Below are 72,089 nucleotides of genomic sequence, written 5' to 3'. Positions count from 1 at the left end.
CCACCGGGTAACGGGTATTTTCTTATACCCATACCCATACCCATTTTTTTATTGTTCCATATATCAATTAAATATTTTTTATAAAAAAAATTTAAAAATCACACCAACGGAATCATGATACTATCAAAATATTCAATATTAAAATAACATACTCTTTTTGATTTTCATGATGTCAAATATTAAGAAAAATATTATAATAGTATAAATCTCAAATTAAAGTATCAAATAACAACTAAATAAAATTCAAATAATTATATAAAAGCTAAAAAATTACACATTACTAAAATTTTATAATAACCAAAATATTTATTAATTTTACAAATGATCAGTGGTTTCATTTGCATTCGATCCACCTACACATAGAAAAAAAATGAAAAATTAGATATGATATAATAATTGAAATTGAAAATTTTAATTACTAGAATATAATGTACCTTCTTCATCAGATTCATTTTCACTCATGAGAACATCTTTTCCTTTTAATTTTTTAACACCTACAAACACCAAATGTAGAATATTAGATGAGAATTCATAAAAATACTAACAAAAAATATTAATAAATTTGAGTAACTTACCTAGATGGTTTGAGTTCCATATCCAACTTCTTGTACACATCAAAGCCTCTATAGTAATATGATGAGGTCGACTACGGTGAGAAGTTAATATCTGACCACCAGTACTAAAAGCAGATTCAGAAGCTGATGGACGTCCTTGGTGTAGGAGAGGAAGGAGATCCATGGAAGACACCAAAAAGAAGATGAAATGCAGCGGAAATGAAGATAAGAGCAAGAAGAGCTCTAGGCAATGGAGGTTTTTGGTGAAGATGAAGAGTAGAAGTGGAGCTATGGTATGGAAGGTGGCTAGAGGAGATGAAGGAGAAGGTTAGCCATGTGTGCTCTCAAAATAATAGAAAAGTGGAGTGATCTCAACACAAACATTCTATTAGAAATTTCAAGAGTTAAAATGTACAAATGGTCTACTTTTGGCTTTTATATGTGAGCCTAAAAGCTAGACTAATTCTTAGCCCTTAGATCAAGCTTGGAGGAGAAGCTTTAATCATCACCCTTGGATGGTGGCTTGGAGAAGGAGGCATCTTCCTAGCCTTTGGATGAAGACTTGGAAAAGAAGACACTCTCTTAGCCCTTGGATGAAGGAGGCACATGGGTGGAGTGTGGACTTGGCTCCATGGGATGCATGATCCATGAGGTGTAGGAAGGAATGTTGACTTCCACTTAGTCCACCTTTAACCTTTGGTAGCTCATGGCCAAATCTCTTATTGGGCTTAGTCAAGCCCAATTTTATCAATTTAACTACACATTATTTGACTTATTATTCAAGAAAAATAAGGCCTAAACAATGGCCCAATTTAAATCTAAACTATGGTCTTCCATGCATTAACTCATATTTTGTAGATTTCTTTGGCCCATGTGAATAAAGTGAAAAGCCCATGATTGACTTGATCATCTTGTGAGAGGCCCATGTGGATCTTCTTCATCATGCTTCTAGTGATTGGGCCTCGAGGTGGGCTTGCGCTTGTTGATGCATTTGAGCTTAGGCTTATTGGGATCACATCATCCCCTCCCCCTTGAAGAGGATTTGCCCTCAAATCTTGGTGTTCATCATCCATGGATCCTACAAAAGGAATTAAATGAGATATATTGAAAGTGGAATGAACACCATACTGATAAGTAGGAGGATATCTAAAGTAGAGGACAAAAGAAGATCTTGTTGTATTGTTGAAAGTTACTTGAAGATGAACAAGATCTACTTCACAAAAATAATTTTGTGTACTTTGAGTTGTCTCAAACCTAGTAGGCAACATTAACTCAAAGTTTGATTTTGCAAAATCTTTTGAGGAGTTTAAAACAATGGGAAGGGAAATTGGCTTGAAAAACTTAGCAAAAGTAAATATTGGTTTGAAGAAATGAGAATGATTGATGAAATGAGAAGAGTTAAAAGATTTGAGCACTCCCTTTAAAATTCCTGATTCAATGAGAATTGTGGGGTTTGGAGGTGCCTTTAGTAGCACTCCTTTGTTGAGTAGGATTTCTTCTTCCTCTTTCTCTTTCTTTTCAAGCTCTATTTTTGCTCTCTTTTCTCTCAATGCCTTGTCAGATTCTTTCCTTTCCTCTTCCTCTCTATCTCTTCTTTCCTTCTCCTCTTGCTCCTTTTGCACATGGTCTCTTTGCTTTTTAATTTCTCTTCGCTTTTCAATTTCTCTTTTCTTACTCAAGAGCAAGTCAAGTTTATCTTTAAAATCTCTTTCTTGACGAGAAAACTTCTTTAGATTTTGAATGAATGCATCTCCTATATCAATGAAGTTTTCTAGTCGAGACTGTTGCTCTCGAGTGATCCTATATGAAGAGGGAACAAAATGTTTCCACATGCATGCTTTTAGTTCATAAAAGGTATTAATGCATGATGCTCTTCCCTTTTCCACTTGAAATTGCCTTTGATGCCACCACTCACATGCACGTCCTACAAATCTAGAAATAACATGCCTAAGAATATCATACTGACTATATCTATTAAAGAATGGTTGCACCAACTTCTCTATATCCCACATCCAATCTATGAATGATAGTGGACCTATATCCTCTCCAAAGAATGGAATGTCAATATGAAATGTATGATGCAACTCATGACTATCATGCTTAGTCAACCTAGGACTATATGTAGAATATGTACTCATGATGATTGAATGAACTTATGCACTTGGATAAAAGGGTGAAAGAAGAGGACTAGCACAAGTGTACCTCCAGGTAAGCGAGGTGAGTCTCACGGACTTCTTAAGTACCAAGGCCAATCCTTGCCAAGGTTACACTTGAAAAAGTACTCAAAGTTCACACAAATGTTCAAGTAATAAGTAGGTAGAATCACATGAGGCAAAACACACAACAAGCACAAACAAGACTCAAAGAAAAGAAAAGACTAACACTAAAAACGGACCCCTAAATGGCAAAAATTTTAGAGACTTTGGTCTCACAAATTAAAACCACTAAGCGTATAATCTATGCGGCCTAAAAGCAAGGTGAGAAAACACTTAGAACTTTCAACACACTCACTTACTAAAACGTTGCACTATAATATGAAAAAGGTTCTACTTAAGAGATGGGATTGAACACCTTTGGTTCCCCAAGACACCTAAGTAGGCCATGGATACAATTGAGAACTTGAAAGCAAATTTGGTTCACTAATTTGGTACTCAAAATGAAGCAACCTCAAGCCACTTAATATCTCAAATTTTGATGCTCAAAAGATGCAATTTCACAATCAAGGAGGCTTCAAATTGGTACCAAATAAGATGTGCCAAAAAGAAGTACAAAGTACAATGAAATAAAGCCAAAAAAATAAGAAACAATGCAACTCCAAATGTGCTGCCAAAGTGCTGCCAATTTGCACAAAATCAAGAGCCAATAGCTTGGCTTGTAGGCTCCTTTTGATTTGAACAAAGACCACCACCAAGTAAGGCACTTGTAAGCACCTTAAGCCACCAAAATGAAGTGCAAAACAGCAACTATAGCCTTGGTTTTAAGGCCAAAACAGCCACCAAACCTGCACCAAAAAAAACAAAATAGCAAGAAAACTATACCAAGCAATGGAGTTAGCACACACTCTCTCAAATGAATAGGTCCAAAACTCTCAATAGGTGAGGAAAAGAATAAGCACACAAGCTAAAATTCTACTTCAATATCCACCACCTAAGATGCTACCAAATCATAGAAACCATTCTAAACTTCATAGCATCATCAATCACAACCAATAACCAAGAGTCAAGTATATGAACCCAAACAAAGGAGAAAGCAAGAAAAGCTAATTAGAAATGTTAAACCAAAAGAGAATTGAAATGAAACATGACTAGAAGGAGATTCAAGAAGTGACAAGCAAGAAATTAAAGGCTGGAAAGAAAGGCAAGCACTACAAAAAGGAACCTAGAAATGCACTAGAATAGATGAAAAAAAACTGAAAATAGTGAAGAAAAAGTGCTCAAAAACAGCCACTGTACTCATTGCAATTTTGTGCCAAATTGAGGGAATAAATTCCACTTCTATTGAAGGCAAACTCAAGCCAATATAGAGTACACAATCAAGGAATCAACTAGAATAACAAAGAGCACTTAAAAGCACCACAAATCGCACAAAACAGCAGTAAAACATAAAATTCCCGAGACCACTGCGTCAGAAAACGTGAAAATTTTCCTCAACTTCGCCGATTTTTCATTTTTTTTGTACTCAACATTTTTGAATGATTCTTTTTTTGTATGTTTCGTCTGGATGTTAGCTAAATGAGGAAAAATTCAGATTAAAATTTGGACCAGGCAGTGAGTCATGACAAATCTCAAACAGTAGGTGTGTGTGCAGTGAAATCTGGAAAAACAGACTGGAGCATAATTGCTCACGGAAATTGTAAGATGTTCTATGAAAATTCAAGATGAATGAACTTGATTATGATCTAAAATCAAGTATGAATCATAGAAGAACATCTTAAACACTCAAAAGCACAATCCAATCGGTGAAATGGACGAAAAACAGTGAGACCATTGCCTTACACATCCACAAGCATCACTTGAAGTTCATAGCTCATTTTGTGTGATGTAGGACTTGGTTCTCATCAAGCAAGTGCAGAATTCAGCCATATGAACGAAAATTAAGATGAATTAAAGTGCTAAAACATGACTTAAGACAAAACACAATATAAGGAACTGAAAATTGAAAGATGCACCGATTAAAATGAAGAAAAACAGCAAGGAAGAAAAGAACAAGTGCTGGAAAACGAAAATGGAACCTAAAAACAGATTTGCACCAATGAAGCAAGGAGTACTACAAGATGAATCAATGGAGATTCATGTAGCCTCAATGTCAAACGTTGGAGAGCATAAAAAACATGAAAAAAACAGCAGCAAAAGTGAAGAAAACAGTGGAGAAGGGAGACAAAACGGAAATTGAAACAAGAGACAAGTATGGACCAAGAACCTTACCCAAACCAAGAGGATGAATGCACCAACGGCTTGGATGGCTCTAGATACCAATTGATGGACGTCCTTGGTGTAGGAGAGGAAGGAGATCCATGGAAGACACCAAAAAGAAGATGAAATGCAGCGGAAATGAAGATAAGAGCAAGAAGAGCTCTAGGCAATGGAGGTTTTTGGTGAAGATGAAGAGTATAAGTGGAGCTATGGTATGGAAGGTGGCTAGAGGAGATGAAGGAGAAGGTTAGCCATGTGTGCTCTCAAAATAATAGAAGAGTGGAGTGATCTCAACACAAACATTCTATTAGAAATTTCAAGAGTTAAAATGTACAAATGGTCTACTTTTGGCTTTTATATGTGAGCCTAAAAGCTAGACTAATTCTTAGCCCTTAGATCAAGCTTGGAGGAGAAGCTTTAATCATCACCCTTGGATGGTGGCTTGGAGAAGGAGGCATCTTCCTAGCCTTTGGATGAAGACTTGGAAAAGAAGACACTCTCTTAGCCCTTGGATGAAGGAGGCACATGGGTGGAGTGTGGACTTGGCTCCATGGGATGCATGATCCATGAGGTGTAGGAAGGAATGTTGACTTCCACTTAGTCCACCTTTAACCTTTGGTAGCTCATGGCCAAATCTCTTATTGGGCTTAGTCAAGCCCAATTTTATCAATTTAACTACACATTATTTGACTTATTATTCAAGAAAAACAAGGCCTAAACAATGGCCCAATTTAAATCTAAACTATGGTCTTCCATGCATTAACTCATATTTTGTAGATTTCATTGGCCCATGTGAATAAAGTGAAAAGCCCATGATTGACTTGATCATCTTGTGAGAGGCCCATGTGGATCTTCTTCATCATGCTTCTAGTGATTGGGCCTCGAGGTGGGCTTGCGCTTGTTGATGCATTTGAGCTTAGGCTTATTGGGATCACATCAGAAGCTACAGTTGTTATTGGAATAGCTAAAACATCCCTTGCAATTGCTTGAAGGGTTGGAAACTTTAACCCATTTGTTTTCCACCATGATAGGATATCAAATTCTTGTGTAACCGGCAAATTATCTTCTTCCAAGTAATAATCCAACTCTGTTTTCATAACTGTAGTTCTAGATTTTTTCTTTTTTGCCATAAACTCTAAAAATTCATTCGCATCATTATCAACATCCTTTCCCAACTCCAATGATGTAGCTCTATAAGAAGAAGTTTCATTCTTTTTTGATTGATATTCCAAAACCAAATCATAGCACATTTGACGAATCCTACTAAGTTTCAGATCAAAATCATTACCATACAATTTATAAAAATAATATTCTAACATGTCCATCTTGTACCTTGGATCTAAAACTGAAGCAATTGCCAATATATCATGAATAACACTCCAGTAACTTTCAAATTTCTTTAACATTTGTATTGCCATATTTTGAATGGTTATCTCAGGAGATTTAACCCAATCATTTATTGCAATCTTGATCTCACAAATCTTTGGGAAAAAGATGTTGGCAGTTGGGTATTTGGAGCCAGAAATGATTTTTGTGATGTCATTAAATAATTTTAGCCTTCGACAAACATCCTTTGCAAATTCCCACTGCATATCAGTTGGCAAAGAAGTGTATTGAGCTTCACATTGCTTTAACCTAAAAAACACATCCTTATAACATATGGCAATATCAAGCATCTTGTAAGTAGAATTCCATCTAGTTGGGCAATCCAAACTTAACTTTTTAGTGAAAGAAATTCGCAATTGTCTAGCTGTTTCCTCAAATTTTTCCATTCTTTTAGGAGTTACTGTCCAATATGCTACACTTTCTCGAATTTTTTCCACCCCTTCTTTTAGGACGGCTAACCCTTCTTTCACAATCAAATTAAGGATATGTGCTGAACAACGCATATGAAGCAAAGACCCTTTCTTAATGAGTGTGTCCAACTTCAACTTATCCTTAATTTTTTCAATCATGCTATCATTTGTGCTGCAGTTGTCTAAAGTGATAGTAGACAATTTTGTATCAATATTCCAATCGAACAAACAATCAACTAATACATTGCAAAGTCGATCAGCTATGTGAGGTGCGGGAACATAAATGAACCTATAAATTAAGCAATATTTTGTAAGACATATAATCTTTCTAGAGGTGCATAAAAAAAATTACTGGAAAATTTATAAATTAAAAAAGGTGTACCTCAAAATTATATTTTGCAATGTCCAATTGTCATCAATATAGTGAGCTGTGATAGACATATACCCTTTCTTTTGATTGCTTGCAGTCCACATATCCGATGTAATTGCTATTCTTCCTTTATTTGTATCTATCAACTTCATAACAACTTGTTTTTCATGTTCATAGATGCCGAGTATCTCTTTCTTTATCGTATTTCGTGAAGGAAGTTGAAATAATGGTTGAATTGTTGTCACGAATCTAATAAAACCAATATGGTCCACTATTGACAATGGATATTCATGCAATATAATCATTGTTGCAAGTTCCCTCTTGGCATTTTCTTCATTATAAGCTCCACAAGCCAATTCCTTTTTGCCACTTGAAATCTTAGAAAAAAGTATTTTTTGTCCCCCTTTTCCTTTTGCTAAAGCCTTCTTTTGAATACATATGTTTGTATGATGGTGCAAGTGCTTTGTTCCATTCTTTGTTTCTCCACCAAGCAGTTTCTTGCAATAGTTACATTTAGCTTTGTATTTTCCATCAACTTTTATCTTTTCAAAGTGTTCCCACACAACACTTTTCAATTTCCCTTTCTCAGGCTCTACTTGTGTTGTTGAATGTATTTCATCATGAACTTCTGAAGGTGTTTGCGTAGATGGATTCAATGGAGATTGACTGTCATTATTGGAACTTTGAAAGGGAGTTGGTTGTTGTGAACACTGTGGTGGACTTGGTACCTGCAAATCTTGATCTCCTGTGCTCATTTTCTCTAGAAACTAACATACGTAACAAAAAAAAATCAAACAAAGTAAAAAGGTTAATTTCTTTTTTAACAAAATATAAAAGGAAAACCAATAATCAAGTTTAAAAATATTTCAAATATTTTTTATACTATTAAAAATTTATATTATACCACTTAAACGAAATAGCACAAATAACAAAATTAAATTAATAATAATTCAAATTTAAACATAGATTCTTCATCTTTTGATCTTGAATTAAATTAAGGATTTATGCAATTGAGCACTTAAAATTGAGAATTAAACATTATCATGAAACAAAAAATAAATAATAAATAAAATTATCATAAAGGAGTAAAGATAATTAAATGTGTGACCCAAATTTGAGAATATCCATTTGAACATAACATAACGGAAAAAAAAATGTATAATTAAGATTATGATAAAAGGAAAAGTACCTTGAAGATCTGCTTAAACCTTAAAGAACAAGCCAAACAATTAAAAGAGAGTAAAAAAGTGTATAACCAAAGTAACAAAAAGAAGAGCTACAAAATAAGAGTCAAACATTTTCATGAAAATAAATAAATAAATAAAGATAATCAAATGTGTAACCTAAAAATTATTTCATAGAATGAAATTGAGGAACACCTATTTGAACATAACCATGTACAGAGAGTAAAAATTATGTAATAAGAAGAAGAAAAATTACCTTCAAAATTAAATCTTGAAAAACAAACCAGACAATTGAGAGAGTAAACAAAGTGTATAACAAAAAACAAAGAGAATGAGAAATATGTTATATATATATATATATATATATATATATATATATATATATATATATATTTATATATTATATTATATTATATTATATTATATATTATATTACTATGTATATATATATTATATGTGTGGATATCTTATGTTTATATATATATATATATAATTATTTATATATATTATATTATATTATATATTATATTATTATTACTATGTATATATATTATATGTGTGGATATCTTATGTTTATATATATATATATATATATATATATATATATATATATATATAGATATATATTTATTTTAAGTATATATTATATTATATTATATAATAATATAAATATAATAATATATATTATATTATTATGTATTATATTATATGTATATGCGTAGATATTTTATGCTTTTATTTATATATATATATATATATATATATATATATATATATATTTCTTTTAAATTTTTATAAATTTCTCATGTTATAAATTTGTTTATAAAAGATCTCACTAGTTAAATGATTAATTTGTTTTATACGTATATATTATATATATTATATTATATTATTATGTATATATATTATATTATATTATATTATATTATATTATATTATATTATATTACATGTATATGTGTAAATATATATATATATATATATAAGTATATTTTATTTATATGTATATATACTATATTATATTATATTATATTATATTATATTTTATGTGTAAATATATTATTTATTTATATATATTTTTTAGATTATTTAATAAATTATAAATAGTTTAGTAATTTAAGCGGGGACGGGTATTTGGGCGGGTATATATATATCCCCATCCCCATCCCCATCCCCAGTTGAAAATTTCGGGTATTATCCATACCCATACCAATACCCAGTCAAAGCGGGGATTCCCCGTCAAAACGGGGACGGGTTCGGGTGATACCCACGGACACGGGTTTATTTGCCATCTCTAATATGTCAAAGAGTTTCAATGTGTATCATAGCTTACCCATTTTATATGCTTTTATTTTTCTGTTCAAGTTCAATGTCCCTCTTAATCCTATCTCATTCATTTTATATGCTTTTATTTTAGCTCAATTTCTAATTATCAATATAAAATTTTATTTATTTTTAGAATGTTAAACTAATAATAATAATAATGTATTTGAATAATAAAATAATTTCATAGGAAAATATTGAATATTAATTTATATTTAAATAGTTGTTTCAAAATATAACAAATTTTAATATTAATTTAAATTAAATTATTAAACTTATTGATTTATAATTAATTAAATTTTATTTACGATAGTGATTATTAATATCAAACACGCTTAAATTTTAAAATTATTAAATTTATTATAAAAACTAAAATTATCTATTAATTATTTAATTAACGTATCCTAAATTATTTTAATAATTTATGTAAAATTTCTCGAAATGTTAATTATTTAAGTCACAAACTTTCATTATATAAAAAATATTATTTTTCATATAACACTTCAAATCTAAGAAAAGAACAAAACATAACATTTTGTTAGTAATCACATTTTTTAAGTTAATTTAATATATACTTAATCCAAATTATCCATATATGATAGACTTAAACTAATAAATATATTTAAGTAGTGTAACTATTTAAGAGGTTCTAACATATTGAAAATTCAAGTTAATAAACTAAACTTTTAATTTAGTTTCATTTTAGTATTGTTATGAAATTTGTAACATCCCGTCTGGATATTACGGATTTAAATAAATAAAGTAATTAAAATGAATAATAAAACATAATTACATCACATTTATGAATAAACTTCATTCTCCAAAAGTGCGGGGAATTTAAAACTTTTATTACCGTATAATAAAACACCGTTCCATAGTTTATAAAGTGAAACAATATTCAAATATCTCTCAAAAGTTTACATATCATTTCCAAAACTAAAATCAATAAAACATAGTAATATATTCCCGTGCTATCCCTCGCTCCGTGTCTAAGCATCATCAGCATCACCTGCATCAACATCCTCTGCTCACGTGTATCGCGTACACGATCATCGCCAAACACAAGCAGATAGGGTGAGCTTATGAAATCAACATACATCATAATAATAAACATATAACCAACCATATAACTATATTTTCTGCAAAGAACCAAAATACAATCTCTTTCTCTATTCTCTATCATTTGGCCACAACCAGATCACTCGTGTTCTACCTCTTCTAGTGATTACCCCAAGGTAATTTGCTGCCAAATCTATCGGCCACAACCGATAGAGCACATGCGGGAACCAATGCCACGGATCATACACCGTAACGCCAGGTGGAGTTCCCAAATACGAACATAGTTCGTAATGTCCCAAGACTACCAAACTAGTCAGCGATTTACTGAGGAGGGCAATCTATTTGGACTCATTCGTATTGGCCACAACCAGCACACTCACATCGGTAACACTCGCCAACCCAAGCTCAACTCAAGGGTTCCTCGTGTTCATTCGCCATCCCGAGCTCAACTCGAGGGATGCCATTTTGAGCTCAACTCGAGGAATGTACGTGTTTAACCCCTATCCCGAGCTTAACTCAAGGGATACGTTCCGAGCTCAACTCAAGGAACCCAGCAATCTTACCTTTGAAGCATCACCAAAAGCCTTGTAGATCACCCTACAAAGTCCAATAACTACGACTTACAGCAGCCAAATCGCCTAGCGGGGGACATGTACCGCTAGGCGCTATCAGCATTCCAGGCTGCCTGGCGGGGGACACGTATCGCCAGGCGCCAAGCGCCTCAAAAATCACAAATCTTTCGACCACCGCCCAGCGGGACAGTCTCCACCGCTAGGCGGTTGCGCTCCAGAAGTCCACTGTTTCCGTCACTATCGCATGGCAGAAACTCCCTCTCCGCCAGGCGCCACCTGCACCAGAACCTCACTGTTGCCTCTCTATCTCCTGGTGACCTAACCCCACCGCTAGGCGACGTACCAGTGATAGCGCTCCACTATTTTCTCCAAGCACTACAACCTCTTTCCAAAACATTTACACTTATGGCATTCGCACTGCACCTCCCAAAATAGTCACTTACTTAAAGGATTATAGGTATTCTCTCCAGAACAGCATCACCACTAAACACATCTCTACATCATTATGTATAATCCATGACTAACCAAAAGTCAATTTATCCCACTAATTCAAGCCAACCTTCCACTTGACTAAATCTGTTGATGGACACCTATGCCACAGTTATGATATTCCTACTGCAGTCTCCTTACCGCTTTAGCAAGTTCTTTCAACAACCAGGTCTAAAACCAGTAATCCGACCCAAGTTTGTACTGTTTTCAATCCACTACTCTTACATTTAATAATTCACACCAATTATATTCCTACTTTAATATCTCATCAACTGGATTATAATAGTCCCACATCAAGAATAATCAATCTCAACTAATTTAAGAACTTTTGGACCAACAGAACCCAACTTCTCAACCATACCTCATAGTATTTCAAATAACCAATCCTGTTGTCACAGCACCTGGCGGTACATAGCTCACTGCTAGTCGGTTCATAGCATTCTGGAATTTCCAAAACTCTTCCCTGCATTGCGCGAACTAAACTCTCAATTCCCAAGTTGTCCAGAAACGCGCTCCTTCGTCAACTACCCTATCTCAATCGACTAACTTTTGTTCTATGTTATTGATAATCAAGTTAAATCTTAAATCCACATTAGATCATTTCAATTCGCACATTATTTACCATTGTCCCGAAATTCCTACTATCCCCAAACCCTAATCTTATATGCGTACTGTTCCATTTCATTTAACTCACAAATGTCAAGTTTTACAACCCATTTCGACGTCCAATCGTTCCACTATAGTCAAAACTAAACTTTCCTCCGAACAGAATCCACCCAGCCCCCATAAAACGCAGAAACAAATCAATTTGCTCCTTATCGTCTGGCGGTTCAACCTATACCGCCAGGCGCTTCATCCCACAGACCCTAAATTGAGTAAGACGTTATGCGTCGCCTGGCGGCTGGGAGTGTGCCGCCAGGCGGTTCCTCTTCCAGGAACCCAAAACACATATAATGGCATGTATCGCCTGGCGGTGATTCATCACCCGCCAGGCAGTTTCTGGAAAAATTCCAGAAACGCAGAAAAATCCAGAATAACAATGTACAAGCGTTTCAATTTACCACAATTCACATGTTAATCATAATACAATAAAATTACGGAGTCCAGCTCCACTAACTTGGTCTCCTTTGCTTAATTTGAATATGAGATTCTTCTTCTTGGCAAAAACTGTCTTCCCTTAGTGCTCCCGCATTCCAGCTCCAAACAGACTTTTAATTCTCTCAACACACTCTCAAATTCACCTAAAATTGGCTTTTTAAGGGTGCCTTAATGCTAGGTTAATTACCAAAACGCAAATTTGGTTTAATGATGCTTGTAAATACCATTCAAGGACCATTATGGTTGATTCTCCAACCTCCCTTGGCTGCCATTCAGCTAGGGTTTTTCCTTGCCCTTTCACCTTCATGCCAAAGGAATTTTGGCAAAAAGAAAGTTTAGTTTAAGTTCACCAAGGTTCGAACCAATCCTATGCCAATGTCAAATCAATGCATAACCATTTAACCAATTCATATTTCGTGATGATTAATATAACTTTATCATTATATTATCACTTAACATGATTAAGCATATTACTAAAAATACTAAAAATTAAATGACACACAATTGACATACTTAGGACTCAAACCCAAGTCCCCTCACAAAATCAAAGTACTCTCAACCACTTGAGCTAGTATTTTTCCACATCACATTAATCACTATTAAATGCCATAAAGGCTTCCACGACCACATTTTTTAATTATTTATTTATTTAATTAATTAAATTTCACGGGTCTTACAAACTTAATCTCATATATCATTAATTTTCATATATATATATATATATATATATATATATATATATATATAATTTTACACTAGTAAAACACATAGACTTCTATGTGTGTTGTGTAACGTTCCAATTTAGTAGAAGAATTCTAATTTATAGAACGCCTCATGTTTATAGTATTAAATAGAGCACCGACATAAAGTATTTAGAATTAACCTTTTACAATTATCCCAAATTATACTGGAATGGAAGCCCAAAGACACAACACAATGCCATGAAAAGAATATAAACACAGATTTGATTAAACTGGAAATTTGTTCAAAGAGTAAGAAACTACAAAATAACAGTACACAAGAAGAAATGCTCAACAAGAGCAATAAAGGATCTAGGAAGCCTAACTACATCGCAGCTTCCCCGCCAATATCACGATCACCAAAAGTCTCCACATCTGCTCACACCAAGGATTTGGTGATCATTGCAAAAGGAAAAAGCCAAAGAAGAGAATAGACATAAAGAGAAAGGGTAAGCTAGAGTAAAATATTTAACATGCTATTGAGCAAGCAGATTATAAAACATGTTATAGACAAGTAAAGCAGTAAGCACCCAAAACATGTGAAAGCAAACAATTAAAGGACTCTCTAACTCAATATCCGGATCATACTCTTGATATAGAATTCTAAAGGAAATATGCACATGTGCTGGTTTCTAAACTCTGCAGAGTCTAGACGCAAGGGGTTATCACCCAACCACACACAGGGTTAATCCTCTAATGTCTTGGGCCCAATATGTCCCAAGACTAGGACCTCCTGTCACTCTCACCACATAAATTATTGTACTCTATGTGAGCGTGAATAATTATTAGAGTTCAGGATACCTTCCTTTATATAGAAATCTCCTATATCAAGGTATACACTAACCACCATCACCAAGAGTTTTCCTTGAAACTCTTTTACCAACAAAATCCACATGCCATATCAAGCATTCAATTCTCATGCCAAACCACCACCACCAACCATACAGTCATGTTTTCCATTTCATACACAACATAACAAGATCCCATTAGATTTCATGCTTTATAAATGCATACCAATGTCCAACCCAACCAAGTCATGGCTCATTACATAACAACACATTATGCAAACGATTTGAGATTTTAGAAATAAAATTGTAGCTTGTGTAAAACTCCAAAATTTTTGTATTTATATTCAAATTAAAGATTATTGAATCAAGAACCAAATGCAATAAGAACCAACTTAATTGAATAACCATAGAGAAAGTTATGCACCAAACAAGCAACGAAGGTCAATGCTGTCAATAGTCAAACTACAGGAAGACTTTGCGATACAAATTGCTCTCACTATGGAGCTCTGATTCAAGATCTGACTGGTCAAAGTCAAGAACTAGGGGTTAAGGATCAACTGTTAAAATTTTAGTTCAATCCAACGGTTAAAGAGTCAGGAAAGTCAATTTACTAAAATTGCGCATATGTGAAAGAGACACAGTCGCCCAGCGACCAAGGCACTCACCCAACGACCACACGACGCTTCCAGAATACGAAAAATAACGTCAAATATCATAGTGTCATGAATATTTGAACCCTTAACTTGGAAATACACAAAAAATTAACGTTTTCCCCAATCTTGTCTCATATTCCACCAAACACTAATCAAACTTTGCCAAACAAAACAAGAACAAGCAAAACAACTTAAAAAAAATGAAACCCTATCTTCCCTTACCTCGATAACGCTAGAAAACGAAGGCAAACTCTTAACCGAGGAACACTGCAGCTCCAGGAATCAAACATTGAGATGAAACATGTATACAAACACAAAACAGGGGCATGAGGATGAATCCTAACCCAAACCTACGTACCCGAACAGGAAAAGGAGAAGAAAGAGTAAGAAAGTTCTAAGGTCCACTTACTTGGAGGCAGAATTGACTTAGCTAGCTCGAAAGTGGAAGGTTTCCTCTGCCCTAACAGAGCTCTCAAATGCTACAAAAGAGGGGGAGAAACTGTTTTTCGAAAATGAGACAAGTGAGACAATAGGGCTGGAAAGGAGGATCTTGGAAGTCCCAAAATGGACTGACTCTGGAGCCTCAAATAGGCCAGGCCCAAACCCCTCTTAAAATAGAAATTAATTAAAAGGAGTCTCACATGTTGTATTTACTTTTTATCTCATTACAGTAAAATATTTAGTATTTATTTATATAATTATTATACAATCATTATATAACGGTCATTTTTGACATAACTTTTCTTAAATTAAAATAATTATCTTATAATTTTTTTAAGTGAATGTTGTTTTAGATTTGAACTAGTATGAGACTCGTGTAGGCACATGTTGTTTTTTTTTTTTTTTATTTGGCTAAAACAAATTAATATAATTATTATTATATTTGAATGAATTATTTATTTATATAATTATATTTTACTATCATGTAATTAATATAATTATTGTTATATTAATAATAATAACAATAATAGATTATATTAATAATAATAAAATTAAAAAATAATAATTAAATATGATTTTATTTATTTTAAATCATAAAATTGATAATTAATTAGTAATGCGTAATAAAGTTACATGATTAAAGTTTAAATTATACTTTTGAGTTATATACTATATTAAAATAAAATGTAGGTATATTGTGTAATAATGTCCCGTACAAAATAAATACAACATAAAATTGATGTTAAAATTTTAAAATAAAAACACATATAGAAATAAATACATGTATATTATATTAAAGTGAAATGCATATACATGTTGTTAAGGTAAAACGCAGACAAAGTGTATAATACGGTCTCGTACAAAATAAATACAACATGAAATTGATGTTAACATTTTTAAAGAGAAACACATGTAAATATATAGATGCTTGTATATTATATTAAAATAAAATGTGTATGCATGGATATGGTCATGTAGAAAATAAAAATAAAATGAAATTAATGTTAAAATTTATAAATAGAAACACATGTAGATATCGACAAACACATACAAAGATATTAAAATATATTTATATATAAAATCAAAGATAATAGTACTAACATTACTACTACTAATAATAATAATAATCTCAATAATAATAGTGTTACTACTACTACTGCTCATATTAATTCAAATAATAATATGATCATGTAGAAAATATGCACATAATTGAAATACAATCCCGTAAAAAATAAAAATAATATGAAGTTAATGTTAAAATTTATAAATAGAAACACATGTAGATATCCACACACACATACAAAGATATTAAAATATATTGATATATATATATATATATATATATATATATATACTAACATTACTACTACTAATAATAATAATTTCAATAATAATAATAATGTTACTACTACTACTGCTCATATTAATTCAAATAAAAATATGATCATGTAGAAAATATGCAGATAATTGAAATATAGTCCCGTAGAAAATAAAAATAACATGAAATTAATGTTAAAATTTAAAAATAGAAACACATGTAGATATCAACAAACACATACAAAGATATTAAAATATATTGGTATATATATATATATATATACTAGCATTACTAATAATAATAATCTTAATAATAATAATGTTACTATTACTACTGCTCATATTAATTCAAATAAAAATATGATCATGTAGAAAATATGCACATAATCGAAATATAGTCCTGTAGAAAATAAAAATAACATGAAATTAATATTAAAATTTATAAATAGAAACACATGTAGATATTGACAAACACATACAAAGATATTAAAATATATTTATATATAAAATAAAAGATAATAGTACTAACATTACTAATAATAATAATAATAATCTCAATATTAATAATGTTACTGCTATCACTACTGCTCATATTAATTCAAATAAAAATATGATCATGTAAAAAATATGCACATAATCGAAATATGGTCTCGTAGAAAATAAAAATAACATGAAATTAATATTACAATTTATAAATAGAAACACATGTAGATATCGACAAACACATACATAGATATTAAAATATATTGATATATAAAATCAAAGATAATAGTACTAACATTACTACTACTAATAATAATAATCTCAATAATAATAATGTTACTACTACTACTCATATTAATTCAAATAATAATACGATCATGTAGAAAATATGCACATAATCGAAATATGGTCCCGTAAAAAATAAAAATAACATTAAATTAATGTTAAAATTTATAAATAGAAATACATTTAGATATCGACAAACACATACAAAGATATTAAAATATATTGATATATAAAATAAAAAATAATAGTACTAACAAAGAAACTAAAATTAGTTATATATTATATTAAATGTTTAATTATGCCTTTGGTCCCCATTTTGGAGTCTAAATCTCAAAATGGTATCCAAATTTTTAAAAGTCTCAAATTGGTCCCCTCTTTTGTCTTTTGTTAAAACGTCTCACGTTTGTTCTTTCTGTTAAGTCAAGGTTGACACCGTTAGAGGGAGTGCCATGTGTCAGTTCCTCAATTTTTTTATTTTTATTTTTTGATTATTTTTTGATTATTTTTTGATTTTTTATTTATTTTTTGAATTTTTTTAAAAAAATCAAAAAATTGCCACGTGTCAAGTTGTCATCGTGCCACGTGGTAATGACAGAGTGATGTGGTAGTGACAGTGACACGTGTCAGTATTATGACAGGTGTCATTTCCTTAGTCTCAATTTGATCCCTTTATTTTAATTTTTGTCTCAATTTAGTCTCAATTTTTGTAAAAAGTAGCAATTTTGTCCCTCTCCAAATTGAAATCAAATTTAATTTCTATATAAATGTACACAAATATTTCCATCAAAATTGATATTTCAAGTAAATATTTTTAACCAAATTAATTTCATTTAATTAATATTTTACATTAAACTTTATTTAAAATTGTTTTAAAGTGGTTAATAGAAAATAATGTTAATAGAAAAAAATTCATAAATTAACTAGTTCATGTAACAATAAAAAAACATAAATTTAAAATTTGAAAACAATTTTAAGTAAAGTTGAATGTGAAACACAATTTTAAATAAATTTAGCTATGTTAAAAATATATAATAAAAATATCAATTTGAATAAAAATATCAAATTTAATAAAAATATTTGTATAACATTTATATAAAATTAATTTTTGTTTTAATTTGGAGAGGGACGAAATTGAATTATTTTTACAAAAATAGGGACTAAATTGAGACAAAAATTACAATACATGGACCAAATTAAGACTAAGAAAATGACACATGGCATAATACTAACACGTGTTATTGTCATTGCCACATCACTCTATCACTGCCACGTGACACGACGACAACTTGACACGTGGCAAATTATTATTTTTTTAAAAAATTCAAAAAATCAAAAATCAAAAAAAATCAAAAAAATAAAAATAAAGTTCAGAAAATCGAGGAACTTACACGTGACACCCCATTTAACGTCATCTAGCTAGACTTAACAGAAACGACAAACTTGTGACGTTTTAACAAAAAAGGGGACCAATTTGAGACTTGTAAAAATTTGGGTACCATTTTAAGATTTTGACTCCAAAATGGGGACCAAAGGCATAATTAAATCTATATTAAATTAAAATGTTTATATAAAGATCGTACTTAAAATAAGATGTAGGTATATTGTGAACTTTGCTCTTGTACAAAATAAAATCAATTAAATTACTACAAAAGTGAGGTTGAAAGTGTACAACCTATCTAGTAGACCAGTAATGCAAGAAAAATGTTGAATAGGTTTGCAAGAGAATAAAAACTGAGGCCACTGGTGCAATACTATCAGGTGTTTTAAAATCCTAGTACCATTTCAATAATTTATTTCAAAATGTTGAGGACAACAACACATAAACATGAGGAAGTTACAATAGTTTTACCCATATATATGGAAAACTTAAAAGCCATGTACTGATTTACTAAAAAACAATATATTAGTATTGACGTCGTTACAAAATATTTAAAATTAGTATAAACCACCGAAATATGGATAAATTTAAAAATAAATAACAATATTAGTATAACTAATTAAAATAAAACAAATTATAAAAAAATGAAAGTATAGATTTTTTGAAAAAAATATTATTATATAACTTTAACAAAATAACGTTAATACTATATTAAGCATATCACAGTAATATGGATAATGTTACATTATTGCAGTCTTTTCTTGATTCTACGTGCTCGCTTCCAATGATAACAACTCGTGATATAATAATATATGTTAAAACATTAACTATACTTGGTCACACGATGAAAAATCAGAAGAGTTTAGTTAAAACATTCAAAATTTGAACGGTATGTTTTTAAACCCAATGTACAAATTTAAATCCCACAGTTTGAGAATTTTATGGCTAAAAGAAACAAAATGACTTGTAGAAATGAAGAATAACCACCAGGAATTAGTGAGGTTAAGAAAACAGGACATGCTTTTGTGTAGGTAGGCTAATTAATCCGTAAAAGAATCACAACGATATCAAACTAATAGCAGAGAAGGGTAAATATAGAACCCAAAAATGGAATGTACACTAATCATTTTATAGAACCCAAAAACCATAAAAATCGTGGTGATAGCATAACTCTTGATACTTGTGCCCATTACTTACTTTCTGGTATGAAGAGATACCAATGGAGATACTCGTTTTAAGTGTTCCCCTCCCATTCGTGATGCATACAACAGAGAAAAATTATGGAAGGTTGTATAGGTACACTTCTTATCCTCAAATACAAAGCATTTCCATGCTTAATCATTTATGAAATTTTACTAAAGCAAGAGTTCTTAAAAACGATCTTTGAATTGATACACCTGCCTACATTCTCCATTTCAATGTGTTCAAAACAAAAGGCTCCATCCTCTGAATTGTTTTGGTTTCAAATATATACTTAGATTCACCCACCTAGTTAGAAAAAGAAGACCAATACCACAACAAAGATATTGAGATGTATAAGGCACCATTACTAAAATGTCATTCATATGACTGGTATGCTGTTACATAGCCGATGAGAGAATGCGCATTTGGGGTCATGAATCACAACATGATTCTGGAATGCTCCCAAAAACCAAGTGCTTTCTTCCTTCACGAAATCTTTCTCCCCTTCGTCATATAATAAGAATAGAAGATACAATACAACTTTTAAAGTTAAATATAAAGAAAACATATTTAAGCAAAATCACAAATTAGACTCTTGAAAATACCAATAAAGAGAAGAGATAAACAATTGATCGCTTTTGAAATTACAACATAAACATTGTCAACATTCATGGGAACAAATATGCACTTGTACACAAACTATGTTTCTAAACCTCTAAAAGGGAAAAAGACAAAGATGTAAAGACAATATAGAATGATGAAAAAGTCGGTATTCATTATCCCAATGTGGGCAGAATATATACAACGTGGAAGCAAAGATAAAACAAATAACATAATATTGTTACAATCCGTAGACCATCTAGATGCTACTGATATTTACAGTAAATATAACAGAAAAAGATGCTAAGGATATACTAAGGTGATTCAAGAAATGGATTGGGCTAAGAAAGCATTGGGCTTCTTCTCTTTTACCCCCTACAAGCTGGAGGTGAATGAATTTCAAACAACTCCAGCTTGGATAAATTAATAGTGAATAAGCGAGGAGGAAGGGCTTTCGTAAATATGTCAGCAAGTTGGTTGGAGGATGAAACGGGTAGCAATCGCATGAGACCTGACTTAGTTTTCTCACAAACGAGATGACAATCAATATCCAGATGCTTTGTGCGTTCATGAAAAACAGGATTGGCAGCAATGTGGAGGGCACTTTGATTATCACAAGACAAGACAAGTTGCTTTGAACATGAAATTCCCAGATCAGATAATAAATAAATGAGCCATTGCAATTCACATGTGGTGGAAGCAAGTGCCCTGTATTCAGCTTCAGAAGAAGATATAGATACTGTGTTTTGTTTCTTGGTTTTCCAAGAAACCAAAGAACTGCCAATGAAGATGCAATATCCTGTAACAGACTGACGAGAATCAATGCAGGTTGCCCAATCTGCGTCGCTGAAACCTGCAATATGAACTGGTGAATCACGCCTAAATAGAAGGCCTTTGCTGGGGTTGCCTTTAAGATATTTAAGAACTCGCATGGCAGCCTGGAAGTGAGTTTGAGTAGGATTAGACATAAATTGGCTCAGTTGCTGGACAGGAAAAGTAATGTCAGGACGCGTGCTTGTAAGATAAAGCAATCTACCAATTAAACGTCGATAAGAGAGGGGATCGGACAATGGCTCACTTGAATCTTTATGAAGGCATAATAAACAATCCATTGGTGTGGTGGATGGTTTGCATGCCAACATACCAGAATCTGATAACAAATCCAAGCAATATTTCTGTTGACAAATTGAAATGCCAGTATCTGAAACATTTACTTCTAAACCCAAGAAATATTTAAGATTTCCCAAATCCTTTATGTGAAAATTGGAATTTAGAATCTGCTTGACTGTATCTATTTCATGTAGACAATTGCCTGCCAAAACTATATCATCAACATAAATTATCAAGGCCGTGAAATCAATTCCATGATTTTTAATAAAGAGGCTATGATCTGCCTGGGCTTGCTGATATCCACAAGATAGAAGAAGAAGATGAAGTTTCTCATACCAACGACGACTAGCTTGCTTTAGCCCATACAGAGATTTGCGAAGTTTGCAACAATGAGAACAAGGGTAGCCCTGAATACCGGGAGGAATAGTCATATAAACATCTTCAGTCAAATCTCCGTGCAAGAATGCGTTGCTGACATCTAATTGCTGCAAGTGCCAACGATTGACTGATGCTAAGGCCAAAACAACATGAATTGTAGTCATTTTTACCACGGGGGAGAAGGTCTCCATGTAATCAATCCCTTCAATTTGGGAGAACCCTTTGGCAACAAGACGTGCTTTGTAGCGCTCGATACTACCGTCAGCTTTGCGCTTGATCTTGTAGACCCATTTACATCCTATGGGTTTAACATTAGAAGGAGACACAACAATATCCCAGGTCTGATTTAGATTTAGAGCATCAATCTCAGCATTCATTGCCTCAATCCAACAAGGGTTGTGAATCGCCTCTTTGTATGTAGAAGGTTCAATTTCAGAGAAAAGAGACATGACAAATTTGTGATCAGAAGGGGAAAGCTGAGAGTAAGAAAGTACCTTTTGAAGAGGATATTCACACTTTGAGGATGGTTGGTCTGACAAAGTAGTAAAGGTACTACATATAAAGTCACGAAGCCGAGTTGATGGCTGAGAGATGCGAGTTAAACGACGTGGATTGAAAGTGGGTTGTGTGGTGGTCGTAGGCGAATTAGATGTGGGTGGTGAGGACGATGGTGAGTTGATATGGGTGGTTGATAGTGATGGGTTAGGTGAAGGCAAGGAAGGGGACATGTTGGGTGTTGAAGCAATGGGAGAAGGTGAGGTGTTTGGTGTTGAAGTATTGAGAGAGGGAAAGGGTAAAATGGGGTCCACATGAGTGTAAGTATTGTTGGGAAAAGATATGGGTGGCAGTGGCGGAAGCTGTGTGTTAGGGTTAAAAGCAATATCATTGGGCTTGGGCCTTTTGAAAGGAAGATGGGTTTCATGAAATATGACATTTCGGGACAAAAAAATTTCTCTGGAATCTAAATCTAAAATGATGTACCCTTTTGTTCCATTTTGAAAACCAAGAAAAACACCACGTCTAGAACGTGGGTCCAATTTTTGTCGGGGAATATTGGTGGAAGCATAACAAAGGGATCCAAAAACCTTGAAACTAGAAAAATCAGGTTTGTTATTGAGAAGTAATTCAAAAGGAGTTTTATTTTGTATGACAGGTGAGGGAACACGATTTATGAGAAAAACAACATGTTTAATAGCATATGACCAAAATTTATTTGGAATTTCAGATTGAAACAAAAGAGCTCGGGCAACATTGAGAATATGTTGGTGTTTGCGTTCTACTCTAGCATTTTGTTGAGGGGTGTAAGGACAACTGGTTTGGTGAATAATCCCTTTAGAAGCATAAAAGTCCTTTAGGGAAAACTCGGGGCCATTATCAAAACGAATGAGTTTTATCTTAGAATCAAATTGTCTTTCAATTAAGGCAATAAAATTTTGAATATTACTTTGGACCTCTGATTTTGCTTTTAGTAAGATAACCCAAGTAAAACGATTGAAATCATCAACAATGGTAAGAAAATATTTGTGACCATGGATAGAAACTTGAGAGAATGGGCTCCATATATCCATATGAATAAGATCAAAAATTTTTGAGGCTCTATGAGTACTAACAGAGTATGATAATTGTTTTTGTTTAGCTAAGTGCAAATATCACAAGGTCCATGAACATGCTTTGGAATAAAAGGATATTGATCATGTAAAACATTGAGTTTTTTGTTTGACAAATGTCCTAAACGAAAAGGCCATATGTTGTTTGTGTTGATGGGAGAGACGGAAAAGTGGTTGACAGAAGGGACATAAGGTGGGAGACTTTAATTTTCTTGAGTGACTAGATGATAAAGACCTTGTTGAAGCTTAGCCAAACCAACCATCTTCATTGTGCTCAGTTCCTGTATCTGGCATAAAAGACCCGAAAAGGTTAATTTGTAATTGAGACCGGAAAGAAATTTTGAAATGGAAAAAAGATTAAAGTTAAAATCTGGAACATAAAGCACATTGTAAATTATGAAATTTGGAGCAAAATGAACCGTTCCAGCATAATGTGAAGTGACTATGGACCCATTGGGGAGATGAATATGAATGGGTTTTATTTTGGAAAAAACTTGAAAATTGTTGAGAGAACAACTAATGTGATCAGTTGCTCCAGAGTCCACAATCTAAGATGAAGAATGATATAATGAGTTAGAAGAGAGGAAATGAGATGTTTGTGGTGTAACACTGCAAAAAGTAAAAGACATGTTACCATTGAGACCAGAAAAGGTAGTTGGGCTTTTCTGAATGAGATTAGCACGAGTGGAAGAATGAGGCTCATCACTATTGACACCAACAGTGGCTTGTTGGATTAGAGACATCAAATGCTGGTATTGGGCCTGAGTAAATTGAAGACCTGATCCATGTTGTTGCTCAAGAAGGTGGTGTGACACAGAAGGGCGGTCATCAATGACAGTGTTGTTAACAGAAGAAGAACCACTAGAAGAAGAACCACTATTGGGACTATAGAAACGTGGTCGACCCGGATATCGTGGATGACCGGGAGGGTATCCATGTTTGCTATAACAAACGTCAACAGTGTGTCCTGTTCTCTTACAGTAAACACACACTTTTGAAGATTTGGCTTGCAGGGTTTGGCCACCACCGCCTCCTCTGCTTGGTCCACCATCTCCATTATTGCGAGGTGTACCATGAAAAGAACGTGCATCAGTGGCATTTGCAGAAGAGCAAACAACATTATTAACAAAATCATTGGGCGCATCGAGAGGAGAAACAACAGTAGCATGTTGGCGTTCATTTTGAATGACCATGGAAAAGACTCTGTTAACGGAAGGTAGAGGATCCATTAATAAAATTTGGGAACAAACGACACTTAATCTGTCATCAAGGCCCTTGAGAAACCGAATGATAAAGTCCTGTTGATGGTAAACACGGGCTTGACAAGCACATGGTGGAAGAGGTCGAAAATTATCAAGCTCTTCCCAAGATGCCTTAAGAGAAGTAAAAAAATCTGTGACAGTGAGGGAGCCTTGCTGCAAGGCATAAATTTCCTCCTGGAGCTCTGCAATACGCAAAAGGTCACTTTGAGAAAACCGTTCTCGTAAGTCATTCCAGACAGCAACAACATAATCTAAATAAATGATGCTTTGTGCAATCGAAGGAGAGACAGAATGGATGAGCCATGATATGAGCAGCGTGTTGCAACGCTCCCATGGAGGATAGGTAGGATCATTAAGACTTGGAAGAGGAATAGACCCAGTAAGGAACCCCATTTTGTTTTTGGAAGTGAGAGCCAAGTGAAAGGAACGAGACCAAGAGTGGTAGTTTCCACCGGAGAGGACAGGAGAAACTAAGACAGAGGAGGGATTCTCACTCGGGTGTATGTAGAAAGGACTTGATGGATTTTGGCTAGGGTCACTAAAATGTGGTGGATTTGAAACGTTATCACCGTGAGGGGACCCAGGTGCAGAAACAGAAGCGGCCATGGTAGCAGAAAAATGATATCAGTAGAGCTCCAGGAGGGAGCTCTGATACCATAAAAGGGAAAAAGACAAAGATGTAAAGACAATATAGAATGATGAAAAAGTTTGTATTCATTATCCCAATGTGGGCAGAATATATACAACGTGGAAGCAAAGATAAAGCAAATAACAGAATATTGTTACAATCTGTAGACCATCTAGAAGCTACTGATATTTACAGTAAATATAACAGAAAAAGATGCTAAGGATATACTGAGGTGATTCAAGAAATGGATTGGGCTAAGAAAGCATTGGGCTTCTTCTCTTTTAACCTCCATTTCATTTTGTGAATAAACATTAACAACATATGACCTGATGATTTGAAATTGAAAAACTAAAATCACCTTTTATTCATATTAGAAAGAAACTACCATACTGATGTTCTACCGTGCAACCTGGTTTGTTATTGGCTCCAATTAGTCCAGTCAGTTTCTCTTCTAAGAAAACAAATATAACCAAATTCAAAGGGTACATGCTAATAAACAAAAGATATCTTTACCATGAGTGAGAGCAATCAAATGTAGTCAATCTTCATTAGGGTAGTCTTTTCTGATTGCCTCTGCAAATTGCAGCAAATGCTGAATTTGAGTTTCGTCCAAACCATGGCTGTTATCATCCACCATCGCATTCTCTTTGAGCACTCGAAATAAAGGAAACAAAAAGGTGTATCCAGAAATACAACTTGAAGGAGTTAAAATATATCTAAGCAAGCACATTTGGCTATATTATATGATTATAAACAGACCCACAACAATCAAAGCATATGACGTAAGATTTAGTACCTAAACCTGATAGACAAGCTCAAATCACCACTTCCAAGAACATTTAGAGGGGGAAATTCTTAGTGGCTCTCCTCAATGTCCAAAGTCAAAGTAGTTAATTGGCCGAAGGTTCCTAATAATGAACTCCATTTGTCCTGCATACACAAAGGAACTTCAATCTTAAAAATATACTTTATCCTTGTGTAAATAATCCTAAAGTGAAAAACAACCTAAGATTCCAAGAACAGGAAAAACCAACATCGAAACAAGTTGGCTTACAGAACAAAAATGATTAAAATCAAACTAAAAAATATGGGAAAATGATAAAAATTAAACCTTTTCATCTTTTTCATGAGAACTTCGTCTTGATCTTCAAAAACCTTCGATCTTCTCTTCAACATGGCTCCTAAAAGCTTTGAAAAGAAGAAATCAAAGAGGAAGAAGAAAATGAAACCCCCCTATCAAATTCCAAGAACACACACAATTCTAGCAACATCGGAACGAATTGGTTCGTAGAACAAAAATGATTAAAACCAAACTAAAAAAATGAGGATATAATAAAAATTAAACCTTTTTCGTCTTTTTGCTTGAGAACTTCGTCTTGATCTTCAAAAACCTTTGATCTTCTCTTCAACATAGCTCCTAAAAGCTTTGAAAAGAAGAAATCAAAGAGGAAAAAGAAAATGAAAAACCCTAAAGAGAAAAACCACCATCAAATTCCAAGAACACACACAATCCTAGCAACATCGGAACAGGTCGGCTCACATAACAAAAATGATTAAAATCAAACTAAAAAAAATGAAGAAATAATAAAAATTAAATCTTTTTCGTCTTTTTGCTTAAGGACTACGTCTTGATCTTTAAAAACAACTTTCGATCTTCTGTTCAACAACTCCTAAAAGCTTTGAAAAGAAGAAAACAAAGAAGAATAAGAAGAAAATGACAAACTTCATGTTGGTGGGTATGAGGAAAAAAAGACGCACGAACCATATGAAAAAACGAAACCACTAAACACTACCCTTAAAAAATTATTTCAAACACAACTGAGATAATTAATGCATGCAATATCAATCAACTCATGCACAGTATCCCTCCTTCCAACACTCAACAGGCGAAAAATGTAAAATGACTTTTAACCCCGGGCACTAAACGAAAATTGAGTCTGGAGAAAAGGGTTAGATGAGTAAAATACTCAGCTTTGTGTTTCAGATCACGAGTAAAAGGTTAATTTACAAAAATACATGTTAAAACGATAGGTGTCTTCGAATTAAGTTAGGGTATTTGAGTAATATCCACAACTGAAATTACGAAAAAACCTAAAAAAAGGACACGTGTCAACGAATTAAGTTGGGATATTTGGATAATATCTAGAGGTGTTTGTTTTCATATAGTTTAGATATTTTTTAAATTAAAATAACTATTGATAATAAGAAAATATTTATAAAATACATAAAACTATATATAACAGTAAACGTTATTTATATATATATTTTTATCTATAACTATACATAAAAGGGATTCCCTCTTTTGTGTCCAAATTTCATAATTCTAACTTTACCCTTTACAATTTAATTATTTTTTAATTTTTTAAAAATTAACGGTTACTTTTACAAGTTTTTATAAAACTATTTACTTATCTCCTTCTTCTTTTTTTTCCTACTATTCATCAACATATATTTTTCTCATATTTTCTCCATACATTTCACTTTATTTTTTATAAACATACTTTTATTTTGTTTATTAACTTAATAACATTACAATATCATCAATTATTAATATAATTTAAAAAATACGTACAAACAAACGCCATAACTGTTGTGTTTACGCTAGTAATAATAATTTTATTAACTAAAAAATCAACTCACTTTCACTAGCATTAATTATTAAAATAAAAACTGTTATTAAATGGATTTTTATAAAAAAGGTAATTATAAAAATAAACAAATGGTAGGAATTTAATTGAAAAAAATATAAGTTTTAAATAGATATTTTTTTTATATAAAAATTTAAGTAAAACACCTAAAATTATGGTAAACTTACTACTTAATAAAGCCTTGGTTTATTTATCTAATCAATTATTTATTTTTATTTGTAAAATTTTTTCATTACTTTGAGAAGAAAGAAACATGATCAATTATCAGAAAACCAATTTTTAAGAGGTTTTCTACGGTGACCATCATTGGACACTACTGAGTGCAGTGTGTGAAGTGTGGTATCTCATGTAAAACAATTGGAATACTGAACAAATAAAATTCCCATCCTTGCCTTCTGCTTCTCTTGCAATGCGACGCACTCCTCCCTCCCTCCATTTCCTCGCCGCCACTGACACCGCCACAGCCACGGCCACGGCCACCGCCTCCAACACAGGAGCAGCCAGCGCCGCCTCGATGTCTTCACGCCCACTCGTACTCTATCTCTTCACACACATTCTTAGCACTGTAACAACACATTCATGCACTCAACATCTTAATTCTCACTCGTATATTTTCGCAGCATCGAGGGCGCGGTAGGGGATTCTACGGCCGCCCGTACTCCGGCGGCAGGGGAAACTTCATCTCCGGCGATGCGCACTTACGCTCTGTCCGCGACGCCAATTTAGGACTCCGGCGAGGTGAGAGCGGAAGCTTCGCGAACCAAACGCCGCATAATCAGAATCCTCCGTATAATCCGAGGCCTCATCCGCCGCTTCACCAAGACCGGCCTCAGTTCCGTAATCGACCGTATTCCCCGCACTTTCCGCAACATTTCCCGCAGTATCGGCAACATCCTCCGCCTGAGAACCGGCCGACGTTTCGTCCGCAGACGCATCTCCGGCAGCGGCCGCCGGATTATCGGGACTGGGAGCTTGCCCTGACGCCGCCTCTTCCTCATTGTGGTAACCTCACTCTTGTGCTACGCGATTGTGACTTAGATTTCTACCTTAGGGTTTAAGAGGAACCGAAGAAGTCAATTTTTGGTATGATACTGAATGATAATATTTTGATCACTGCGTTTCTGCATTGCATTGTTCAACCTATCAGATTATGAAAACGTTATGTTGAGTGTTAGCTAGGAGTTATCGTTGATTAAAGCAATCATTTGGTTTTGGTTTTGACTTTTGAGTACTGATTTTTGTTTATTCGAGAAATCAAAAAGCCATCAAGGAGCAATGTTTAGATAATTAGTTTGATAAATGGCTCTTGCTTCGCATGCAAGTTTGATTTAAAGAGGAGGGCTTTTGTTTGGCAAGAAGAATTGTTATGTTGAGAATATCAATTTTTTACTTAAGGTGAGCGTGACGTAAGAACTGAGTGTCCATGCATGAAAATGCTAACACTTGATAATTTGGATTGACAACTGAGAGGAGGATGGGCCTGAGATTGATTATTTGTTCCCTCTCGTGGTTTGAGTATTTATCAATACTCATAATTGATTGCTTTATCTGTAATCAGACTAATGTAGCTTATCCTTTTTCTTTTACCTTTGGTCAGAGCGGTTTAAAGTTCTTTCCTATAATATATTGGCTGACTACCTTGCTTTGGACCACCGGAACAAACTTTATTTTCACATACCTCCATACATTTTGGACTGGCAGTGGAGAAAGAGAAGCATACTTTTTGAGTTGGGGCTGTGGTCAGCTGATATCTTGTGTTTACAGGTTTGTGATTATGTTACATACCCCAATGTTTACTCCTCGCTTAATATTCTTTTTTAACATATTTGTGATCATATAATGTTGTATATTTTGGTTTGGCTTGTGGGATAATCATGATATAAAATACGGATGTTGTACTTGGCAATCACATTTGAAAATAAGACATATGACAAGAGAAATTCTTTACTTCCAATTGTTAAAAACCAGACTTGGACTTTTTATTTTACTCCATTTTCAGAAAAGTAATTGCCATTTGTTGCCAAACAAGAATTTTCAGTTTCATTAACATCTGAGCTTAGTAAGAGTTGTACCTTTGGAATTTTAAATTTTTTCTTTGACTGCTTTAGCAAGCATGCAATATTAATTTTTTAACTGTGTTGTTCGTGTTTGGGCTATCACTTGGAAAAACTGACTGTATATTGAACTATTCCCTTTTTATTTTTTGTTATAACTTCCAGGAGGTTGATAAATTTCATGAGTTGGCAGAGGAGTTGAAGCCTAAGGGATACTGTGGCATCTGGAAGGTGGGTTGGACTTAGAAGTGCAATTTGCCTTAAGGTTACATGACATATGCTCCCCCCTATTCTAAACTTTTCTGTTCAATGCTGCTCGTGCATTTTTTGATATGCGTTGGTTTGTTTCAGGCTGTTTCTAGGTTGAACTTATATAGAATTTTTTTTTTAATGACTGTGTTTTTGTTTTTATTCAATGATCTGAATATCACATATTAGATGATTGTTTACCATTAAAAATATATATATATATATATATATATATATATATATATATATATATATATATATATATATATATATATATATGTACTTCCCATCTTGCATTATGGATCTTTGCCATCTTTGTATAGTACAAATGTTGTGATTAACATTGACTAATGGACTTAGATATGTTTTTATTCCTTCAAATTTAAGTAATTTTTTCTAGTCCTTCAATTTCTTTTTTTAGTTCTTGAATTTAAGTAAATGCTCATTTTGGTCCCTGACCACTAAGTTATATTCGTCGATGATGTGGCTAACAACATCCGCTTCAACAGTGATACATGTTACTAAAGTAATGATACAGAAATACAATTTTTTATTTTTTTTGGCTAGAATATTTCTTTAGTTTCTAAAATTTGGATTAAATTTTAACTTCCCAAAACTTAAAGTGATATTTTTAGTCCCTCAAATGCTAAATTGAAACATTACGTCCCTCAAATATAAAATGATCTTGTAGTTATCCAAATTTATAAATATTTGTTAGTCCACAAATTTAAAAGTCGGCTTTTGAGTCATCTAATTTGGAAATAGTTCATTTTGATTTTCAAGTTGGTGTTATTAAAAATGTGTTGGCATAACTTACACAATTTAATTTGAGAAAGACGATTTTTACCGTGCTACATTGTCACATCAGAATGATGTAGTCCCTTCTTATTCTATCACCTTGTTACATTGTCACATCACAATGATGTACTCCGATTTTCTACCGTCTTGTTACATTGTCACTAATGACGTTTGACTTAAGTTTTTATTTTGAGATTAACGTATAGTGGTTGCAATTAGAATGTGTGAATACACTTTTCCTTTTTCATTCACTTGATTTTGGGGGTCTAGATTTGTTAGAAAACATATTGTTAGTCTCTTAAACCTATTCCTACAATAAAAAAGTATAGTGGGTAATAATTTTTTTTTCCAATTTTCTACCTCTTAATTTTTTATATGTAGAGGAGCTGAATGAAACAAAAGTTTCACATTCAGTTTAGAATTAGATATGTTAATTCATTTTTTCAATTACTACAAAATCAATTTTAAATTTTGAGGGGCTAAAAATTTCGGGGACTAAAGAAAGTTCAACCTAAATTCAAGGGATCAAAAATGTATTTCTGTAAACACGTTTTAAAAGTGAATTTTCACTTCATTATTTTAGTTACATTTGTCATTGTTGATGTGGATGTCGTTAGCCACATCAACGAGTGTAACACCATCCGTGCCCAGGGACCAAGAATAACATTTTCTGAAAGTCAGGGACTAAAAAGTAATTTTTAATTTGGAGGACTAGATAAGCAAAAAGATATTTGTGGGACTAAACATATTTAAACCAAGTTACTATGCTTTTACTTGAGGATATTTCTACATTTGTGCTTCATCATCTAGTTGATTGATTGGCTACTTTTCCAGTTCCCTCCAATCTAAACAAGTTGTAACATGGTTATGTGCAGTGACCCCATCTTCGGATAACTTTTTAGAAATGTTTTTCTTTTTACGTTGCTGTCCTCGTTCTGATTGATTATTTCAATTAAATTTTGAAAGAAAAATAAATAGTTCTGTTGCATTATAAAGTCTAATAGCATTCTTTCTTCTTACAGATGCGTACAGGTAATCCAGTTGATGGCTGTGCAATATTTTGGCAAAAATCAAGGTTCTGTGCAACTTTACTTTCCTCTGGATGCCACTTGCTGATTATCTTAGTGGAATTTGTTTTCTTCAATAGTAATTAAACATTCACTGTATTGATACATTTGTAGTTTTGTTAAGGTTGTTTTTAGCCATGCAAAATTGTGTTTCTTTTGCAATTGATTTACGTGCATGCTTTTTTTACCCTTGTTTATTTGGCTTATACAATTTTATGCTCAGAATGATAATATAAAAGTGTAGTGTTCTACAATAAAATGACGTGTAAAAGTACGATGTATAAGCCAGAGTCCTGTCTTATAAAGGTGTAATATCGTTAAGTAGTATATTGACTAGAAACTATTGTACCTCTGTTGTGCTGAGAGCAAATGTGTTTTTTTGCAGGCCTTTTCTTTTTATGTATTTTCTCATGTGATCTTGTTGATAATTGATTCATCTGTGTCATTCTGTGATTATTCTTTTATGTTATCTATTACATTATTACTTTTCACACATTTTTTTTAGGGTGGAGGGCCTGATTTGTCGGATGCTCATGCTTCCATAATACATTTGTTTGGATTTTTTATTTGCATGAAATAATCTCATTATCATTATTTTTCATAGGTTCAATTTGTTATACGAAGAATGCATTGAGTTTAATAAGCTGGGACTCAGGGACAATGTCGCTCAGCTATGTGTACTAGAGGTACATAATGCTCTCATACTGTCATCTGCTTTGTTCAATTTCTGTTGAGATAAACTGAGTATGTTCAATTATCTTTCCCTTCATACCTTAATTGGCGTCCCTGAATTTCTTTCCAATATTTTCATCCTTCAGATCATTAATAGAAATGGATCTTTCCCATCCAGGTAATTACTCTCATTTTTTTGGCTAATTGGATTTGTGTATATGTTCGTTTAGAAAAAAATGCAAGAGTACCTAAGCTTCATATGCATGCTTATCAAATCTGGGCAGTGGAGTGGTCAACCCCAAAATAATATAGTGGGATAGTTACTGTACTGAAAGGCAAATACTATAGATACAGGACAGACAATGATGTGCATGTAAATACTAAAAAACAAATAATTATCCTGAATTTATATATTTCCAAAGTTAGTAATCAATAGTCACATTCTAAATAAGTAACAAATAATTACCATAGAAAGGAAAATAGAGGAATTTAAAAAGAAAACATGGAGTTGTGAATTGGGGAACCCAAAACATTGAAGAGAAAAAACAAAAATTTAGTTATACATGCTTGGAAAGAGACCCGTTGGTGTGTAGGAACAGCAACATATACCTGTGGTTGTCAGAAATGGCCAGGCCAGGCTCAGCCACAATATTGGCAAGCTGTGGGTTTTAAACCCTATAATGTTTCTGTTGCTAAAGGTGAAGGGAAAAATCAAAGAAATATTTGAAAAATCTTGGAGAACACAGAAAATGGGGGCAAAGATGAAACTTGATTCAGTAGGATGGCTGCAGCATTTGAGTTGTTGCAATATTGGCTTTGGTCATATCTGTTCCCCCAAAATAGAGAGCACTGGGCATCCTATAGAAGCCTCAAGCCACTCTGCTCTGATATGGTGGTATAGTGCTCTGATCTTATATAGTTTCCTGTAAGTTCTTCTAACGGATGGTTATTGCAACCATTTAGAGTAGCTGTGCATCTTAGGAAGAACTACTGCCTGCTGATTGTTTAAACTGGGGAAACCACAATCTCCACTCTAACCCCTTAAGAAAAATATGTTTCCTCCAGCATCTCACCCACAAATAGAGAAGATACAATTTTACAAAAGATTGAGAAGGTTACTGTTATATTCAGCAAATTATTTAACTTTTTAACAATGAAGGCCAAAAGTTAAAATGAATCAATGGAATATAGTTTTAATTAAGTTCAATATGACAGTCGTCTTGCTTAAACAAGACATTGTGTTATGAACCAGGTTCACGTGAGTATTTTATTCTGTTTCCATATTAGAATGGTTTACAAGGTTATGGGATTATTTGAGTTGGCCTTTGGTTGCGTTAGGGGCTTTTCTTGAAATAAGCGAGGTGTTTCATTGCCTTAAGTGATTTAATTTCATGGGATATTTTTGCATTGTCAGCATAACATAACATATACGTCACTCTCTGTAGCTTGACAGGCTCTAGTAAAGTTGTGGTTTGTAACATTCATGTGCTTTACAATCCTAACAGGGGAGAAATTAAGCTTGGCCAGGTTTGCACTGCCTTTTTGACATGACATTTTTCCATTTTTGATGAAGTCATCTATGCATCTGATACTGTAAATTCTTCGTATAATTTCCTTTCCCTTTATATTTAATTTAAGCAGGTTCGAGTGCTACTTGATAAGGCTAAAGCTGTTTCTAAACTCTGGAATGATGCCCCTATAGTTATCTGTGGGGATTTTAATTGTACACCCAAGGTTATTTTTTCTATTATGGTTATCATTTTCTTTTTAGTAAAATTTTATCACGGCCTTTTGACATTAACCATTTTAATCTTGTCTCAGAGTCCGTTATACAACTTTATATCGGAACAGAAGGTATGTACTCTTTAGTTGTTCTCTCCCTAGAACTGACATTGGATGTAGAAATGACATCTTTATATTATTACCAGCTAGATCTGTCCGGAATAGATAGGAATAAGGTATCAGGACAAGCTTCTGCAATTCGTGCATCAAAGCCCTATTATGGTCCTAATTCTGGGTAGACTTTTTCATACGAGACATATATATGGTTTATTTATTGTGTTTCTTGCTTTATACAAAAAATACCTATTAGTATGTTTTAAAATTTTGCAGTGAAATATCTACTACTGGTTCAGTTCAGGTCATATCCACTGAAGGTGTCAAGGAAGTTATTGAACAAAATAATTGTCGATTGGACACAACAAAACTGGACACTAAATGTCATAGTTTGGATAATCAGCATACTCACTCAGTTTTGGATAGATCTGTTGAGTCTTGTGCAAATGTTGAGTGTGGAAAGGAAAATGATTCATATGCAGGAAAAGATACTCAGGAAACTGCTGTTGACCATTCAAAGATCTTTTGTGAAGTTGGTAGCATAAAAGAACAAGATCCTTCTTATAGTAAAGGTGGTGTCCATATTGTTCCTGTAAATGGTGATATTCATGACATTACACCTGTGATCTCTTCAGCTCCTGAAGCTGTTAACAGTGAAAAAACTGGGATGGGAAGCAATGAACATATACAAGATGCTGTCCCAACTTCAAATGAAGAATTAAGTAAAGAATCCAACTTACATGTCCCTGAAGAGAATAAACTGGTGGAGTTTGAATTTTCCTCAACTTCTCTTCAGGAATATCATCAATCTTTCACAAGGGTGAGCATTGATGATGAGTCAACAGATCTAGACAATAGCGTAATTTCTCCAACTAAACCATCGAGCCAAACTTCAGCTTCCAATACATTTGAAGTCCCTAGTACAGAGTATGGAGATAGCCCATCTCCTGAGGAAATTGCTGATGACCAAAATAACAGCTCATCAACCGCATTCCTGGTTGATAAATCTCATCAATTGTCCAACATTAACTTTCCACTTGATGAAAAAGAGAAAACATTCTTTGATGAGATAGATAAAACTATCGCAGTCGGCAAAAATATTGGTGATGACAGGAGTTTTGTATCTTCCTTACATAATGCTGAAGGAGTTGCTCTTGACATCAGTTCATCAATGAAATCAGATCTTGATAAGTCCTATCAGTACAATAAATTAAATTCTTCTTCCAACTTGGTGCCTGTAGAAGGCAATGAAGGTGAAGATAACTTGTCTCCTCGTCAGATTTCTAAATCTATTTGGGCAGAGGAGGCTACTTATAATCCAGCATTGTGGACCCCTAAGGAGATAGAAACTGCAACAGGAAATGAAGATTGCACCTTCTTGGAGCACCCTTTACAGCTTAGGAGCACATACACCGAGGCTACGGTATATCTAAACAGTCGCCTGCACATTTCTTTGAACCTTTTATTTGACAAATTAGCACATCTTACACCTCATACTTTAAAGCTATAGTTAAAGTCTGTATTTCCACAATACCTGTAAACTTGTATAATTGCAGGATTGTTCAGGGACCAGAGACCCTTACGGAGAGCCCCTTGTGACCAGTTATAATAGGCGCTTCTCAGGAACTGTTGACTACATTTGGTAGGTGCTATAAGCTGTTCAAGTTTATCTGTCACCGATTTGCTGTGCCATGCTTCTAATTTTATTTTGAACTATAAAGTGACAATAATTAGTCTGAAGTCATTACTGAAGTTCTTGTAAAAGTGTGACTCTTTTTTCGTTGACATTTCTGATTGATTCGTTTGAATTTTAGTATGCATTCAAATTTTTGCTGTACACTTTTGTTTAACTAAATGAAAGGAGTTGATAGGAATGTATTTTTTCGTTTGATCTGTCACTCAGGCGATCTGAAGGTCTTCAAACAACCAGAGTTCTTGCTCCAATGGCTAAACATGCCATGGAATGGACTCCAGGATTCCCAACGAAGGTAAGAAAACCTAGTTTTGTATGAAATGTTGCAGATGGATGGGGTTTATAGGTGGGTGTTTTGGGACTTTTCTTTTACTCATTATCATTATGCTACCCATATCCAATGTTATCAAACTCGAGGATTCAAAGAGGATTTGAAAAGGTGGATAAAAAATGTCATTTGACACGTAACAGTGATGAGAATATTAAGAGTTATATTCATAGACCCGTGCATGCATTAAAAGTAATATAGATGATAAAAATAACTCATAAGTCTTAAGTGACAAGATGCAATGCGTAACACAACTAAAAATTGTTCATAGATAGAACAGTTAATAAATTCGCAAATGTTCAATACAAGCAAACTATCCAACGAAATCATTCATATTAAAAGTAGATAGTCATTGCACGTCACATGATCTTCATTTTCATCATGTCCTCAATGACCTTCATCATTGTTCGCAATTGAAGGAACCTTCAAATCATTCATAGGTGCAACAACACCATCACTAGCATCTTCATCTCTCCAACTTCAACTAAGATGTCTTCATCTGAACCATCAAAGTTGAATTTACTTCATTCTATTCCACAGTCCATTCATCACCAAAAGCAAGATTATCAATGTTATAGTCATTTGTTTTCGTAATATCCCTCTTGTTCAATCTTGAATTAGCCATCACAAACACCACATCAATCATGCTCTTTTGCTGTAAACATTTTTCTTGTTGTGGACCTAAATAATTGTAAAATTAATTAACACATCATACTAGCCTACTAAGTGGTACAGGTAAATAACTATAAAATCAATTCCATAAATTTAAATTCTCACCTTCTCTAAAGCACTCCAATTGCACTCACTACTGAATGCACTAAGAGTCAAACTCAATACTTTAAAAGCAAACCTTTGTAATTCTGGATGTTCATCAACTTATGATTCCCACCATTGTGTTGGAGTTTTGGTTTTGAGTGCATGTTGAGTTATTAGACTACATGTTTAGATATTTTAGGAAGTTTTAGATTTGATTCCTATTGTTTTTAATTCTGTATGTGGGTTGTATCTTAATTTTATTACCGACATATCAATCCCAAAATCATAGGGCTTTTGTTTCCTAGAATAGGTAATACTCATTTCCAAATTTATCTAATTAATTTATATATGTATAGTAGATATCATAAGTATGTAACGAGATTGAATAAGAGATAAACTATTTTCCTTTAAACTTGAGACAGTATCAGAGCTCTTGATCCTTGGGAGCATCTGATTGTGTGTTTTTTTTATACAACTTTCATTGATTTGTAAACTGTAAAATGCTGTCTTAATTGCTGTGTAAACCCTAAAACACAACCTTAATTCTTGTGTAAACCCTAAAACACAACCTTCATTGATTTGTAAATCCTAAAATGCAGCCTTCTTTGCTGGGAAAACACTAAAACACAGTCTTCCTTGCTGTAACTCTCTGGTCTCTATTGTTGTTTTTCTTTCCCCATCTACAAGACAAAGTACATAGAGAGGAGCCATGACTTTCAAAGTAAATACGACATGGTTCCAGAACCAAGGCACAAAAACAACTTTTGAAGCTTCCCTCCCATTACCTGCCTTAGATAACTTGTTCTTGCTCCATTCATTAGAAGTGAACATCTATAAGCTGTGGCAAATCTTGTAACATGTCTTAATTCCTTCTTGTCTGTGAATTGTCTCAACAAACTCAAGGTATTAGAATAACTATATATAAAACCAACACGATTAACTCTCCTTTGGATTGTCTTCCTTATTAAAGGAAGTTTTCCAATGTCTTCAAGCATCCGGTATATGTGATGTCTTGAATAACATTCTCTTCTTCAATCTCCTCGACAAGGGCACCAACCATCTCAAACAGTTTCTCACCTGTCTTCACAAATTTTGAGTCATCAATGGATTTCATGAACATTGTCTATGCATGAGAGTTCACCAAAAAATTAATCAAACATCTTTGTTTCCTATCGATCCATGTATATGAGATGATAGAACAACAATGTTTGGCCCATTGCACTTTATGATCTTTCAACAATCCTTCAATGTAGTCCATCTCCTTGTTAAGAAGTGGAACTCTAATTTCATTATACACAAGAACTGGTAAATGTGGACCATAAATCATGTCTTGAAAGCTCTTCAATTCAACAAGAATGAATGACAAGCTTGCTTGGTACAAAAGACGAGTAATATATTGATGAACTAAAGCCTTCAAATTCTTGTCACAAGCCTCTTCGATATTAGCTTGTCTTTCCTTTTTTCTCTTCTTTAAATTAAGAACGTGATTCCTACGAAACATATCCATTGGTCCTTTTTTTCTATAATTCTTTCTCTTTAGGATTACTAGCGGCTGTAAATTCAACTTCATCTTCACTCTCATTAGTATCACCAAAGCTCCCTATATAATGAACAAAATTTATTGAAGTGGCTGCCTTCTCCCTAAATAGTCTCTAAAGCTCTTCTCTAGCATTTTTGGGAGCCTTGGGATAAGGTGCAACGTTGCCCTTTTTTTCCATTAGATGTTCTTTGGCTCTTGTAGTTCCTCCTTCCGTAATTTTTCCACAATAATTACAAATTACAAGTTGTGGAAAAATTATGAACTGCCTTGTTCACTTGTTGCCATTGGGTGTGCTATTGAACTAAAAAGTAAAAAAAAAATAGAAAAGAGTAAGGAAAAATAGAAAAAAAACATAGAAAAGATAAAAAAAATGAAAAGATTAAGGAAAAATAGAAAATAAAAAACAAAAAGGAAAAAGAAAATTAAAAACAAAACATAAGATAAAAAATAGAAGAGAAAAAAGAGAAAACAGAAAATTACTAGAAAAAAGAGTGAAGAAAAAAAAAAAAAAAGAAAGAAGAAAAATAAAACAAAAGACAAAAAACGAGGAAAAAGAGAAGAAAAGAAGAATAAAAGAAAAACAGGAGAGAAGAAACATAAAATAAAAGAGAAGAATGAACGGTGGTTGTTAGTGTATATATTGTAGTCAACTTGTATAAATAGTCAGACTTGTACAACTGTAGGTTTCTTTCATTGTATATGTTCTTTTTTCATGGTACAACTGTCAATTTATAACACCATGTAGCAATCCATGTCTATAAATATCTGTTTCACATAACATTCAAGTGTGAAATCAGTTAATAAAAAAGATTCTGTTAAGTTTTTCCCTCTTTTATCTAGTCAAATTCTAAGATGGTATCTAGAGCTTGTTCTTCAAATTCGTATTATTCTGAATCTTGCTTAATCCTATGGATGGAAACTGTTTCAGCTAGATGTTAACAATGGCTTTCTAAACGACTTTCTTGAAGAAACAACTTATATGACTCAACCACCTGGTTTTGAAGTGAGTGTGACTCACGGGTTGCATTTTCAATCTGCATCACTTAACTGCTCTTTAAGCTTAAAAGCCTATTGTGATACTGACGGGAGATCATATATGGATGATCGAAGATTAGATTGGTCTTTTCAATCTGTTGCTTCAAATAAATCTCGTCTCCTTAGCAATATTTATTTCTTCATAAATAAACCCATGGTTGATTTCTCATATGAGTCCACCATATGCCACTCCTTAATTAGGGGACGAACACCCTCTTGCAATTCAAAATATATTTCCAAAATCCCTTGTTGAATATCAAATTTTGTACAAGTTCTCCATTTCTAGTCTTTGCAAATTGACCGGATTTACACTCCTTGGATGTGAATATCCTAATAAGTGATCCTTTATTTTCATTCAAACATCACAAAGTCAAATAAGAAGTGGCAATGGTGGTCTTATCAAATTTGTCCCTTTAGTACATATGTGCAACAAGGAAACAAGACTAGTTCTTGAATAGATGTAGCCTGTGATTTTCTTACTATTCACTAACTTTTCATGATGGAGTGGTATTTTCTTCTCAAAATCTTCCTATATCAAATCATTACAATGCGATGGACAAGATGTCCAATATAAATTTTGTCTCTTTTGCATTAACAAATCTCCTGCTGCCTTCTAATTTGCTGCATTATTAGTTGCAATTTGGATCACATTCTTTTCACTGTCCTCTTCAACAATATCATCCATCATCCTGAAAGTCTTTTCAGCTGTCTTATATATATCTCAGAAGCATCAATAGACTTCTAGAAGACAGTGCCCTTTGGAAAATTTACCAGAATATTAAGTATGGTCCTACTCCTATCATTCCATCCATTTGTCATTATTGTGAACCCATCTTTCTACAAAACAGCTTATGTTCTTCCAAGATTAGAGTGGTCTTTTCAACCTGTTGCTTCAAATATTTTGCCTAATTTCATGGTATGAATGTAGCTTAAATCTGGCACGATGTTTGGAAACCAACTCAAGTATCCTCTTGAACTCTTCACTCTTTGCAACATTAAATGGAATGACATTGTTGTAGGAAAATAGAGCAATTACTTGACATGCATTCTTCCTCTTTTCTAGAAAATGGCACTGATAGGAGTTTGACTGCCGCTTTTTTTGAAAATACGTGATGAGTCCTTATCCTCTTCTTGCCTTAGTCTTTTTCTGGCAATTACCGTACTACTCCCCCAATTCGAATTCTTTAAATTTTGATCTTTTAATCAAATTTTGGTGCAGCACATAAACCACACCCAACATTAATTTAACGTTTTTATTAGCTATACATGCTCCGATATCCTTTGAAGTTTCTACTAGATGATGTTTCAATGAATAAATTCCAGCTGTTAATACTTTTTCACAATATTTGCATTTCATATTTCTTGCTTTCCCATCAATTGAAACTTCAATCGATAAATCCCACCAGTTAATACTTTTTCACAATATTTACATTTCATATTTCTTGCTTTCCCACTAATTGAAACACAATGAGTCTAGGCAGGAACAATCTTTGTTCCAATTCCACTTCCTCTTCTAGGAGCGTCACTTGAACCACCTGATGCCACTTTTTCCTTCGAATTTTAAATAAAACTAAACACTCCAGCAAAAAAGAAGCAAGTAGAACACCAAAGAAGGATAACACCGACTATGCTGGTTGTGACTCATGAGTTTGGCAATGTTGACATTGGTGAAGCTCTGCGTGAGTGCTCTGATTGCTCTGGGGATGGCAGCGATGATGTTAAACAATAGCGATGACTTCAACAGCAGCTATGACCTCAATGTCAAGAGGTGTGTATGCTCTTGTGGTCATAAGTGTTGGGCCTTTCTTTTTAGGTTGGCTCATTTCTTAGCCAACTATGGGATGTGAAACCTAAGCCTTACAAGGTCGGAAGGATAGAAATAGCCCACCATCCCCCTGATTCAACAAGCTTCATTGTTTCCCGTTCCTCATGCAACCCAGTATCTACCTCAGCTCGTGGTGTTCTTTGTACTTGTAGGACCGTGTGAGTTTACTCACGATTTTGACAACGTTACCCACATCTCAGAAGAGAGGGTTTTGTTCCTTAGGTTGTTACTTAGGAGGTAGATTCTTTCAGTAATGGAAGTTTGATGTTCAGGGTGTGGTATCATATTAGTCCTCAAAAGAAAGTTTTGATAAACCCAGAAGTTGCAGTCTGCCATTCACTTTGTTCCAAAATTTCGAAAGTAGTCAAGTGATCATATTAACGTTTGTTTAAGGCGCAAATTCCCAAATGTCAGTAAGTTATAAGTTCAGAAACTTATATGACATCCCAGGAATTTATTTTGAATTTTCTTACTTCCAGCGCCAATGCCACATGTTTTGAACTTTTAAGGACCAAATGGTGTTTTAATTGTTTCAATGATATAGTCGTATGTGTTGACATGACAACTGAACTAGATTTCTTTCATGTATAATTTCCTTTGTCACTTCCCTTGATTTTGCAAACCGTTACTTGAAATGTGTAGTTTGTTATTTCTTTTAAGCTTCTCTTTGCCTCTCAATCGTACAGAAATGGGGCAGTGATCATATTGCATTGGTGACGGAGCTGGCTTTCCTGAAAGATGGTACCGACATCTCCACCAAGGTTTAAAATAGCAGTTCATTCAATAACCAGTGGACTTATAGGATTGTGTTAGATATTTGGATATGATGCCACATGAAAAGTTGGGGTGTATCGACCTTACGAGGCTCTTTTAATTCAAATCAATGGTGGATATCCCCAATTTTCTTTGAAACTCACTTGTGAGGATTCAAATCCCCTACCCTAATTTTTCCCCTCTTGTAACCTGTAGGATACATAAAGATTTTTCTGCAAATGTATTTGTAAGTTAAATATTCATATCGATCCACCTGTACATTTAATAAATACATTTAGTGCATGATATTCAGATGTATTTTTATTTTTGAGCTGTTAATTAACTGCTTAAGATGGATTGAATCTGGTATTTTCTCAAATTTGGAGCTGTCAATTTGTCCAGAATAATGCTACCCATGGAATTGTTGAATGTTATTGTTTGCCCTACAGAATTTGAAACTGTTTTGTGATTCACTATTCTACAGTTTCCTTCACTATTGGGATATCCTGAGAAAAGATTGAGGCTTTGATTTATTATTCCTATAATTAGGGATGATTTAGCAAATAAACTTGAACAATTTCATGAAAGTGTAGGCTTCAAGTCACTAAAAAATGAATAACTTTTTATTGCTAATATATTTTGATTTTATTAAATTTGTTGTAATGTACAAAAATTATACATTAATTAATTTTTAAATTGTTGAGTGTATTGATTTATACAAAGAAGCTGCTATATTTTTAGATTTTATAGAAAGATGAGTTTGTTTTATTTAGTAGCGTTATTACAAAATAAGTGTCTATGAATGCCATATTATTCTATAAAAATGTTTATAACAAGTTAATTTTTTTTTTCGTATAAATTGGTTAAATCGGTCATTATGGAATTTAACATGTTCATTTTTATATTCATCATGAGATAAAATATTGGAACTGAAATATTCATTGTATAATAAGATTTGTGGTGGAATTACTCATTACTTTTAACAGTAAATTAGATCATTTAAAAAAATTGTATAATCAATCAACTCCAACACCTCTATGTCGAAGGCGTTGGATACGTTTAAGTGGGAACTGTATTAAAAGAAATTCATGATGAGAGATTGAATTGAGTCAATAGTACACATTCCAAGAAGAAAAAAACCCAATTATGGTAATTGATATAATAAACTTACCTTCATTCAAGGAGAATGCTAATCGGTGTTAACCGGTGTTCGGTTAAGAAAAATTAATTTATATTGTTTTTTTATTTTTACGTTGAAAGATGAAATAATTAAAAACATTAATTAAGATATTATAAATGTATATAATAAATTTTATAAAAACAAAAAATATCCTTTTAAATTTGTAAATAATAATATAACTTTGGAATTTTTAAGTCTACTAAAAAGAAAAAAAAATCTTTGGTGGCACTTCAAAAGTCTTTCAGAGTGAAAGTTTCAAATGTGAAGAATGTAAACATTTGAAAGGTATGTCTTTAAGTTTTACAAAAAAAAAAAATTCCTTCAAATTAATTTTCTTGTCTTGTTGTCGAAAAGTTAGAGAAAGAAAATTCGATGGGGTCTCAAATTAATACTTTAGTTATTTTTTTTATAAACTTTTTAGATGTTTAACACTATTTTTTTTTTAATTTTTTTGCTGGTTGTTATGTTAATTTAAACTTCTTTATGTTTAATATATTTAATTTTTAACAACATTAAAATATAATTATTTTTTTTTTAATTTTTATCAGTGAATATTAAGTAAAATATGAAATCCACATGTACCATATTTATGGACAATTTTGTCTTTTAAATAAAATAAAATTGCATTAATGGTGATTAGGTCAGATTTAATTCAATATTAAACTTACCTATGTATTTTTTACAAAATTCAAGGCACTAGTTAGCAATACCCTTCATTTAATCCCTAAAACATTTATTTTTCAATTGAAGATCGTGTGGTAAGAAAAAATGTCATTACTATGATCCATTCTCCAAAAAGTTGTGTTAATTTAAAAAGAATGTAATTATTATTACTTCAGTTATACATAAACAGTATGAGAAATCATTAAAAAGTAAAGTTCACAATACAACGTGTTCACACATTCTTGTGTTCATACAAACAAATTAACTACTCTTGCACTTATAAGTAATGTTAGAGCATACAAATTCATTAGTTGTTTGCACTTAACTAAAATACATTGTCTTCAAAAACTAAAGACATGTTCATATAAGGGAGTATTCTAACCATTCTAGATTTTGTTGTGGGTATATCTTTGTGTTAAGCTCAATCATTGTATTAGGTATAGTTGTAACATTTTGTTGATAGTCTTTGAAAAGGTAATTGGTTGATTAACTTTGCTTTCCAAGTAGCATTTAAATCAACAATATACATAATATATCCATATTTAGGCTAAGTTAGTTGCTTAAATGGTTCCCTAAAGAGTTAGGTTCATTAATTTGTTGTGCTTAACCAAGGATTGGTCATCACTTTAAGTGAATTATAGTAAATAATTAATGCTTAAGCAAACCACTCAACAAATATATAAATGACTCTTAAATGAAATTTTCTAAAACGACGATTCATGTTTAAAGACAATTTTGAAGTGGTGATGCTTAACGAAAAGTATTTATCCAAATGTGTTATTTTATTGTCACTTAAGCAAAGTATTACTTACGCTTAAATGACGTAATGAACTAACATCTATTGAATTCTATGAAGAGAAATGATACATTGACACCCAAATTTGATCACTTTTGTTACCACCTGACGTGGCATAATCTATTTCATTAATTTTTTTTTTAAGCTGAAAAACTAAATGACAGTGGTGAAGCGGTTGGAAACGCACTCGCGCGTGTAGTCACTTGCCACTCATCACACTCCGCTAAAATTATTTTCGTTTTCGAAAAACTATCTCCTCCACTGCTTCCCCAAAGGTGCCCCCAAACCCTCCCCCGCCACTTGCCACTCATCACAAAACACTCAACCTCTTCCGCACAGAACCCTTCCTGCACACACACACCTTTTGCAAAAATTATAATTCGCAAATTTTGGAACTACATAACAGCACACAATTTTCCCACTTACTAAAATGTTGGACCCCAACAATGCACACTAAGACCAGACCCCATCTCACTTCTTGTAAACCAGTTGTAAGTTCATTTGGGGAAAGACTACCATGCAACAATTTAAAATTTATCTTGCAACCCAAGAGCAATTAAGATGTAACCCACCAAAGAGCTTTTGCACAAATTATAATTCGCGAATTTTGGAACTACATAACAACACACAATTTTTCCACTTACTAAAAGGTTGGACCCCAACAGTGCACACCAAGACCAGACCCCGTCCCACTTCTTGTAAACCAGTTGTAAGTTCATTTGGGGAAAGACTACCATGCAACAATTTTAAATTTATCTTGTAACCAAACAAACAATTAAGGTGTAACCCACCAAAGAGCATTTGCACAAATTACAATTCGCAGATTTTGGAATTACATAACAACAATTTTCCCACTTACTAAAAGGTTGGACCCCAACGGTGCACAACAAGACCAGACCTCATCCCACTTCTTGTAAACCAGTTGTAAGTTCATTTGGGAAAAAACTAACCTGCTACAATTTTATATTTATCCTGCAACCCATAAGCAATTAAGGTGTAACCCACCAAACACCTTTTGCACAGATGATAATTGACAGATTTTGGAATTACATAACAACACACAATTCTACCCCTAACTAAAAGTGGTTATGTAGTTTGCCACTGTTATGTAGTTCCAAAATTTGCGAATTATAATTTGTGCAAAAGCTCTTTGGTGGGTTACATCTTAATTGCTCTTGGGTTGCAAGATAAATTTTAAATTGTTACATGCTAGTCTTTCCCCAAATGAACTTACACCTAGTTTAGAAGAAGTGGGATAGGGTCTGGTCTTGGTGTGCACTGTTGGGGTCCAACCTTTTTGTAAGTGGGAAAATTGTGTGTTGTTATGTAGTTCCAAAATTTGCGAATTATAATTTTTGCAAAAGCTCTTTGGTGGGTTACATCTTAATTGCTCTTGGGTTGCAAGATAAATTTAAAATTGTTGTAGGCTAGTCTTTCCCCAAATGAACTTAGACCTGGTTTAGAAGAAGTGGGATGGGGTCTAGTCTTGGTGTGCATTGTTGGGGTCCAACCTTTTTGCAAGTGGTAGAATTGTGTGTTGTTTTGGAATTCCAAAATCTGTAAATTTTAATTTGTGCAAAATATGTGTTGTGGGTTAGGGTTTCTCGAAGAGGGGTTTTGGGGTTTTGTGGCGCGGTTTCAAGAACACGTAGAGCATGGGTGTGTGTGTGTGTGCGGGAAGGGTTTTATGGGGCGGCGGTTTTGGGAAGAGGTCGAGCAGAGGTGTGTGTGTGTGCGGGAAGGGTTCTGTGCGGAAGAGGTTGAGTGTTCTGTGATGAGTGGCGAGTGGCGGGGGAGGGTTTGTGGGCACCTTTGGGGAAGCGGTGGAGCAGTGGAGGAGACAGTTTTTCGAAAACGAAAATAATTTGAGCGGAGTGTGATGAGTGGCAAGTGGCTACACGCGTGAGTGCGTCCCCAACCGCTTCACCACTGTTATTTCATTTTTCAGCTTAAAAAAAAAATAAATGAAATAGTTGATGCCATGTCAGGTGGTAACAAAAGTGGTCAAATTTGGGTGTCAATGTATCATTTCTCTTCTATGAATTATGTTTTGTACTTTAAACAATTGTATTGTAAGTGATTGTTAGGAGAAAATGTAGTAGGCATGGAAGTTCCTCAAAACTACAAGGTGGATGAATAATGAGGTAGATACGAGTCATCATATCATTGATGATGTGTAATATACAAGTTGATTAAAAAAATGCGATTATGTTTAAATATGAGTAGTTGACTCTAATTCTAATTTTAATGGGAGAAGTACAAATGAGTATGACAATATTAAAATTGAGAAGGAATCCAAGATATCATAATTATTGTTTTTTATTTGGTCAAGAAGTAAAGCAAGTTTACTTTACATCATATTCTCAAGGAGAATAAATATAGTTACATGTCATGTAAATCAAAGCATGTAGTAAAATACAATCAATTACAAATTCTAAACTCAAAGTTGCATCCCTAAATGATCATGATGCACAACAAAGACCTATAGTTATTGCAAATGATGATTTCTATCAAAATCTTGTTGACACTATTTGACCTATAAAGAAGATGTACAAGATGAGTGTGACTATTATAAGGATGATAACCATTGTGATTGAAACTATGTTGTACATTTAATATAAACTTTGTTGTAAATAGTAGATTATTATGATACAAAATATTTTCAATATCTATATAGAAATTTGGAAAATATCTTAAGAATTTTCCTAATTGTTTCAATATATTTTTATTTTTTTTCAAGAGTTTTGGTTATTACAAATAAAGATGATATCTTAGGAGCCTTGTTTTTGGTTTTTTTTTTAATTTTCATCCCCGACATTGTTGGTGATCGTTGTTGAGGTTAGTGGTGAGACAAAAAGGTGTCTCCGACCCGCTCTTGCCACAGATAGGGTTGAGGCCTCTAGAGCACAAAGGATTTTTGTTGAAGAATCAAAGCAACACTGGCTAAATCTTTATTATCTCTTTGTTTATGTGTTTTATAATGTTTAGTATGAAAACTCTTAAAGAAGAACTAGATAATTTCAAAACAATGATTTAATCAATGATTAAGTCCTTTGAATCCTATACCCTACCCTTGAATGGTAAGAGTACATTCAATACTATTTCCCATTTATCTCAAGGTATTTGATTCTTGATTCAGGAGAAACTAATCATGTGACTCATTTTTCTAAGCTCTTTAATGAAAGAATAACTCATTACAATTACAAGTAGTGATAGTGTACCATATGTGGATATGAGAATGTAAACTTATAACACCTATAGTATTAAAGGATGTTTTGAACGTCCCACAACTGACCAATAGTCTTATCTCCATAAAAAAAGCTTACAAAAAATTTGATTTGTTCATTAACTTTTTCTTTTCTTATGTGTATTTAGGACCTTGTCACACGAAAGACAATTTTAATTACTAAGGAGTGGGTTGTATCTATTGAAATCCATGAGTCATAGTACAACAAAGGTCATAAGCCAATAACCAACATTGGAAACATGGACAAATTCCCAAGTATGGCTTCATTATGGACTCGAACACCCCCCTTTCAACCTTATTAAATCTTTGTTCCCTCATTTGGTCAATAAAATGTCTGTTGAGTCTTTCAAATGTAATATTTGTCAATTGTCAAAGCATCATTGTGAATCTTCCCATATCTAGTAAAGAGAGTACTTTTTTATTTGATTTGATATACTCTAATGTTTAGGGATCTACTTCGGAATCTATTTTTTGAGCAACATGGTTTGTTACTTTTATTGATCATCATACTCGTGTCACATGGATATACATTATGAAAAGTAAATTTTAGGTCTTTCTAATTTTTGTTGATTTTTTCGTCATGTCCAAAATCAATCTAGAAAAAATATCAAAAGAATTAGGTTTGATAATGGTATTGAATATTTGAATAAAAAATTCTCCAAGTTTTTGTCACATAATAGTATTGCTGATGAACTAACACATGTTAACACTTCCCAACAAAAATAGAATTGCATAAGGGAAAATGTGATCTTTAAGAGGTAGTTAGAGCTTCTTTTTTGTATGCCATTCTTAAAACCTAGTGGGGGAGAAGCTTTGCTAACTACTACATACCTCATTAACTAGTGACCCACTCGTATCTTAAATAATATTAGTCCCTTTTTTCTTTTGTTCCCTCCACTCTTGTAGTGTTAAGTCTACCTTGTTAGGTGTTTGGATATTCTTTTTTTTCTTCACTCTCATAATCCTAATCAAAGTAAATTAGATCCTAGACCCCTTAAATTTGTATTTGTTTATTATCCTCCTAATAAAAAATGATTCAAATGTTATCATCCTAAAAGTCATCATGTCGATATCACCATGGATTTTACACTTTAAGGGGAGAAAACACTTGAAGCAAGTGAGCTCTCCATTTTTGTCATTACCATATTTATTTTTGTAGTATACTCAAGATCCAAGTCATGATGCCACCAAAAATGGGATCTAACCAACCTACAGTGAGAAAGAAGAAATATATCAAAGAAGGCAACCCATTTTTACTCCAAAGCAAGAGAAGTTGTTTAACTTGGAGATGGGGATCCTTGAAGGTAGTAATAGAGAAGTAAGTATCATTAAAGGTTTACCTATTGTGTTGAGAAAAGGTAAAAGATTGTGTGTTGAATATCCTATTTCTCAATATGTTTGCACTGATAATCTTTCTAACATACATCAAATCTTTGTTGGCACCATTGTTGCTATAAAAATTCCTACCTCAATCCAAGAAGCCATGAGAAGTGAACATTGGACTCAAGCTATGAAAGAGGGGATGGATGCATTAAAAAGAAACTTAACATGGATGATTGTTTATAAACCAAGAGACAAAAATGCAATGTGGTGTAGATGGATATTTACCGTGAAAGACAAGGAGATGGGTTAATAGACAAGTATAAAGCCAAATTGGTTGTAAAAAGATATACTCAACATTCCTTCTTACTTAATATATTTTTATTTGAATTTTAGATCTTCAAATTTGATTCTCCATTTTTCTGTACTTGATTTTCTCAAAATTTTTTGCTTGTAATTTTTAATTTTCACTCTCTTCCATGTGATCACATCTTCATTCAATTTAACATTATTGAATTTGCTCTTTTATCAAGATCATCTTTGTAAGACTTGCGAAATTAATTAATTAAATAATTAATTAATTAATAAATGCAGGTAGTGGGAGCTTTTATGACATTTAATACTAACATGTATGACATGGAAAAGTACTAGCTCAAGTGGTTGAGAGTACTTAGACATGTTAAAAGGACTTGAACCTAAGTCCTATGTATTGCATGTATGTGTTATTTAATTTATTATTATTTTAATAATATGCTGGATCATGATGAGTGATAATATAATCCTAGATTGATAGGAATCATCATGAAACATGAATTGGTTGAATTGGTTGTGCATTTGCATTGAGATTGTATGGTTGTGAGTTTGAACCTTGGTAGATCTAAATTAAACTTTCCTTTTGCCAAATTTCTTTTTGACATGAATTTGAAGGGGCTGCACTGGAAATTGGAGTGCACAAGGGCTTGAAAAATTTCAAGACTTAAGCAAGGAAACCTGGTTAGGGGAGCTAGAATTCAATAATTGTATGCTTTAGATTAATTGCATGATGTATAACCTGTTTATGCTTGATTCCTTTTTGTTCACGTTAAATTTCTGGGTTTTTGGAACTTTTCCAGAAACCGCCTAGCGGGTGATGAACTACCGCCAAGCGACTCATTCCTTCTATGTTGAAAACTATATTTCTGAGAGGAACCGCCCGGCGGTGCGAGCTAGCTGCTAGGCGAAGCATGTCCCCCGCCAGGCGAAGCCAGGCGGTCTATAAGCAAATTTCACCTGGTGGCTCAGGAGCAGTGTCAAGCGATAATGCAGAGGCCAGACTTATGTTTTGCTTAGGTTGGATGTGTGTGGTCTACAAGGCTTTGGTGATATCTCGAAGGTCGGCTTGCTTGTGTTCCTTGAGTTGTGGCTCGGAACGTATACCTTGAGTTGTGGCTCGGGATAAGGGTTAAACATGTGGCATTCCTTGAGTTGTGGCTCAGAATGACATCTCTTGAGTTGTGGCTCGGGATGACAGATGAACACGAGGAACTCTTGAGTTGTAGCTCGGGTTGACGAGTGTTGCCGGTGTGACTGTGCGAGTTGTGGCTTGTACGGATGGGTCCAGATAGATTGCCCTCCTCAGTAATTAGCTGACGAGTTTCATAGTCTTGGGACGTTACGAATAATGTTCGTACTGGGAACTCCACCTAGCGTTACGAAGTATGGTCCGTAGCAGGTTTTCCGCACGTGCTCTACAAGTTGTGGCTTGTAGGTGTGACAACAAGATATCTTGAGATATTCGTCTAAGACATAGATCATGGATGACATGGTGGTGGCCATGTGATATGGAATCAAAGGATGGAATTCCTTTGGTGTGTTTGTATATATATATATATATATATATATATATATATGTTGTGTATATATGTTTGTTTAATTATTAGCTCACCCTATCTGCTTGTGTTTGGCGATGATCGTGTATGCGGTACACGAGAGCAGATGATGTTTCTAGTGAATCTAATGAGGCCTAGAGCCGGAGCGAAGCTAGTATGGGAGAAAGTTTTATTAGAGTTTTTATGTTTTATGGTTTTGAAATAGTTTTGTAAACTTTATGTTCAGAACTCAGATACTATATCTAAATTTTATAAAGTATGGATTTTGGAGTAATTTCGGATGTAATAAACATTTTAATTTTCCTGCATTTTTGGGAAATGGAATTATAATAAATGATATTTAATGGTTTACTCCTATTTTATTTTATTAAATTCGTAATATCCAGACGTGATGTTACAATCTTCTTGTTAATTTTGAATTTCATGGTAGTGACATTGAACCTTTGATTAATGTTAGAATGTGGGTCTTCATCTACTTTTTTCACTTGGACATTAAACATCTTTAAGAGGTATTCATCTTCTTTTTATTTTGATTCTTCTTTCATATTTTCTTCATTTGTAGCCAATTCCTCCTCCATCAAATTCAAACCAAATCTTCTGTCTTTTATATAAACTTTGAATACTTCTAGGTTAACATATTTGATCACACAAAGTTAATTTTCAAAGGAGACCTTATAACCTTTCTCTAATATTTGTGCAACACTTAACAAATTTTGGGTAATCTCAGGAACATATAAGATACCTGAATGAGTTTTAACTGAAATTGTTCATGTACCTTTCACATCAAGTTGTTCTCTATTCCCACTTCTTACTTTGGAAATATTTGATTTGTTTATCTCGTTGAAAAGTTTTCAATCATAATTCATGTAGTTTGTACAACCATTATCTATAATCCAACCTTTTATTAACTTGTTTGATGTAACACATGATGTGGTAAGAAGTAATTCCTCCTCTAATTTGTGCTTTACAATCTTGACATCTTCTTGAGGATCTTGGAATTTACATACTTTTTACATATGTTCCAATTGATTGTATTTGTGGCATTTTACATCTGGTCTCAACCAACATTTGTTGAGTTGATGATTATTTTCCTTGCAATAGGGACAAGATGGAAAAACTTATGTGTTGTTACATTTGTTCCTTTTGTTGTTTTTGAATATGAGAACATTCTCTCCAATATAAAGTAAAACACCTTCAACCGCGCGATCTTCACTCATTAATCTTCGTTGCTCTTGTGCTTGCAAGGCATGCATCACTTCTATTAAAGTAATTGTTGACAAATATTTTGTGTTTTCTAACAAAGCAATAGATGCTTCATATATCTCTAACACCATCACCATAATTTTCTCAACGAGTTTGGAATTTGAAAACTCCTTTCCCAACAATTTTATATGGCTAGTAATACCCAACAATTTGTTTGAGTATTCCTTAATAATTGTATCAGACTCTTTCAACCTTTGTAACTCAAACTCCCTTATCAAGTTTAAAACTTTCATGTATTGAATCTTCTTGTTTCCTTCATATTCTCCTTTAAAAAATAATCTCAAATTTCTTTGGGTGACTTTAAAGTTAGGATCCTGGTAAGGATAATTTGTGAAACACATGCAAACAAGCATGACTTTGCCTTTTCCTTCCTTGTCTATCCTTTTACATTTTGATTTAAGCCATGGTGGGATTTTCAAGCAACAGATCATCATCTTCCCCCACGACTTCACATAAATGTAGTCTCTCTAGATTAGTTTGTATTCTTACCACCCATAGATCATAGCTTTCACCAGTGACATATCTAAGACCTTAAGTAAGTAGAGGTAATTAGACATTATTTGGGTCTCAATCATTCAATTTTTTAAAGTAAAATTAAAGATAGCAAAATTAGGTAGGGATATATAGGATTAGGAGGGGATATTTTTTTTCCAGATATTTGGTAATAATTTTAGCAAAATCAAAGAGGGCACTTGCCCATGCTTAGCTACATGTAAGTCCACCACTAGCTTTTACCATCAAAGAGTAGAATAACGACCTGTGAGAAATTTCCTTCCATGCTACAAGCCCCGTAAGAACAATGACTCTTGATATTACTGTTGGGATTTTTTTACGAATTTTGGAAATATGAGAGACATGAAAGATAAAAGAGACATGAGAGACATGGAAGATATAAGAGATATGAGAGACATAAAAGATATATTGTAAGAAGGAACTTGTTTTATTTTAACATATATACTCTCTATATAGAGTACGAAATGTAACAAAATATCAAATATCAAAAATATATATAAATTTCTAAATAATAATTAATTTCTAAAACCAAAATGTTTCTAAAACTAGTATAAATAAAAAATATTAAATAAATATTCTCAACCTATTCCTTTCATACATGCTCTCATACATGGGACTTGCTCTCATACATGGGACTTTCCTTTCCTTATAAAAAGAGAAAAATTGGAAACTTATGGAGAAGTGAAAGGTATAAACCTAGATGTAACAAATATGCGACTGAAAAAACAATCACATAGATAATATTCTTACTATTTTGTGTATGAAGATTATACAGCAATGTTAGTTAATATTTATAATATAGAGAAAATACACAATACAAAAATTAGAAGAAGATATAAACATAAAAGGCTTCTCAATTTATTTATTTATATATATATATATATATATATATATATATATATATTGATTTAGGGACTTGAATTCCTTTATTTTAATGAAACAACAATTACAACAAATGGAGAAATTGGTATTTGGGTAGAGAGAACATAATCTAATGAACATAATTGAAATTCTTTTAACGGTTCTTTGCATTCAAAAATATCAATCCACATATAAGAGTATTCTTACAAATTATGCATATCTGTCATTCCAATTACAAACACATATTACTTCAACATGGAATTTTAAAAGTATTACCTCCTACTAGAGATGACAAATAAACTTGTCTCCATGGGTATTGTCCGAATCTGTCCCCGTTTTGACAAGGAATCCCCGCATTGACTGAGTATGGGTATGGATATATAGAATTTCCGACTTTTTCAATTGAGTATGAGGATCAGGGGTGGAGCTTTTTGGGGGCAGAGAGGGGTCCTCCCCCCAAAATGTTGATTATATATATAATATAATATAAAAATATATTTAAAATTTTTTAAATTTTTTAAATTGTAGGTAATATATATTAGAAATTAATAAAAATTAAATTTTTTATTTTTTATTTCTTTTATTTAAACATAACATTTAATGTAAATATAAAATAAAATATAAATTTAAATATAATAAAAAATAAAAATATTTAGGTTTAATTTTTCTTTTGGTCCCTGTTTTTATTTAAAAATTGACACTAGGATTAAGTTAATTACACCATCAAAGCAAAGAGTAATTAAACCAAATATTTATTAACATAATTTTTATTTTCCTTTTTATTGTCTTTTTAATTTTTCATAGATTGTAATAATCTCTCAATCTCATATGTCTTCTTTTTGTTATTAAAGAAAAAAGGTTAGACATAAACTCGTTATATTTCTCATTTTCTTCTTCCTTTTCCGTCTCTTGTCTTACTTGATAATGAAAACATTATTTTTTTATTTCATGAGCTTTTTGTATAGTTTTTTTATGAATATAGAAAAAAAATAGTGTATTATGTATTAATAATAATGAATATATTTTTCTTTTAATAATTACATGTCTCAATTTTTTATTAGATTATGATCAATTATTTTTTAGTATTATTTACAAAAAAGGTATATTGATAAATAATGAAAGAATAAATTAATCGTTTAAGAGTGATGAAAATGAAATTATGATTAAAACAATATAGATTCTACCTCTTCACATATTTTGAAGCATTATACTAATGATAAAAAATGTTCAGTTAAAGAAGTCATTTTTTGAAGCATTATACTAATGATTGAATCTAATGATCTCAAAATTATATTATTTTGGCCCCTCCGACGCTTTTGGTCAAGATCTGCCACGGATGAAGATGTATATATCCCCGTCATAATACCCGTCTCCGCCACATCTCCCTTCCTATTTAAATTATTAAAATATTAATTAATTAACTAGATATATATATATATATATATATATATATATATATATATATATATATATATATATATATGTGTGTGTGTGTGTGTGTGTGTGTGTGTGTATACTTTCTATTTTCATTTTTTCTAATTATTTGGTTTGTCATGAAATCCATTTGCATCTCCAATATATTTTTCATCTTATCATAACCTTTATGTAATTATGTTAAAATGATGCATGTCAATTAAAAAAAATTATGTCTCACATTTGATTATTTCTATTATTTTTTAATATTTTTATTCATTATATATTTTCCTTTAACAGGAGAATGTTTAATACTCTCAATTTAATTGTTTAATAGCATAAACCTTTCATTTACTAGTAATAAAAAAATTATTTACTTACTATTATTCATTTTTGTTTCATTTGAAGAACTCTTTTGTTTCGCTAAAACAATTTTCGTTATTTATCAACCATTGAGTATATATGTTAATATTTGAAAAAATTTCTTAAATCTCTAAGGTATTTTTCATCTTATCATATCCTTAATTATACATTTGTTTTTCTTTGTGCGATTTCTTTCAATAGTCTCTCAAATTGTTTTTAAGACACACATTTGTTATTTTTTTTATATTTTTATTTGTTGTTTATTTTCATCATGTAGAATACTATTTCGATATATTTTATCTAATTATTTTTTATTTTCTAACTTATTATCAATCATACTGTAATTTTTTCACTATAAATAAAGAACTTTTATTTACTACAATAAAAATTTAATGTAATTGCCATGAATATTTTTTTATTACCATCCAACATATATTGGAGTTCAAAATATACAAGATCTATGTCAAAATTTTATTATTATGTTTATTATTTGTTCTTTGCATCATTTTGATCAAGTGACGTATTATAACTTATATTAGTGTATAAAAAGAAGATTTATTAGAATTTAAAAAATTGAAGTAAACAAACATTTAAAATGTATTTTAATTTGAATATTTGTTTCCTTTTATATTTTTTTAAAAATCTTTTTAAATTTTATCAACTAGGTTTCATTAATGTTTGTAAATTTAATAAATATTTTAGTTCTCATCAAATTTTATTTGGTATTATAATCTAAAATGTAAACAATTATAATTTATTTTAAAGTATTTAATATCGAACAAACAATCATTCTCCTAATATTGAATATTTGATAATATTATGTTTCATTTACATAATTTTTTATTGTTTTATAAAAATTAATTAAAATTAATATTGAAATATAAGAAAACGGGTACAAATATAGGTACAAGATTATATACGTTACCTGGTGGGGATGAGGATGAGACAAAAGTTCGATACCTATTGGATTTGGATATGAAGATGTTGATGAATTTTTTCTACGGAGATGAATATGGGATAGCGAAACCCATCCTCGCTCCGTCCCGTTGTCATCCCTACCTCCTACCTTTATATATTGGAAACAACTAGAAATATTTTTTTTCCTAAATATAATTAACATAAAATTATTTTCAAATGCATTGTTTTTTCATACCATTAATTTATAAGGAGACATCCACTCGTCTCCGATGAAGGTGGATGCCTTTATTAGGAGAATAAAAATATATATTGGTTAAAATAACTTATTGAATTATTAGTTATGCCATTAAATATAATCCCTACTTAAACTATTTAATTCGATTAGTATCTCTTAAATAAAGTTTAAATTTATAATATTATTAATTAAAATGAACCCATTAAACTATTTTTTATTAATCTTAATGATTTAAAATTATTGTTATTTGTAGTACACGAGCAAGACTTAATGGGTGGATTCCATTATTTTTTATCAAACGTAAATGAGATCAAAATATAGTAATGAATTAGGTGTTTATTCATCTAAAACCATTAGAAAAGACGAAATAAAAGAGAACACGAGCGATGATGATTAAGTCAACTTTTCTGATGTGTTAAACATGAGACATTTAAAAAAAGAGTGTATACTTTGTATATGTATTGACAATCACAGATTGTCGTAGTAGGTATTGGTCTCTAAGGATGTTACAAATGGATGTACACCATGTCTGCACTCCACAAAACACGCTTGTCTGTTTTTCCATCACGTCCTTATTTCTGCATGCATACATGAAGCCACCCTCTTTTCATTCCTTCTCAACCCTGAGACAGAGAGAAACATCCAACAATAACACTCCCTCTGGATCCTCCGGAGGGAATACTTTTTCTTCCACCTGTTCCTCCCACAACGAGACCTAGGGATTAACCTAGGCTCGTAATTCAAGTCAGTCTTTTTCTTTCTGTTTTTCCCTTCTGCAGATCAAATATATATATTGTGCACTTTTATTTATGAAATGAATCTCATCATGGTTGCATGATTCATAGATAACTTTGTTTTTTGTAAACATATGTGATCAAAGATTCAAGTTTTGTGGAAAAACATTGGTTGGAAGTCCATCACAATCCATTATTTAGATATCATTACCACACCAAATGTCTTGATTCACAATTTTCTGCAATATTAAGGATTGTGATGAATCCACAATCCTTACCAACCCATCATTTAAATTAAAAAGTGTTTGCAAAGAATTTAAGAGAAGATTGTGATATATGGTGTTCAATGTCAGGAATAACAATGATGTCTATCGATTTAACCTCAGTTTGATTTTATATATATATGTTCTAACACTGAATTCAATTATTTAAATCATGGTTTATGTGGCTGGTGTAGGCATTAATTGAAATCTTTAACTGGGTTTTTTTATGCATCTAAGTTGTTTGATACGGATGCTCAACCAACAAAATTATGGAAGTCCTTTATTTCGTAGTGCTTAAGAAAAAATGAATCTCCAAACTTTCATATATTTTCATCTCAAGATATTATAAGTTTTGGAAGTTTGTGATTTGATGATCTAATTTTTTTTGCATCAGAAATGGTACCTTTTGGAGGAGTCATTAGTGATATCAAAGGAAGGGCTGCTTGCTACAAACATGATTGGACCAGTGCATTATGTTCTGGGATTAAGTAATTCTTGTTTATTAAGTACCCTTTAGTTTCATATTGATGAGACTTTTTTCCCCCTTTTTACTTTTCACTGTTATCTGTGCTTAATTTTGATTTGTGATTCTCTAAGTAATATGTTAGGATACTGGCTCCAACTTTCTACATATTCTTCGCTTCAGCTCTTCCTGTTATTGCTTTTGGAGAGCAACTTAACAGGGATACAGGTAAAACATTTCTTCAACAATTTGTAGTTACTTTCAGTGGTCAATGCTATGCTTTTTGTTCCATAACCAAGCATCCATATCATGTTTTTATAGGTGGAAGCTTAAGTACAGTTGAAACACTGGCATCAACTGCTATTTGTGGAATTATCCAGTCAATATTTGGTGGTCAGCCTATGTTGATTTTGGGAGTTGCTGAACCAACTGTTATAATGTACACTATTCTGTATCAGTTCTGCATAAAAAGTCCAGATCTTGGTGTTGAGATGTTTCTGCCTTGGGCTGGATGGTATGTATCTATCTATGATGCTTGAATATCATGCACAAATATGATACCACCATATGATTGTATATTCTAAATACATGTATAAGATATACATATGTACATAAATTCATATCAATATATCTTACTAGACATCACTATGAATAAAAGAAAAACTGTGAATCATTTGTGTATCACAAGTAATAGTATCATATTGTTATACATACTTTATGATTCATATGTTGGTATATTGTGCATATACATACATATCAGTAAAGTATTAAAAGTTATCCTTATTTATGTGAAACAAATCAAATAATCGGTGCTTCGTAGTTATATGTTAGACATTTTGGTTTTACCATGTTCTTAGTTTTTGAACTACATTATGTTCACTTGTGTTTCAGGGTTTGTGTGTGGACAGCTATCATGCTGATTTTGCTTGCAACTTTCAATGCCTGCACAGTTATCACGAAGTTCACAAGACTCGCAGAGGAGTTATTTGGCATGTTAATCACTGTCCTTTTCTTCCAAGAGGCTATAAGGGTACATTGCTGACCCTTGGAAGCAAAATAGAATGTTAATTCTGCACTTCAAGATCTAACCAAAAAATCATGTGATCCTCAGGGAGTCAAGGGTGAGTTCGAGACACCCATATCTGAACATGCTTCTGCAGAGGATCATCAATTCCAATGGCTGTATATAAACGGACTACTTGCAGTCATTTTCTCTTTTGGAATACTTCTCACTGCCATGGTCAGCAGAAGAGCAAGAACATGGAGATATGGAACAGGCAAGTGGCTCCAAATATCTGCATATATACTGTCAGATATCGTTGTGATATCATTAGATATTGTTAGTTACATTATTATGTGTTAGTTTTAGATGTAACAGGGATAAACTCATCCCTTTGTACTTTCCTATATATAAATGCATAACCCTACGTGTTCAACCCAGGATTCATTCATATGAGGCCATGTTCAAAGTTTTAAACTTTTCATGTAAGACTTGGGGACATTTGGAAGAACTTTGCCATAAGAATTTCTATAGAAGAAAAGAAAGTGAAAAAGGTTATTTCTGTGAAGTAACCTATCTTAAAGTAAATTTAGTGTTTGAAGTGCTTCTCTTGTTTTCTTTTCTAGAAGTGTTTGTGGAGAAACTCTTCCAAACATGCCAATGATTTATATTTTTTTTTTCACTTTTTTGATCTTCTTTGTGGCATTCAATGCAGGGTGGATGAGAGCTATTGTTGCAGATTATGGGATTCCATTGATGGTTTTGCTTTGGACTGGACTATCCTATACTGTACCCAACAAAGTTCCATCTTCTGTTCCTAGAAGGCTGGTTTGTCCACTTCCCTGGGAACCTGCTTCTCTCTATCACTGGACAGTGATAATGGTATTATTACCCATATTATGTGCTTTTTCTTATCTTCTAGTGAAACAGAACATGTCCTTCTTTCATGCTAGAATTAGTTTTAGTCCTTACCTTTTAGAAATGGTCAACATTGTATACTATAATTAGTAATTTTATGTCAAACATGTTCTAGAAAACATATAATATGGTTGATGATGGCAAAGTGCAGGATATGGGAAAGGTACCGGTGCTTTACATCTTTGCAGCAATTATTCCAGCTATTATGGTAGCAGGTTTATACTTCTTTGATCACAGTGTAGCTTCTAAGATGTCTCAACAGAAGGAATATAATCTTCAAAAACCAAGTGCTTATCACTATGATATGTTCCTTCTTGGTATAATGGTATACCATTTTCTGCAAAACCTTGCAACCTCAAACATCACTTTGTTAACTCCACTAATCAGTTCTCTGACATATCTATATCATTTTCATGTGTAGACTCTGATTTGTGGTTTACTTGGCCTTCCTCCATCAAATGGAGTCCTTCCTCAGTCCCCCATGCATACAAAGAGTTTGGCAGTTCTCAGGAGGCAGGTAAGTATCATCTTAGTTTTACATCAAGACCCTTAAGCCTAAAACACTAACTATAATATATTCTTATATAATTACTGTATCAATTTGTAGATGATCCGAAAGAAGGTGGTAAAAAGTGCCCAGGATTGCATTAAGCAACAAGGAACCGGCACTGAATTATATGGAGCGATGGAAGCTGTGTTTGTAGAAATGGATTCTGAACCAAGTGTTAAGTATTGCTGACTTGATACTACTTATATGTGCCTATTTGTTCAAATCCAACAGCAGTTTGATAGACATTTTGAATTTGGTCCAGACTAAAGACTTGAACGATTTGAAGGAGGCTGTAATGCAATCTTCTGATAGTAATGGAGAAACGCCTGCATTTGATCCTGAGAAACACATTGATGCCTACATACCAGAACGTGTTAATGAACAAAGAATGAGTAACTTCTTGCAGTCTCTCCTGGTTGGCCTATCAATTTTTGCCGTTTCTATCATCAAAATGATACCCACTTCAGTTCTGTGGGGATATTTTGCGTACATGGCTATTGATAGTCTGCCAGGAAATCAATTCTGGGAAAGAATATTGCTTCTCTTCATTGCACCAAGCCGGCGCAGCAAGTAAGTATCCCTACAAGTTTCAAGAGAAATTCTATGTTATCCGGGGAAATTTAAGGATTTTGGTACTGTTGTTAAGGCACTCTCTCCCTCTCTATCTCTCTTGGTGTTCTCAAACTCATTCAACTACTGGTCCAGTACCAAAAACCTTAGATTTCTAAGGGTAACTAGACCACTCAACTCAAGTTTTAGTCTATAAATAATGGTTTTGAAATAGATATATTGCTTCATGGTATTCAAAGCTTTCTTTATTGTTGGGTTTCAAGTGTGAATCTAAGTTTCACATTGGATAAAAATGGTCCCTATATAAAAAATCTTCCTAGCAAGGATTCCATGTAAGCGTGTCCCATTAAGTTGAATGGTGGTATGAAACGATACAAAAAAAGGTACTCGTGGTTAGGAATGATTTCGATGGAGTGTGTACCAATGTGAAAGGGGCTTACCCTTGAAGGAGAGATTGTTGGATTTAAAGTGTGAGTCTAAATTCCACACGGGATAAAAAGGAGAAAGTTGAGCAAGTTAGGAAAGTTAGAAGACCTATAAATCCATTGTCTTAATGTTTTGGATTAGAAGTGGTGTTAATTCCTTGCTTGGGTTAGGCTGATGTACCCATCATTTCCTTGTGGTGGAAATACTCGTTTGTAGCAGAATTGATAATCTGGCCTTAGTGTACAAAATGTAGTTAGCATTTTCACAAGGGTACATAGTGTAGTAGGTCTTTCATTTTTCCCTTGGTGTCCAATCATTGTTATTTTCATATAGTACAAGAAGCTAATAACATTTTAAATTTTGTGATTGCTCTAATGTGAGTACTTTTTGGCAGAATTTTGGAAAGTCCTCATGCCTCGTTTGTGGAATCAGTGCCATTCAAGACCATAGCCTTGTTCACAGTCTTGCAGTGTGTGTACTTTTTAGTATGTTATGGAGTGCAATTGATACCTATAGGAGGAATACTTTTCCCATTACCTTTCTTCCTTCTCATACCCATAAGAGAGTACTTGCTTCCCCGCATATTCAAGCCTGCTGATCTTCAAGAACTAGATGCTGCTGAGTATGAGGAAATTCTTGGAGTTCCAAATGAGGTATGTCTTGTGCTCAACAATGTAGTTATATGTTTGTACACAATAATTTCAAATCCAAACCTTTTAACAATCTTCAAAACTGTTTGATCAGATCAAAGATCCAAGTGAGGATGACAACAACGCAGAGATATTGGATGAGATAACAACTTACAGAGGAGAATTAAAGCATAGAACTGTAAGCCAAAGGAAAAACAGAAGCTTCAATGAAGACAAGCAATAGACAGATATGTATGCATAAGGTATTCATGATAACATGCTGATAAGAGGCAGAAAACCTGACCTTTTTTCTTCGCAAATGATGAAAATTGAGTTTAAAATATACAAGTTTGGTTTGTTCAAATTCATCTGTGTTGAGTTTTATGGGACCTATCAAGTGAAACTTCATCTTAAATGTTACTATAAATTTGTCTGATGTATACAACCATACTTATATCACCAAAACTAAAACTTAGCTTGTAATCAAATGACTCTGTAAAAATATCATCCACATTTCTTTTCATCTGACTATTCAAATCTGATAAACAGTCTATATTTATAGTTTTCATTTCACAAGAGAGTTCTGACTGACTACATAACCCTTTACCCTTTAAGGGTTTGAATAAATATATGCAGATATAGTGTTTGTTTTATGTTTATCTTTGAATGATGAGTTATAGTGTCTAAACATGGAATGGTGTTGGACAGGTTCAGCAGCTTGAAGAAAAATGATGAGTCTCTCTCCATTGGCATGTTGAAACGGGCTTAGTATGACTATAATCATGAATGGAATCCTCTAGATAATTGTGAAGTCAACAAAAGTTGAAGACATACGATGTATGGAAACATAATCAGAAGAAATATGAAATGCAAATTGGAAAGAAAAATTTTTGAACTTTGATTATTTGTCCTCAATATTGTTACAAGGAAACTACATATAATTAGCTTGTTTTGTTCAAGGATCATTTTTCCTTCATTAATTGGCTACAAAGTTCTGAAAATAAATAGATTCAGCACTTGTTTTCAAGTGAAAATATAGACAATGTCTTATATATATATATATATATATATATATATATATATATATATATATATATATATATATATATGTATGTATGTATGTGATGTATGTGTTCACGGGGCACTTTGAGGATTTTGTAAGCATCTTTGACCCAAGGTTGTAGATGTAGTGAGCGTTGCATGTCAATTTTGTAGCAAAGATTTTGACAAAAAATGATTTCATATTAGTATTTGGGAAACATAGAAGGTTAGATTTTTTTTAGGTATCATAATGTATTTTGACATCTAAGCTGAACTAATATAAAAAAATTTGAATTTATTAGTTTAAGTAATGGATCATCATAAAAAAGATGAATATTCACACATAGTAACTTACAATAATTTGTTTAATTATTATCATAATGTGTAGATTTTTTTTTTAATTAGGATTTGTTATCTCATGTGCAATTTCAATGGGTAAATTTTTTCTGAACTCAATTCGTGACTCTATTTGTAATTTGTCCTACTTTGTGCCACATTCACAATCTCTCGGTTCTTATGTGACCTGTTGTATTCCATCAAGTATAGCTACCTTCACTTCTCCATTTATGTTTTTATTTTGATTAGGATTTTTAAAATTTTTTAATTTTAAAAAAATAGATTTAAAAAATGGTTGAATTAGAGGTTAATTTTAAAAAAAAAAATAGATTTAGTAGTGTGTTTTTAGTTATTTGAAGTGTTATTTGGAAAAATAAAAAAATAAATGTTATTTTATTTTATTTTTGCATTTGTTGAGTTAAAAATAGATATAGTATTTTGTATTAAGTTATTTTAGTATAATTTGGAAATATAAAAGTAAATTTAATTTTTTTTTTGAATTTGTTAAATAATTTTTTTTATAATAGTGATTTTGGAAAAAACTTTATGAATTATAATAGAGGTAATAAAAGTAAAAATAATTAATATATAATGTTTGAGGTGGTGGTGTACTATTTATTTTTTTGTGTTTATTGAATATAAAATTAAAAAAGTATGTGGAAGTAAAAATTTATATTTTTTTATATTTTTTTTACTTTGATTTCTTTATAAGAATTTTATTGGTCAAGTGTTTATTTTTTTACACAAATAAATAATGTAAAATTTATTGTTATATGGTGAAATAAAATAGTAACTATTAACTTCAAAATATAAAGTTAGAATTTTTTTTTTAAATATTGTAATAAATAATCGACCAAAAATTTGGTTGAAATTAATTAGTTTTGTTTTAACTTGAAATTTTGTTTTTGTAATATATGTGTTTTTTAATTGAAATTTATAAAGTATAATTGAACATAAAATATATTTATTTAATGAAAGACATCACAATACCATAATTGACATAATTATAAATAAAATTGACATAATTGGACTTTCACTATGGAACTTGACACCATCTTCACATTGCATCATTTGACCATTGGAAAACAAGGCTCCAAGAAAGGAATTTGAATAGTTCTCTTGGGTGTTAATGCCAAAGTGTTCCATGTCAGACAATTGGATGTGTTGATCTTTTGATAGTGGTGTTTTTATGCAATACCAGAGTACACTAACTTGGTTTTGGAGTTTTTGTATTTATAGGGGAAGTAGTTGTGGGTCTTGGTATGGATTCAAATTAGGTGTATAGGACCTGGTATCCCAATAAAGGTGATACATCTTTTCATAGTGGCAGAGTGCATCTTAGCCCATTAATATGTAATGTGAATCAGGGCATGCATTGTAAGACTACTTACCTTTTACAATTCAAGCTAGTAAAAAATTTGGCACGGTATCCCAATGAAGCTAATACATCTTGTCATAGTTTCAGCATGCATGTGATACCATTAATGATTACACTGTGTATGACCATGTGTTCACGTATTTGTCAGTTTTTGAAGTGGTCAAATTATGTATTTTTATTGACACACTATCCCAATATCATTGACAAGTCTTGTCGTAATGTAAGGGTGCATATGAGACAATGTATTTAAAATATGCATAAGCTTTTACATGGTGAAATTATATATATTCCTTGACACGTTAACCCAATTGAAGTCTCTATCAGCTTTTATAGGGGTGAAATAATAAATCAACCTTGGCACAACCCAATATCATTGACAAGTCTTGTCATAATGACAGGGTGCATGTGAGGCCATGTATTTAAAATATGCGTAAGCTTTTGTAGTGATGAAATTAAATATATTCCTTGGCACGTTATCCCAATTGAAGTATCCATTAACTTTTACAGGAGTTAAATAATAAATCAGCCTTGGCACAACTCAATAAAGTTCACAAGTCTTGTCATAATGATAGAGTGCATGTGAGGCCATGTATTTGAAATATCTTGTAGCTTTTACAATGATGAGATTAAATATCTTCCTTGGCACGCTATCCAGTTGAAGGAAGTCAGTTTTATTTAAGCTTGTGGTTCCTTAGTTTGAAACTTGTGGAGTGTTCTAATACAAAAAATAAAAATGGTTTGGCCTCATCTTGCCAAAAAAAAAAGGAGTGAGAGGGGTCATCCTAAATTAAGTAGAATTAGGACTAAGATGGACATTAAGGAAGGAAGACAATCAAGAAAGAGTTTCTATTGTAGAATTCAAGGACACACAATAAATCATTGTCCTAACAATCCTGCACTTAGACGATCCACATCGAACTACTTACTTTATGTTATACTTTTAATTGTGTTCAATAAATTTATCCTGATTCAATTCAATGGTACATCTTTTGTTATTATCTTTTATTGTTACTTATTTTACATAAACCAAAAACAAATAACAAAATTATTTAAAATACAATAATGAAATGGTTTTAAATTATTTTAGTAATTTCCTTCATTTTTAAATTATTTTTTACAAATTTGCATTTTTTTTTCACTTCTTGCACATAATTCTATTTTATTAAATATATTTATAACCTTTTTTTCTACTTTGATATTTCTTTTTAAACAAATTTAATTACAATTATTTCCTATATAATTTTAGGTTTAATAAATATAGTTAATGTTCGCTGCCTTTATTTTCAAAACAATATTATTTAACAAATTTTTAATCAATGTATATGTTGGAATTTATTTGCTTTAAGAAAACATTGCTCCATTACAAATTACTACAACAAAAATTCTTACCATATAAAAAAACTAAGTATACAAATCAAATTATTTTTTGTACCTTTTAATATACGATTTTTAAAAATTACCAAAAATTAAAAGAAAACTATAATTTCAATATTTATAAACATCTAATAAAAAAATTAATAATACACAAATTAAAAAATAAACTTTAAAATTAAATTAACTTTTATATTTCCAAATTACACCTAAAATAATTTACTACAATACTAAGTCTACTTTCACATTATTTTTTTAACTCAAGAAATTCAATGAAAAATTTAATTACATTTATTTTCATATTTTTCAAATAATATCTAAAATAACTTAATGAACAATACTAAATCTATTTAAAAAAAATAAACTCAACAAATTCAAAAAAAAATAAATTACATTTACTTTGATATATTTCCAAATTACCTAAAATAACTTAAAATGTAATAAGAAATCTATTTTTACTATATTTTTTTAACTAAAGAAATTTTAAAAAAATATACCTTTTTAACCTCTAATTCAACCATTTTTTAAATCTATTTTTTAAAAAATAAAAGATTTAAAATATCCTAATTCTAATTTATTAAAAAAAAAAACAGTTGAGAATTCGAATCTCGAAACCTAATTTTGACTGGGAATTAAAAAAAATATTAGCCACACAATGTTGCCACTTTCACCATATTTTATATTTTGTCTGAATTAAAATATATTAAATTAATAATTTTTAAATTAGGTTTGTTATTTTAAATCGAAGATGTTAGTTCTTAGTATTTATTGGTGGAAGACTTTTCCACGATTCTTTCTAAACCCTCCAAATTTACATTATATCTCATAAATATCAGTGGGAGAAGTTGAATCCACACTCTCTGGGATTTTTCCCTTCCAACTTTACTACTGAATCAACCTTAAATTATGTAAATTAACACAATAAGTTATTCATGATTTCTCCATATTGGACGACACCTCAAGATGAATATTATAATTTTTGAATAAAAATGAGTTAAACTCATCTCCAACCTATTACAATGTTCATCTATATTCCCTAAATTTTTACTTAAAAAAAAACATAATAAAGATCCATAGAGACATGTTTATATTAAAATTATCAACAAAATATTGTTATACATACATACATACCTATTTGTGTATATCACTCGTATGTTTTTTTTTTTTTCTCAAGAAGAATAAACTAAGATTTTTTTTTTCTTATATTGGGAAAATTGTGTCAATTTACAACTGACCAAGAATATAGACATGAAGGGTAAGATAGAAGTGTAAAATCTACATACTTATATAGGAATTAAGATTTTTGTATGTTTGAATGTTGAATCCTATGCAAGAACAAGATGATCACCATCTCTTACAATATCTATGTCATCAATTTGAGCTCCTTCTGTTGTCAATATTTTGGTCGGAGAACAACCAAACTTTTTGGCACCAATTCGTAGCAATTCCTCAATAGAATCTGGCAAAAATATAAGCTTCTTCGCACCTTCACCTTTCTCTGGACAACTCACTGTTATTCTGGCTGTTACTTCCTCTTTAATTATTTGACCCACTTGAGATGAATTTGGAGAATCCGTTGAATCTCTTGATGCTGAAAATCAAATTATAACTTAAACTCACTGTTTTCACGAAACTCTAAATATAAACGACTTAAATAATGATAATATTCAGATTCACCTATGGAACCATGCAATTAATTTATGTTTAAGAAGATTTTAGGTGAGTTTGTTTGTATTTATTTATTTTAGATGAAATGCAAAATTAGGGTTCAGTATTCTTACCAATAGTAGTTTTTTACATATTTTTTAAAATAACTTTTCTGTCTTTATTTGTATGTTGGTTATCTTTTTTCAACTTAATTTAAAGTTCATTTATATTATTGAAGATCTTATTAATCCAAATTATAATATATAAATTGGAAATACTTTTTTATTCTTACTGTGCTGATTTGTTAAGAGTGAATTAAATTTAAATTCAATTTCTTATGTGATTGAATAAATACTAGCAATATTGAAATTTGTAGCAAATACAAATGTTATGTTTATCAAAATTTGTAGAAGATGAAAATCTAGTAATTGAAAATTTTTAAACTAATTTTTTGTACTATAAGTGTACGCTACACTTATTTGTTAAGTAGTTTATAAATACAAAATGATAGAAATACACATACTAATTTTAATTTTTTTTATAAATCAATCCTTAATATTATTATTATATGTTAATTTTAATTAATATATTTTTAGTCTTTCATATTCAATTATTTGTTTTAGTTTATATTTTAAAACATTTTCCAATTAAATTCAAAATAGAGAAATATATCATACGTAAGAAGACGTCGCACTTTCATTATGTTAATAGAATAGTTAAAAAATATAAGAATATCGTCTTTCAATACCAATATTTTCAAAATTAATGTAAAAATGATAAAATAAATAATAAAATTAAAAAATTAATTATTAATTATGAATATTTTGTGTCATAAAAAGTAAAAATAATTTCTTTTATCTTGTTAGTTGAATAGGAAAAAGGCGCGCGCGCACACATATATATATATATATATATATATATATATATATATATATATAATAATTATTGTGTAAAAGGCACATATATAATAATAATAATAATAATAATAATAATAATAATAATAATAATAATAATAATAATAATAATAATAATAATAATAGTAATAAATAATTTTTAAGTATAAAATAAAAATAAATGTATAAAAAAAATAGAAGTTAGCGTTTTAAAATTTATGTAGTGTCAAAAAGACTATTTGAAGAAGTTAGCGTTTTCTGAAACACTATAAACTAGAGGGGAAAAAATATCTAATTTATCAAACTCTACAAATAAGGTCAAACAAGCTTTTAAGTTAATAAAACAAGGTTTAAATATATTTTGCCAAACATAACTAAAATTGTGTTGATTTTATTGAATTTTCAATACATTTTTGGTTTATCTAAATGTATTACTGAATAAGATATGTTGTTTTATAGGAATTCGTCGTGTTGATTATACATATGTAATGGTGTATTCATCTATTTCAAGCTATTATTTTTAAACACGATGTTAAAATATTTGTTAATTTATTTGGTTAAATATGTTTTTAGTGTATAAATTTGAAAATAGAAGTAAAATTTGTTGATATTATAAACTTTGATATATTTTAATCCTCAATCGTAAAAATTAAAAGAATATAGTTATTTTAACTCAATAAAGTTAATTATTTTTTGTGTCAAATGATATTCTAGGCTGACATTTGAGTTGAAAATTTTCAAATGGTATATATAGCTCAAACATTTGCCTGAAATGTCATTTAGCACGTCAAAATAAATTCATCCAATTGGGTCAAAAAGACTATATCTATTCATTTGTAAAGTTTGGGTACCAAACTTTATCAAAGTTTGGGACATGCACAAATTCTAATTTGGTGTCCAAATTTAGACACTAAAAACATATTTAACTCTAATTTTTTATTCAGCCATTTAAAAACATGTGATGCATATTTGAAAAAAATTGTTTAACTTGACCTAATTCTTTAAGGATGATTGGTACAAGATGGATTTACTAAAAAGTTGGTTAATTATATCCTAAGTTGTATTGAGGTAGAAAAAGTATGAAAGAATCTGAAAGATAAATGCATATTTACCATAATTTGCAGATGACATGATTCCGAAAAAGGAATTGTGGAAAGGGCTGACCCTTCTTCTTTGATGTTTATCAAACCACTTGAGTTCTTTATTAGGTGGTTTGTTGGGTTGGGGAATGGCTGGTATTGTGGGTTCACTTTGACACCTACCAACAATGGATGAAATAGGAGGAAGAGGAGCATTTGGTTTATTGTTGTGTCCCATTTTCTTAAAAACGTTTAGTATTTCTTCATGACATTGATGTTCTGCTAAGGATCTTGCAGTCAACCCAATACTATCTTTTCCATCAATGTCTGCTCCTAATTCTACAAGGTACTTCACTATTTCAACATTTCCCTCACACACTGCAGCATGTAGCAGTGTGGTCATTTTACTACCACTTTGTGTCACTTCCACTTTACGTTCAATAATTTCCTTTAGAATTTCTAGGTTGTTTCTCTCAATAGCCAATCGTGCAAAATCAACTACATCATCAGATGTTATTTCTGCACCATTTTCTAAAAGAATTCTCATCACAGTTTCATGTCCACCCTTAACTGCTTCCCATAATGCCGAATTTCCTTCCAGGTCTGCATAAATAACAGTAGTTAAAGACAACATCAACTAATAGCTCAAAGTATGCATAATGTGAAAAAAGTTGTCACAAATGAAACCAGAAGGTGTACTAGATGAAATGTGAGGTTTTTTTTTCAAAGAGGAAAGACATGGGGAGATTCAGCACCAATAAGATGTGAACACAAGTTCATATAAGAGACTATGATGTCACTTTCAATCCAAAATTTTGAGATAATGAGTTTATGAATCCTTTTATTTATATACAATAATTATTCTTTTAAGGTCGTGGGTTTAATCATCCCTATTAATAATTTGGAGAAATAAGATTAGTTTGGTAGATTTAGAAAAGAGGGTGGAAGAGATCATGGATTCTTAACGACAACTAACATTTGTCCATAAAAAAAGAAAAGAAAAATAGTTATCTTTCTCCATTAAGTGTGAATATCTCGATACTGGGACACCTTCCTATCTTTTATAAGAGGGGATACATTGGAAAATTCAAAATCAATGAGTTGTGAACAAGTCTATATACAAGACCATATAATCACTTCTCTAAAATCATGAGTTTATAGGTTCTTATATTTGTATACTAGTCAACTT

General features: G+C 32.0%; 3 protein-coding genes across 6 annotated transcripts in view; 2 read left to right on the top strand and 1 right to left on the bottom strand.

The window, feature by feature from the left end:
• Positions 1-28,674: 28,674 nt before the first annotated feature.
• LOC114194208 (carbon catabolite repressor protein 4 homolog 6) lies at positions 28,675-43,363 on the top strand. Of its 2 annotated transcripts, XM_028084317.1 has the most exons (16): positions 28,675-28,888; positions 28,977-29,358; positions 29,954-30,120; positions 30,576-30,641; positions 32,480-32,532; positions 33,129-33,210; positions 33,343-33,374; positions 34,642-34,723; positions 34,838-34,930; positions 35,018-35,050; positions 35,125-35,213; positions 35,309-36,455; positions 36,589-36,674; positions 36,936-37,020; positions 40,278-40,352; positions 42,896-43,270. In XM_028084317.1, the coding sequence occupies exons 1-16, from the start codon at positions 28,766-28,768 to the stop codon at positions 42,974-42,976; spliced, it is 2,676 nt and encodes an 891-aa protein (XP_027940118.1). In that variant the 5' UTR covers positions 28,675-28,765; the 3' UTR covers positions 42,977-43,270. The 2 variants fall into 2 exon arrangements, with proteins under 2 accessions (XP_027940118.1, XP_027940119.1); XM_028084318.1 differs by lacking the exon at positions 40,278-40,352 and having other exon boundaries at positions 28,676-28,888; positions 42,896-43,363.
• A 14,815-nt stretch (positions 43,364-58,178) lies between these two features.
• On the top strand, positions 58,179-63,878 carry LOC114193960 (probable boron transporter 7). Of its 3 annotated transcripts, XM_028083970.1 has the most exons (14): positions 58,186-58,346; positions 58,994-59,087; positions 59,208-59,290; positions 59,384-59,576; positions 59,954-60,092; positions 60,174-60,339; positions 60,778-60,944; positions 61,132-61,305; positions 61,402-61,497; positions 61,588-61,704; positions 61,793-62,100; positions 62,921-63,179; positions 63,271-63,418; positions 63,864-63,878. In XM_028083970.1, the coding sequence occupies exons 2-13, from the start codon at positions 58,996-58,998 to the stop codon at positions 63,397-63,399; spliced, it is 1,923 nt and encodes a 640-aa protein (XP_027939771.1). In that variant the 5' UTR covers positions 58,186-58,346; positions 58,994-58,995; the 3' UTR covers positions 63,400-63,418; positions 63,864-63,878. The 3 variants fall into 3 exon arrangements, with proteins under 3 accessions (XP_027939770.1, XP_027939771.1, XP_027939772.1); XM_028083969.1 differs by having other exon boundaries at positions 58,179-58,346; positions 59,208-59,576; XM_028083971.1 differs by lacking the exon at positions 58,186-58,346 and having other exon boundaries at positions 58,990-59,087; positions 59,197-59,290.
• Positions 63,879-68,432: 4,554 nt separating this feature from the next.
• The window catches only part of LOC114193959 (potassium channel AKT1-like), an 8,693-nt gene continuing 5,036 nt past the window's right edge, over positions 68,433-72,089 (bottom strand). The window contains exons 11-12 of the mRNA XM_028083968.1: positions 70,934-71,503; positions 68,433-68,872 (exon numbers count right to left, since the gene is read on the bottom strand). Of these exons, the coding sequence (XP_027939769.1) occupies positions 68,607-68,872; positions 70,934-71,503 (836 nt within the window). The 3' untranslated portion in view covers positions 68,433-68,606. The remainder of the gene's footprint in view (positions 68,873-70,933; positions 71,504-72,089) is intronic.

Source organism: Vigna unguiculata, chromosome 8 (genome assembly GCF_004118075.2).
Source record: "Vigna unguiculata cultivar IT97K-499-35 chromosome 8, ASM411807v1, whole genome shotgun sequence".
NCBI lineage: Eukaryota > Viridiplantae > Streptophyta > Magnoliopsida > Fabales > Fabaceae > Vigna > Vigna unguiculata.
This window is presented reverse-complemented; position numbering and strand designations above follow the sequence as displayed.

Excerpts from the sequence above, each read along its gene's own strand:
- LOC114194208 (XM_028084317.1), top strand. The coding sequence starts at position 28,766 with ATGCGACGCACTCCTCCCTCCCTCCATTTCCTCGCCGCCACTGACACC. Across the intron at positions 34,724-34,837 it reads GAGAAATTAAGCTTGGCCAG|GTTCGAGTGCTACTTGATAA; the intron begins GTTTGCACTGCC and ends TAATTTAAGCAG. Across the intron at positions 34,931-35,017 it reads ATTTTAATTGTACACCCAAG|AGTCCGTTATACAACTTTAT; the intron begins GTTATTTTTTCT and ends ATCTTGTCTCAG.
- LOC114193960 (XM_028083969.1), top strand. The coding sequence starts at position 58,996 with ATGGTACCTTTTGGAGGAGTCATTAGTGATATCAAAGGAAGGGCTGCT. Across the intron at positions 60,093-60,173 it reads TCTTCCAAGAGGCTATAAGG|GGAGTCAAGGGTGAGTTCGA; the intron begins GTACATTGCTGA and ends TGTGATCCTCAG. Across the intron at positions 62,101-62,920 it reads GCACCAAGCCGGCGCAGCAA|AATTTTGGAAAGTCCTCATG; the intron begins GTAAGTATCCCT and ends ACTTTTTGGCAG.